Consider the following 72,089-nt stretch of genomic DNA (forward strand, 5'->3'; position numbering starts at 1 on the left):
TCAATATTCTCTCATGATCCAAGACCCAAACCAAGGGCAAACAACACAAATCAAGTGTCAGGAATCCCGTGGCGTTAGTGAGTTTCTTGTTCTTCTTGTGGTTGCTAATTTTGGTGTGGTTCCATCTCGTGTGGGGAGTTGTTTAAAGTGTTTTAAGTTCTGTAAAATACTCTCCCAAATTTTACATATCAACCCTAGGTGATTTTAAATCTTCCAAAGTGATTCTAGTACCGAGAAACCCGAATTGATTGCTAGTTTCGCTTCCTTGTTCTTGTGGCTGCGTTGGAAGGATATTTCGTGGTGAAGTAAGCTCAAATTAGAGTTTTTCTATCTATTTAAAGGTAAGTAACCTCTTAGTCTACATTTATTTAAGCTTATACAAGTTACGGCTAAGTCGTTGAAGTTAGAACTTGTGCGATATCGATCGAAAGGCTTGTTAGTAATGTTGTTGATTGTTGGACTATTTGGGAGGTGTTCTTGCAGCATTTTATGGCTGGAAAATTTATTGAATAACCTGAGTATATTATATTATTATTATTATCAATAATTTCCTGAATATAAATAAGAGGGAAAAGATTCGAAATATAGTGTTATTAGACATGAACCGAGCTTGCCGCTCGATGTGTTATTGTGTTGGTTGTGTTCCATTTATAGCTACTGGTTGTTGTTTGGATTATTTGGTGACTTTTAGTAACTTATGGTATGTAGTACAAAAAGGGGAGGTGCTGTCCGTTTTCTTGTAGAATATTGGTTTCGAAATATGAGAGTTACAACACTTATATGATGACAAAGAAGTCGGTTTACTCATTGTAGATGTAAGAAAATCATAATGAGCTTGGTTGAGAATTAGAGAGAAGATTGCAAAGGTATGTTAAAGCAATTACTTCTTTATTTTAGCATGATCTAAAGTGAAATGAACGTAAATAATACGCTATTTCATAACGGATCTACTCCTAGCAACTAAGGTTGTCCTTGTTGTTCTTTCCTTATAAAGTTATTCTAAGTATATATGTATGATGCTTGAATCCTATTGAGGTTCATATTGATGGTATGATGTCCATAGCGTTAATCGAAGGTGCAACGACCTTACGTCACTCCGAAAGGTTTAGAACATGATTCCATGAGTCCAACATGTATTATATATATGTATCTATTTTACTCTATCGAGCCGCACTATAGTCAGCCGGGTATGGCACCTATTGTGCAACCACTGATCAGTTGGGTTTTACCAAGCTCCATGTGGCTGGGTACGATTCTATCGAGCCTTATGATGGCCTGGTACATTTTTACCGAGTCCTCTTAGAGGTCGGGTACGATATGATGATAATGATGCCCATAGAGGCATATGTTTTTAAAAGTTTATGTATCATGTATTTCATGTCAGTAGCTCTCAGAGGCACTCAGATGCTACAAGTTGTATCTCATCTACCTCTCTTTATATTACTATTCTTATTTATGCTTTCCTACCTTACATACTCGGTACTTTATTTGTACTGTCGTCCCTTTTGCCTGGGGACGTTGTTTTTCATGCTCACATGTCCTGATAGACAGGTTGACAGTCTTCCTAGTAGGCTATCAGCTCAGCAAAAGGTGTTGGCACACTCCACTTGCTCCGGAGTTGCCTATTTAGTCAGTATCCTTTGGACATGTATTGATTGATATGGCAGGGCCCTGTCCCAACCTTTATGATATTTATGTACTCTTAGAGGCTTGTAGACAAATGTCATATATATGGATACTTGTATGGCCTTGTCGACCTATGTTTTGAGTGTACAAATGATCATATTGGCCTTATATGCCCGTATGACATATGTATAAGTTTGTATATCCTGTTGGATCATCCTATATCGAGTATTCCCTTATGTTTTATTCTGGTTATCTCATGACGGCCTTTCCGGCTCATGTACCCATAATTGTACGATAAGAAAGATATGTTACGTTAGTAATCGGTTGAGTAAGGCACTGGGTGCCTGTTGCGGCCCTTTGGTTTGGATCGTGACATTAGATTTTAGCACGGTGTAGCTAGATGGGGAGTTGACTTATGATGAGGAGCGGGTGGCCATTTTGGACCGGTGGGTTAGAAAGTTGAGATCAAAGAATATAGCGTCAATGAAGGTGTATTAAACAGGTCAGCCAGTCGAGTAGGCTACATGGGAGACCGAGCAGTGTGAGGCAGATATCCACACCTATTTGAGACTCCAAGTATGATTCTAGACCTGTTCGAGGACGAACAGTTATTTAAGAAGGGGAGAATGTAACCACCCGCTCGGTCGTTTGGTGAATTGTAGCCCCGATCCCCTATTTATTTCCTCTTCTATTTTTATTTATGGTTATGTGACTTACCTGGGTTGTTAGATTTATTTCGGGGAAGTCTCGTAACGAATTGGGACACTTAGTCCTAAGGTTGAAAAATTAAGTTGAAAGAGTTGACTCGAGTTTGACTTTTGTATAGACGACTCTGGAATGGAGTTTTGATGGTTCCAATTGCTTCGTATGGCAATTTTGTACTTATGTGTAATTTTGGATATTGATTTGGAGGTCAGTAGGTTGGTTTGGTATTTTTTAGCAAAAGTTGGAAAGTTGAAGGTTTGGAAGGTTGGGAGGTTTGACTGGGAGTTGACTTTGATGATATAGGGTTCGGAACTTCAGATTATGGTTTCGGGAGTTGGAATAGGTCTATTGTGTCATTTGGGACTTGCATGCAAAATTTAAGGTCATTCGGAGTTGAATTGATATGGTTCGGCATGAGTTTTGGAATTTGAAAGTTCATTAGTTTCATAATACTTGAATTGGGTGTGATTCATGGTTATGGTGTTGTTCGATGAGATTTGTGGCTTTGAGTAAGTTTGTATTATATTTTAGGACTTGTTGGCATGTTTGGATGGGTTCCCGGGGGCCTCAGGTGTGTTTCGGATGGTTGATGGATCATGTTTGGTCTTAGAGAGATTTCTTTTACTTTCCCTGGTTCCCGATGCATTCGCACCTACGATGGTTTGTCTGCAGGTGCGAGGCCGCAGAAGCGGCAGCTTGATCGCAGAAGCAGGTAAGGCCGGGCATGGCTGGGTCCGTAGATGCGGATGGGGAGCCACATATGTGGAGCCGCAGCTGTAGCCTTTGGGTTATAGGAGCGAAGATGAGGCTAGTAGAGGATGTCCACAGATACGGACGGGTGTGCGCAGAAGCGCTTGCGCAGGTGTGGAAGGTGTCCACAGAAGCGGACGCGTAGATGTGTAGGAATGACCACAAATGCGAAAGACTGGAGGCTGGAGGCTGAAGGGAAATCGCAAATGCGATGTTTGGACCGCACCTGCGGGACCGGAGATGCGGTTTAGTGACCGCATATGCGGAATCACTGACAGGCTCGTATATTTGACGGGTTTGAGTGTTTTCTCATTTTAAGAGTTTTGGAGCTCGGCTAAGTGCTATTTTTGGAAGACCTTTTGCTACAATTGAAGAAGTAAGTGAAGTTTAATCACTTTTGATGATAAATATTGATTACCCATTGATTATTACACCTATTTTATGTGAATTTGAAGTAGGGGGTTTTAGGCTATGTTATTGGAGAGTGAGATTTAGTGATTTGAGGGTCGATTTGTGGATAGAATTGGATGAAATTAGTATGGTTGGACTCGTAATTGAATGGGTATTCGGAATTTATGAATTTTGTCGAGTTCTGGGGTGCGAGCTGGGGGTTGACTTTATATATTTTATTCAAGACTTTAGCTTTATCATTTGGAATTGTTTTCGATGGTTTTTATTGATGACATTAAGTTAATTTGGCTAGATTTGAGTTGCTCGGAGGCCGATTCGTGTGGCAAGAGCTTTTTGTAGTATTGATTTGTGCGTTTTACGGTAAATAATATATCTAAACTTGGATTTAAGGGTATCTAACCTTGGGAACTATATTACATAAGAGGTATTTGGATGATGCACGTGCTAGGTGATAGTGTGTGTACCGAAGTGTTCATGATTAGAGGTGGCTTTTAGTCTATTATGGGATTATTTTGCTATCATGCCTTGTTATATCTGTGCTTTCTAAACATGTATGATCAATTGAGTTCTGATTTATGTTAGAAATCATATCTAGGCTATGTGCTACTTGTTGAGACTTGATAGGGCTATTCTTGCCGTTTTTGAGCTATTTGCCTTAATTGTACACATACTCTCAGTCATGATGCTATATATGTGTATGATAGCTCTGTCTCAGTACGTTTTTGTTTGATTCATCACATGTTTTTGATGCCTCATATGTGTAACATTGTTGAAATTAAAAATTGTGAGATATGGTTAACTAAGACTTGACCAGTTGATGACTAAGCTTGGGCCATAGAGGCGATTTGGTATTGATTTTTAGGTGACGCATACGCTAGGCTCATATTGGGCTATGTGATTATGATTAGCGCTTAGGCAGGATCCGTCCCTCTGGAGTTTGACATACCAGCAGTGGGTGCAGGCACATTATTTTATATACGTGCTTGATGTTGGGTAGTTATGCCAGGCACCCATACAATGCTAAGTGTTGATGTGTGGTCATTCTTAATGGTTTCCCTGTGATATTATTGATTTGACATGTATATTTGACATGTAGGCATGGAGAAGTACCTTCCTGATTCTAGCTGGTAATGAAATGTCTTATCCGTGTTGGGCTTAAACTGTTATACTTGGAAAGTATGCCTAAATTTCTGAAATGTGAACAAGCTGAACATAATATCATTGAGTTACCTGTTTTTACTATTTTCTTTATATTCTGAACTGTTACCAGTTATTGATATTAGTCTCTGACTGTTGTTTCTGAGCTCGTCACTGCTTTCAACCCAAGGTTAGTGTTATTACTTATTGAGTACATGGGATCGGTTGTACTCATACTACGCTTTGCACTTCATGTGCAGATCCATGTACTTTAGGACGAGGTGATTTCTAGAGTTCTGTTGCTACCAGCTTTTGGGAGACTACGAGGTAGCCGCTATACCGTCTGCATACCTTAATGTTCTCTTTCATTATTTCTACTATTACTGTTCTACTATTGAGATAGTTGTATTGAGAATTTGACCTTGTATTTTCATATTCAGTAGTGCTCATATACTCATTGGCACCAGATCTTTGGGATGGTTGTAGCAGTATTGTGGTTGTTTTCATCAGATATTTCATGATATTTTTATTGTAGAGCTTATTAAACCTTGTTTATCCAAATTCGTTGTGTTTGTGTGACTGTTGACTTTCCTAGCAAGTAGTGTTAGGTGCCATCGCAACTCCGGTAAGAGTTGGGTCATGATAATTTTTCTCATGCTAATTAGTATTTGATGTCTCTACTTGATGCTTAAAGCTTGAAATCACAATTAATCTTGATAAATCCATGTAGAAGTGATTTCTATGGAAAGGTTGATGCCTTGACTTATATACCTGAAATCATGTCTAAATTCCAGTTTTACTGTGGTTTTATTGGTAGATCGATTAATTATATCATGCTCTATACCATGTTCTATTTATGCTTCATATGCTTATTGAGCTATTAATAGGTATCGATGTCGAGTCCTCGCCACTACTTCTTCGAGGCAAAACTTGTTACTTATTGAGTACCGTAGTTTTGTAGACTTCGTAGTGATCTGCTATGCTTGATCCAATCCGCAGCACATGGAGTATCATTCCCTACTCGTTTATATGTGTCTATATATTTTCTTCCCAGACAGAAGTTGTTTTTTTGGTGAGATTATCTAGTCTTATTAGATACTAGTGATATAGTGACATCGGATTTTGGGCATCGTTAGACGATTGCGATCGTGTTTAGACCTTATTTATAATTATGCATTTTTAATATTGAATTGAGATTTATTCCGCATTGTTATTCATATCATGAATCAATTAAATGATTTAATAATTGGATTCTTCTGTCACTATTGAGTGTTGGCTTGCCTAGCGAACGAGCTAGGCACTATCACGACCTTTGTCAGGATTTTGGGCCGTGACAATTGTCTTGTGAGACCTTGTGGGGGCCTTTAATGGCAAAAAACTTTTTATGGGAGGGGACCATTTTGTCGGGGAAGAAGAAGGGGATTTAGAACTAGGACATATAGCATGGAAGTTATGAGATATATGCCTTTGGACGGCTGTCGCTAGCCCCCACACATATATCGCATGTGCTATATATAATTTGGTTTTATATTCCTTTTAATGTTATTTTGATTCTTCAAGATGCATTTTATGTTAACGTTGATTCCTTGTGAGTTGTGAAACCGTCCTCGTCTAGTCACATTTCTTTATCCTTTTTTCTTTTTCCTTTTAATTAGTATTAGTACTCGCGCGATGCGCAAACATAAGCCGCATCAAATTATGATTTGGGTTATCTGGATTATCTGCAAATAACCTTAAAATTAAACCATCTATATAAAAATTATATATAGTTATTAGTTATTTAAAAAAGCAGGACATGAAATCATTTTTCAAATCTCATAGTGGATAACTTATTCTTTTTCTATATCCGTAATAACCCAACCCGTTGATTTTGACACTTGTATTTTATTTTACGATCAATATTAAAGAATACTAAACATGTAACGTTGTGATTTGTCTTGTTTGAGCACATTAAATCATATAATTTTAACAAAATTCTTACTACCACTATATTTTTCATCTCAAATTCAAATAAGTCTTTTTTCCTCTTTTTTGTTCCTTGCTTATAGATTTTGCGTTATTTATTACTTAATATTGTTATACTATAATGTGATCTTTTATTAGCTTATAAATTCACTTAATATCTTGCTTATTACCCTTTTAATAATCATCAATAAATGTAAAAACAAATTTCATGAAATTTAATATGTTATTACACTATTATTCTCTTACTCAGAACTCTTTCATCATTTAAATATACCAATAAAATTTTTGAGTATTATTTAATAATTTTATTTATTTATTTTTAAATAAATTTAAAATATAAGTTTCATCGCACTATCTCTATTTTCTTCTTTATACTTCATCTTCCCTGCTAAGAAATTTTAATTAACTTTTTACATAAATATTCAAAATAATATCATATTTTATTTTAAAATATAACTTTGAATTACTCCAAAAATTAATACTTAAGTTCTTTTATAATATTTCAAATCTATTGAATTTTACTATAATTATTTTTTGTATTATGCGCAATTAATTGTTTTTCTTTTTTAGTTTCAAGATATAAATTTGGATTTAAATTTTCATTAGTAAAATTGCCTACATGAGATAGTTATTTAGTATATTTAATTTTTAAATTTGGTATCAAATTTTTATTTTTCTTTATCAGCAAGACTTCAATTTTGTGGTAATATTCTTAATTTAAGAGTTCTCATCATAACTTTAAGAACTTTTTAATTTCAAGTTCAAATATCTTTTGCTTTTGTTTTTAATATATATATTTTTGAATTTTAATTGTTTTTCTCACTTTTGCTATAGCGTTATCTAATATATAATATTATCACATTTTCGTGTGATTTTTTATTAACTTTACACTTTATTTAATATTTTTATCCACTACTATTTTTTATATATTATAGATAGGTATGCGATTTTTTGATGTTAAATTAAATATTTATTTATTTTTAAACTATTGATTGAAATTATTAAATAGTTCAAATTTATCAATAATATTTTTAAGTATTATATACTTACTTTATTTTATTTTCTTTTTTAAAGTAATTCTTAGTATAAATATCCTCACATTATCACTAGTTTATTTTTATTATTTAATATTTTTAATTTTTTATCGATTACACTTTAGTTATGTGGAATTATCCACATGCATGTCATTTCTTATCATACTTAAACAAAACTTTCTCATTTAAAATATAAAAAAGTTTTATCCTTCTTTTTTTGCATAAAACAAGGAAGAAGTTAGTTCGCGCAATATGAAAAAATTGTAATAAAGCAAAAGGAGGTAGGGATAGGGAGAGAGACATGATGTAGCAAATTTAAAAATGATTCGAAGTAGGTGAACATGACTAGGAAGTAAAGAAAAACGCACATTGTAATCAAATTAAGCAAAGATTTGCATACAAATTCAAAATAGAGGGAAATAGGGGAAAGGGTGTGCATCTAGCCATAAAAAGGGAAAATGGGAGCGGGATGTTCATGTAACGATAAAGAACAAGGAAACACATTCATCAAAGAAGACTAATTCATATAGATCAAGTTCGCTATGGTAAGAGCCTAAAAATATCCCCAGCAGAGTCGTCATGCTATCGCGCCCCTTCTTCTCGCGAAATCAGGCTTCGACGTCGTGACAACTCTTTTAGAGGAAGGGTACTAAAAGAGAAAGTCGCCACCTAATGGATTAAGGTGCGTTAGGGCACCTATTTTGCAAATAATTCGGGATTAACTAGTTCGCGTCACCAAAGATCGGGTAAGGGCTCGAATTACCTTGAGGAGAAGGTGTTAGGCACTCCTCGAGGTCCACAACAGTGGGTCCCGGCCGAACTCAAATTATATGAATTAGTCTAAGAGAAGGGAAGCAATTTGGGCAAATAAAATGATTGACTTTAAACAAAGGTGGGAGGGGGGTCCTAAGTTTTTTAGCCTAAAGGATCACCCCCCGCAACATAAATAATACTTCGTAACTCTCTCAATATGGGGTGTTACTCATATTATTCAACGGGCACAGACTATCATCTCCTGCTACCCGATTACTATCTTTAAATTGTTTACCTAAAGCGCACTAGTCAATTCTAAGTTGTACTCTATGCGTGCACTACCCGTCCCATGCCTATGGTCCAGGAGACATTTAGACCTCTATTTCAGAGTGGTTCTAGACTTTAACTTAGGTTGCTCAAAAGGGAAAATACTAGGCGACAAGCAAAACATTTAGGTCTTTCACATATAAGCAAATAAGGGCTCAAGTTAGCCTCCGCATTTAGACAACAAATGCACGCCAAACTGATTAACATTGACAGATTTTAATGAGTTAAAGTTGCAGAATCCTATAGCCAGGATCTCTATGTGATACCAAATTAATGAGCAGACAGCTACACGCAAAAGCCATTTCCTAAATACGATTTCCAGAAACCTACATAATTTGCCTACTGATTTTAAGCATAAGGGGATTAAACCTATAGGCATGATGTCTAGGTGTTCTACTCAATAATAAATAATGGTAATCACGTAAGGATATTCAGAATTACTTATTTAGTCCTATAGGCATATTTTCTAGTGATAATAATGACACAGTGTCGAGAACTCCTGAATAAACGAGCAAGATGATAATTAAACTGATTCAGACCTATAGGCATGCTTTCTACAATTTAATCCGATTTTAGATCCTATAGACATGATCTCTACAATTTATGAATAGGGCAGCATATAAACGCATATTGAATCATACAATTCCCTATAGGCATAGTTTCTAATAAGCAGAAATAGAACACAACTGAACCAAGTATTGAAACCATAGGCAAGATTGCTAACATATAATGATTGAACATAATAGGATACCTATAGGCATGATTTCTAACACACGATAACTAAACACACATTATTGAACCTAGAGGCAGGATTTCTACCCCATTTATTGCAAATATAAGAAAAAATCCCTTTCTCAATTTCACTAATACCCCAAATATTATTACAATAATTATTACAGACCCAGAATGAATAGCATGAATTACATAGGAGAATAACTATATGGAGCCTACAGCAGGCCCAGAATGCACCTGGACAGGCCTGGCCTTTATTCTCACAAATCACAACAGTCTCCAAGTTACACACTCATAGATATACAGCAGCCAGGAATTGAATGATTCACCCAGTGAACACAAGATAGAGTTGAGCATATAGAACCAAGGCCCTAGTGTGTCAGAGTTCCCAAGGGCTTCAAGAACCCAGGGCAGTGCTCACACTAGGGTGGTTAACAAGAATAGTTCAGAGGAGGGATTAGGGACCAAATCCCATAGTGTCAGAGTTCACAAGGGTCTCTAATGAACCCTAAGCAGTGCTCACACTAGGGAGACCAAAGGACAGAACTTGGGCAACATTAGCTAAGAATAGGATTTAAAAGAGCTTAGGTGACAGAGAAAGAAAGACCAAAATTGAGAAGGCAGGAATTGAGGATTTAAACAGACATGACCAAATTGAGTCAACAAGCAGACACTTAAATAGAACTTAAAAAAAAAGAACTGGTTTAATGAAACTGATAAACAGGTTTCAAACTCAGCACAGTAGCAGTCACATGCTAAAAGTTGGCAAAGAACATGTTTGCAAGTTTGGCAAAGTCATAGGTGTAGAATGAGTTAAAGCATGCCGAATCATGTTAAGTACATAACCTAGTGTTATTATCAAGAAAACCAGAACAACATCATACAATGGGGGAGTGCATCATGCTTACAGCCATAAGTCAAGACACACACACTCAGTAAAATCATGTTAAGTAGCAGGTAACTTTGTTATAATGATTTAATCAAAGATGATCCAGTTTGTATCAAAGGATAAAGCAGCAATTCGAACATGATGAGACAGCTATTCCAAATTACAAACAAACACTAGAGGGGGTGTAGGATCGAGTGATCATGTTAACACAATAGCAAAGAGGCAGATTATAACTAGTAATAAGAGTCACAGATGTGAGGCATTCACTGCAGGGATTCAGGGTAAGGGGATAAACATGTTCATAGGCATTCAAGGATTGATACACTAACTGGATAGACCTTAAATAAGTTCAAATAACTTCAGCACAGGTAACATTAGGAGCAATTAAGTGTAAAGGGACTAAGACATACAGATTTGATAGAGCTATACTTAAACACCCTTCCAAAGCATATTGAATAACAAATTCAGTAGTAATCACATATACAAATCAGGGACATGTAAGAATAAAAGTGCAGAAGTTAGGTGACTCACCAGTTAAGCAAGGAAAATGCACAAAGTATGGAAGTCCACAGTATATAGCAAGATTTTAGAGCTGACTGGCCTTGGCTTCCAGCCGGCCAAAGTTAGAGTATAGAATGCAAAATCAGAATAACCTTAGGTCTAGTAAGTCTATAGTGAGTTCAAAAAGTAGTCGAAGGTCCTTTTAAAAGGGAATGGGGGAAGAGTATATATAGTGATAGAAATCAGCACATACACATGGAAACAAATCAGTTATATGCAAGAAAATATTTCAGAATCAGTTATAGGTAATTTAGGGCACAAATCAAGGGATTCAGCAAATCAGGGAAACACCCGAGATTATTCAGAATATTTAAGGTAAATATAGAGACATACCAAAACACAAACCGTTCAGACTTATTAAGATAGACTTTAAAGGACACACAAATAATATCGAAACAAAAATTATTCAGAATATTTAAGAAAATATTAAAGGAAACACAAATAATACCAAAACAAAAATTATTCTGAATATTTAAACAAATATTAAAGTAAAAATCAGGGAAAACATAAGGAAAGAAAGTAATCGAACACAAAAAGGAAAGATTCACCAGAATCGGTAAGAAAAGGAGAAAGTTTCAAACCCTAGTTTTAGGAAAAGTGTGAAATCAGTGGAAAATAAAGTAAAAATCGCACAAAATAAGATGAATAGAAGCGGAATAACATTAAAAATCAGAAAATCGGACCTATTTTGGTTCGATTGAAAGGGTTTGAAAACCCTAATTTGGGGTAGGTAAGAATCATCAACAGATATGAAGAATATTCGTTACTCACAAAGAATCAATGATGAACATAGACGGAATAGCCATAGAAATTAGAGGTGTGAACCGATTTAGTTCGATTTTGGCAAGATTTGCTTGCCATGTTAGGCAAGCAACTAAGTAAGATCGTAGACGAGTGGCCAGTAGTGAAGAGAGGTAAATAAGGTAAGGGAATCCATGGTGGATTCAGTTTTGGGGTCGGATTTGGGGGGGGGGGGGGTTAGGAACGGCGGCTAGGGTTCATGAGAAATGAGGCCGTGTTTTAGCCTACCTTATCACACCGCGTGGCTTCTAGTAGTTCTTCTGCTAGCCAAGCGTATCAAGCCCACCTTATCTTACTGCATGCATTTCAACCCCAAAATCTTATACCACCGCATGCGTATCAATATCACAACGTATCACAAATCGCACCTCAAGTGCCCAATATCACAACTTGCCAAAGAAGCAACAATAACAGTATTTTCATAATAAAGAGCCCATGGCTCAACTACAGTGTACACAAGAGTCTCAACAATAACAATCAAAAGTGAATAAATCAACAGAATAGTATTTCACAAGTTAACACTTTGCCTCAATATGAATCACGACCTTTATAACTCAATACCAGTTTCGTAAACAAGATATTCCAAGAATAAGAACTGCGAGTAATGAACTCACGGTTAAATAATGAATAAGGAATAGAGGAAACAACAACAACATCAACTAAACATGTAGGGCAATTAACAAGTAAGAGATAAGACAACTAAAACATGTGAAGATAGACTAAAAATGATGATTATAACATGTTAAGGTAACTTATTAAGGCATGAAAGGAATCTATATAGCTAAAACCGGTAAATTTTCACATTTAGCCCGTGCACACACTCGCCACCATGCGTACACGGCTTTCACACATCACATTTATCTAAAACAACACCAATCCTAAGGGGTAATTCTCCTACACAAAGTTAGGCAAGACACTTACCTCAAAATACGCTAAATCAATCCACTAGTAAGCCTTTCCCTCGATTATCCAACTTCGAACGGGTCGAATCTAGCAAAAATAACTTCATACCATAAATATAAACTATAGAAAACTATTTCGTATAATAAAGTTACGACCTTTTCAAAGAAATAAAAAGTTGACTCAAAACAACTTCATACCATAAATATAAACAATAGGAAACTATTTTGAATAATAAAGTTATGACCTTTTCAAAGAAATAAAGAGTCAACACGGGCCCGCATCTCGAAACCTGACCAAAATTATAAAATCCGAACACCAATTCAATAACTAGTCCAACCATATAAGAATTACTCAAATCCGACCTCAAATCGCTTTTCAAATCCCCAATTTTTAGCCAAAGAAATTTCACAAATTTTTAACTCAAAATACTAATTAAATAATAAAAATAACAATAGATTCATGAAATATAGTCCAATCCAGGTTAAAATCACTTACACAAAGATTTCCTTGAAAAACTCTCGAAAAATCACCACAAACATAGCTCTCTAGGTCCAAAATATGAAAATGAAATTCAAATCCTCGAAGACCACTTTTTCTGTCCAGCGATCCTCGCTTCTGCAAGCTTGGGGTCGCACCTTCGACGCTGCACCAGTGGAAAATTCATTGCAGGTGCGGTTCCAACTTAACTTCAAGAGTTCCGCTTCCGCAGACAATGGCTCGCACCTGCGAGCCCGCTCCTGCAGAAAAAGCGACTGCACCTGCGGTCCTGCCCAATGCCTTCCCAATTTCCACTTCTGCGATGCCCACCTCCGCATTTGCGAGTCCGCTTCTACAGACAAATGACCGCACTTGTAGTCCCAACTGAGCAAGGCCACTTTCGCTTCTGCGGCTCAAGGGCCGCTCCTGCGGCACCGCACCTGCGATCCAAAATGCGCAGGTGCGATTGCACCAGACACATCAACCTTCAGCAATCACACAAGGTTCAAACTTGTTCCAGATTCAATCCGAATCACACCCGGGGGCTTTTTATTACATTGTTTAAATTTAATATTTATTTTACCATACTCATTCGAATAAATTTAATATTTATTTTACCATATTTATTTTACCACTGTTACTATTAAGTGTTGGCTTGCCTAGCGAACGAGTTAGCCGCTAATCACGGCTCTTGTTGGGATTTTGGGTCGTGACAATTGTCTTGTGAGACCTTGTGGGGGCCTTTAATGGCAAATTATTTTTTTATGGGAGGGGACCATTCTATCGAGGAAGAAAAAGGGATTTAGAACTGGGACATATAATATGGAAGTTATGAGCTATATGCCTTTGGAAGGCTGCTGCTAGCCCCCCCACATATATATCGCATGTGCTATATGTAATTTGATTTTATATTCTTTTTAATGTTATTTTGATTCTTTCAAGTTGCATTTTACGTTAATGTTGGTTCCCTGTGAGTTATGAAATGGTCCTCGTCTAGTCACGTTTCTTTGGGTGTGTTTGGTATGAAGAAAAATATTTTCAATGAAAAAAGTTCTCCTAGAAAATATTTTCATGGAGATGAGTGGTTTTATCACTTATTTTTCCTTGTTTGGTTGGTGAGTAAAAAACTTTTTTCGAAAATTATTTTCTAGTGTTTGGTTTAGAGAGTAGAAAATATTTTTTTATGCTACTCTCCTCACCCTCTCCCCCCAAGTCCCATGTTTCTTATGCTCTCCCTCCTCCCTCCCCCCAAATACTCAACGATTTCAGAACTTTATTTTCTTTAAGAATTTAATTATTCTTCTAAAAATTCACACAAACCCAAATGAACTAATGTGCTGCTTTACTTTTTTATGCATAAACTACGTTGAAATCTAAATATGTTTAAGCAATAATTTGGGATAAAAATATTTAAACAAGTCTCATCACGAACTTAGATCTTATTGTCACGTATATTATTTACAATAAAACCAATTTATAGCGGTTCAAGATAAGACAAATCTCAATGGAAGTAATAAGTAGTTTAACCTCTAACTCCTTAAGTTGTTGTTTACCGTGAAGACTCAGAGAAGGAGATAAACAAGGAAAAAAAATAGAACTAAAACAAAAAGAGAGCTACGAAGTACAAGCTAAATATGTACTATTATATTAATGTGTGTCCACGGGGTCTCGACTGGAGGCATCAATGCCAAAATCTGAGCATGGGTGCCATCTACTATATATGGCTAAACCACTAAAAATTTGTACATAAAATCTATTTTTACTTGGCAAGAGGATGGTTGCCCCGCATTTGCTAACATAGATACGCCTCTGGGATAGGGGTATGGGGGTGATTTGGTGGGATTTGGCGGGGATAAAGAATAGAAAATAGAGTGAACAAGGTTGAAAGAGAGTTTTGAAAAATGTTATCCTTTCTCTTGATATGTAAAATATTTTATTTGAGTTAATGAGAATTTTTATTTTCAAAATATTTAAACTAACCATAGAAAAATTGAAAAACTATTTTTACCAAAAATGTTCACCTTCCTACCAAACACACCCTTTATCCTTTTTTCCTTTTCCTTTTAATAACTAAAAATCTCGGATAGAAGGATCTAAACCCCGGTATCGGAGTCGGAGACGGACTATTACAATTTCGAATGTCTTAGAGCTAATAGTTATCATCCCGAATAAATGTTCACACAGTTTGGCGCGACGGCTGATTCACTGAGCAAAGCCTCTACTTTGGTGTTCCGGATCGGTACGGACGCCCACCTTTATGACGATCCCGATGACGTCAACATTGCCCCCCTTCTCGACAGCAAATTTGACTCCGAGAAATGCGAAGCTCTCAAGAGATTACTCGCTCTCATTGCCCAAGGCTGCGACGTCTCCAATTTCTTCCCTCAGGTCATTTCATCTCATTTGCCAATTTCCGTAGAGTTCTTTTGGACTTTGGATGAGAATTTTTTAATTGTTATTGACAATCAAAGTTGGATGCACTGCATAAATCTGATTGCCTAATGGGATGGAGTTTTGTTTGTATTTCTTGAAGGAATGATGGAATCATTGTTTCTTGTTAGATAATTGCACTTAATGAAGTTTGTTTGACTACTACAGGTGGTGAAAAATGTGGCTTCACAATCAATGGAAGTGAAGAAGCTGGTCTACTTGTACCTCCTGCATTATGCTGAAAAGTATGATACTAATTGCATTTGTAGATAAATGACTTGCGCGTTGCTTTGCCATGTACGAAGACGCTCCCTGCAATCTGCATTGGTGGATAACTAGATCACTAAATTAAGCACTCACAATATCACATTTGGCTTATCCATATATATACTGCAACGTCATGCATCTTTTTAAACCTAGTGCTATGTAACTTATTGTAACTTGGTTTATTATTAAATAAAGCTTTATGAACAAGCAGATGAGCAGTTCGTAGTTGAACAAGCAGAAAGTTATGTCACCAAACCTACTTCTGGTGTAACATTAGGGACTCTATTCTTTATCTAATCTCACTTAGTTAGAATAAGAAAAATCAAACTTTCTGCAACTTGTTGCTGTTGCACTTGCACAGACACATGCAGGATTTTGGCGGATATTTTTGTTTTGATTTGTAAAGGTAATTTTTTGATTTCCAGTAACAAGTGTATGCTGGAAAGCATTCACAACCAAAAGTATAGCTACATCACAAATTGTTTAGAAACATCAACCATGCCATCTACATGATTTACTATAGCCAAGTTGCACCAAAAAAGATAATAAGGAAATACATCTGCATTAGTATTTTTTAACTTCCATATGGACCACTAGATTGCCACTGGTATCGAATTCCATACCTTAATTGAGTTTCTTCCCATATTTTTCCTGTGCCAGAATTGAAGGAGTTCCATTATTGATCTAGACATCGATAAACTAAAACCCAAAATACTAAAAATGAAATTTCGTAGTGGAGAAGCTGCAGTGCAATAATAAATGGTTGATGTCTTCACTTTGATCTTTACAAAGAACACATTTTGTTGCAAATGTTGAGACCACCTTTTTTAGGATATTATTTTTGGTTAAACATGCTTTCTGTGCTACCAACCAAGTGAAACATGCCACCTTAAGAGGGGGGGCTTTGTTTTTCCATGTCATTTCCATGGCTAGTTGTTGCTTGTTGCAGTAGTTCTGGGGAGGAACGGGTTTGCTGATCTGTCCTGAGAATTTCCCACAAGGAGAGCCCCTCAACAGTAAGTTGTCTGGTCTGTTTTGTGGTATTTGGTAGCTATTAAGGAGTTGCAGCAGAGAAAAATAACTGTCTGTTTCCCGGTCATTGAAATTTCTTCTAAAGATGACGTTGAACCCTTGGTTTAACCAGTAATCAGAATTTCAGAAATCATTGCTAGTAGGTCTGTAGCACAGGTGTAAAGATCAGGTTGCAACTCTTTTAAGCAACAAAAAAAAAAAAAAAAAAAAACGGGCCATTTTGTACCTTCAAGTTTTTAACTCCTAGCTTTCTAGTCTTTAGCTCCCTAGTCTTTTTGTCAGTAATAAAAGATTCTTGTCTGACTAGGTTAAGTTTCTCCTTTCTTCATTGCCTTACCACAAGAAATTTCTATGTAGTTTGTCTAGTCCATTGGCTGCAGAGGAAGGGGGAATCATGACATGCTGTAGGTTGGGAGGAATTCTAGTACACTGTTGACAGTATTAGTCTGACTTCAACTGGGAGGTACTTCCCATTGGACAACCTTTTTTAACACTTCCCCGAAACCCCCTGTATAGAAGAAGCTTTAGATTTAGCTCCCAATGGTAGACCCAGGTACTTGGGCAAGAGTCCTTACGCTGCAACCAAGTGCCTCTGCAAGTTGTTGCAAGTTAATTTCCTTGTTAACTGGAAAGAGATGACTTTTGGAGTATTTAATCTATAACCCAAAGATTGCTTTGAAAATAAAAAGAATCAATATGAGATAGATGATCTATTGCAGTTCATTATCATATCACATAAGATGAAATAACCATGTCTTCGGATTCTTGGCCCATGTGTGAACACCTTTATCCAGTTCTTTTGCCTTTCTATAAAAAGCATTTTGCTAACCTCTTCAATGACCTTAATAACGAGGGACGAGATAGGGGGTTTTCCTATCTCAGACCTTTTTGCAATGAGAAGAAACCCTGTGGATAGCCATTGATGATGATGGAGAATTTTATTGTGCAAATGCAGAAGGAAATCCATCTAATCCATTTTGTATCGAAGCGCATACACTTAAATAAGTTAAGAAGGAAACTCCAGTGAACTTTATTAAAAGCTTTCTTAGGCCTCATTTGTTTTTTTTTTAAGATTAATACGTCTGCATCCGAATACACATCTGAATATCATGACGTGCATTAAGATTAAGACATCTGAATCTGAATATTAAGATGTGTATTAAGATCTGAATGCTAAATGATTAAGACTGTTTATTTTTAACATTTGAATGTATAAAAAATAATCTTTATTTGAATAGTAATAAACATAAAATTCAAATAAAATACTAATTAATCTACTATTGTGTCAATAAAATATATATTTATTAAAATATGGTAGTTAGTGGTGGTGATGGCTAACGGTGGTGCTTGTGAATGCTGACTAGAGGCGGTGGTTGGTGGTGGTTTTGGTTGATGGTGGTGGTTCTGGGTAGTAGCTAGTGGTGATTAATATGATGGCGATTATAGTTGAGGATGGTGGTGGTGGGTGGTAATAATTAATGATGGTGGATGGTGGTTGTGGTTGTGATTGAGAAAGGTAGTGGTAGTTTATAATGGTGGGCAGTGCCGGCTATGGTTGTTGATGGTGATGGGGTGGTTAGTTGTGGTAGTTGAGGTGGATGAGTTTGTGGTTATGGTTGAGAATGATGGTGGTGGGGTAGTGAGGATGGTGGGTGATGGTTGCCAATAATGGTGGCGGTTATGATTGAGGATGGTGGTGGCTGAGTATGGAGGTGGTGGATGGCATGGTGATAATTGATAATGGTAGGCAGTAGTGGTAGCAATTAATAATGAATGTGGATGATAACATCTTAATGAAATTAAATCTTTGTTATAGATCTGAATCATGCAGACCTATTCAGGCCCATTAAGTGACTGTTAATCAAAAAAAACAAACACACTTAATGATTAAGATTTGAATGATTAAGATTCAGACTTAAAAACCAAACGCACTTAATGTCTGAGATCTGAATGATTAAGATTCAGACCTTCATTAAGTGCAAACAAATGAGGCCTTAATGTCTCGTTCGCCAAAGGCACCTTTTTTGCACTGATATTGGTGAATCTGAAGTAGCTCTGGGAAGAGTGGATTGTCTGATGTTGCTGAAGCCTGAAGCTGTCATCCCAACCTACTAAGGATAATAGACAATCAATTCTGGATGTCTCTTGACCAGGTAACCTTGCCTCTAGCTAGAGGCGGTCAGCTAGCTCTAAGTCTTCTACCAAGTTAGAGAACTCTATTATGGTTCTGCTGAGGTTATGTGCAGCTGGTTTGTGCAGATGAATATTTACGAATATAATGTGGTAAACTAAGACGATGTAAAGCTGGTTTGTGCACATGGATACTTCTATTGTATTTCTGGTTAGAGCTTTGCTTTGCTTTATGTATGCATGTGTCTGTATATTATACTTATTAACAAACAACCTTATAACCAATCTTAATGATATTAGAATAACTTGAAAAAACTTACACGTCTGTTCTTATTTATGTTTTAGGCGTCCAAATGAAGCATTGCTTTCAATAAACTGTTTCCAGAAGGATTTGGGCGATCCTAATCCATTGGTACGGGCATGGGCACTCCGTACGATGGCAGGAATTCGCCTTCATGTGATTGCACCCCTTGTTCTGGTGGCTGTGGGAAAATGTGCAAGAGATCCATCAGTGTATGTTAGGAAGTGTGCTGCTAATGCACTTCCAAAGTTGCATGATTTGCGTTTGGAGGAGGATACTAGTACTATTGAAGAGGTAAATTTTGTAGCTTTGAGGCCGGGGATGTTGGTCATAACTTAGGCTTCTTATAAAATAACCATGTCCTTGTAGCCACCATCCAGTTTTACTTATTGAGGAAAGAACTGCTCCCAATGGATAAGTTATTTATCTAAAAATCATATCAGATCTCTTGCTAAGCGAGGGTGTCTCTGGTTGTCCTAAAAAATAGAGTTGTGAAATTCAAAAATAGCTAAAGCTGTTTAACTTTAATTGCATTGAACTTTTGTCAGTGGTGCAGGGTCTTCTCTTCTCACAAAAAAAAAAGAGGAACCTTACTCAACTTAGATTTTTCACAATTTTTCCCTGTTGCCATACTTCCAGAACTAAAATGCATTCATGGCTTCAGTCATACTTGTGTGATACGAGTAAACCACAAATCCTTGCTTCAAGCAAAGCTCCTATATGAATTGAATTTCATCTTTACGACACGTGACTTCTACTGCAACTACTATTATGTTTTGTAGCTTGTTGGAATTCTTCTGAATGACAACTCTCCTGGAGTAGTTGGAGCTGCTGCTGCTGCATTTGCTTGTATCTGTCCTAATAATTTCTCTTTTATTGGGAGAAATTATAGAAGGCTGTGTGAGACTCTCCCTGATGTGGAAGAATGGGGTCAGATTGTTTTGATAGGGATCCTTATACGATATGTTATTGCTAGGCATGGGCTTGTTAAAGAATCCTTGATGGCAGCTTCCCATTCTTCAGAGAATTACAATTCAGAAAACGAATTTGAAATCAAAGAGAGCACCAATGACGTTGGCACTGTAGTTTGTGAATCTGAGATAGCAGAAATGGTATTTAGGAGTTATCTTGAAGGACCAGATAAGTATTTATCCTGCCCATGTTCCGAGAGAGCTTCTTCTGTGAAGGACTTTTCAGACTTTACGTCTGCCAAAAGTAACGATGATGTGAAGGTCCTGCTGCAGTGCACTTTACCTCTATTGTGGAGTCAAAATAGTGCAGTAGTACTTGCTGCTGCTGGGATGCACTGGATTATGGCACCAAAAGAGGAAATTAAGAGAATTGTTAAACCTTTGTTGTTTCTGTTGAGATCATCCAATGCCTCAAAATATGTGGTAATTCTTTGTCTCGCAATAATTTGAGTCAAAACTGATTCTTATTTAGCTACATGGTAATACATCTCAGGGGCCATTGAAATATTTTGCCTCGAGTGATGGACAACGAACATTGAGAAGCGGCATTTTAGTTATTTAAGTATTGACGACATGACCTTGATTCTCTGTTAACTTCTTGGACAGTTTTGGTAGGAGTTTGTCACCTGCAATGCATATGACTTCTTCTATGGAAATTCAAGCTTTGATGTTTTCAATTTAGTGGAAATTGGCATTGTAGAGTGAAAAAAATGGGAATATAAATTGCACAAGAGGTTATAACATTGTCCAGTCCTCTTAATTCTCTTGTTTGTAATACTTTAAATGTCACCTTGTGCGGTTAACTGGTCAATGGGACAAAGACATGTAGAAATAGTTTGACAATCTCAGCATCCTAATTTCACAAGTTGCTGCGGGAGTTGTATGCTCAAAAAAAAGAAGGAAAAAAAGAAAAAGAAAAAGAAAAAAAAAGAGAGAAATAAAACAATGTCATCATTGTGTTACTGGGAGAGTGCGACTTAGAGGAGAAAGGAAGAGGAATATGGGTTGGGAAGGGATGTTGACAACTCAAGGCAGAGGGGTGCACCACATAACCATCTTTTGATTTCTCACTTTTCTCGTCGTTTAGAATGAAATTTCTTGTTGAATATCCATATTGGACCACTTAATAGTAGTGACAGTCCCTTGTATAGGAAAAAAATAGTATTGATGGTCAAATTGATGCTTTCCTAAGTTCTGCCTTTAAATCAACTATGTCAATCAATTTTTTTTGCTCCAAAGTTTACTGCACAGATAAATTTAGCTGGTTCAAGTCATTTTCACATTTGAACTGGCATGCCAGCTTTTCTTTGCCTTAAATGAAGTTTATCCACAGTTTAGGTTGTGAAAAAAGTGGTTTCAAGAACTGGATTAAAACTATCCTTTGATGAAATGTTTCACAAGTTAAAGAGTTCTTGGCCATGGTTTAAGAAGATCAAATTCTCCATAAACTTACTAGCTAGTGAGATGCTTGTGGCATGTGTTCAGACCTGTAGGGGCTTATATTTAGAACTCTGTCTTCCTGAAAACACTATGACCACATTATTTTGCTACAATCAAACATTTATCTGTTAAGTAGAAATTTGTTTTATGAAAACACTACGGCCACAACTTTGCTGCCATATATAATGCATTTCCTTGTTTTTGGTCTATATGTAATGATTTGGTTGATGCAGGTGCTGTGCAACATTCAAGTGTTTGCTAAAGCAATGCCTACCCTGTTTGTTTCCCATTTTGAAGACTTCTTCGTGAGCTCTACCGATCCTTATCAAGTAAAAGCTCTGAAGCTTGACATACTATCTTTAATTGCGACACATTCATCCATTTCACCTATTTTTAACGAGTTCCAGGTACATTTTCTCATCATAATTTTACCCATTTGCACAATTTTCAGAACATAATGATTCTCTTGATCTAATTATGTGAGATGCTTTATACTAGCCAATCTCAGCTTCATATGCTCAAGAATCCTTCAAAAGCACCTTTCTCTCTTTCTTTATATGCAATTAAATGTAATATTTGTTTTTTTCCATCTACAAAAAGGGAGTAATGTGTGGGTAATCGATTTTTTAATCGTTACAATTTTGTTGCTTGCATATTGGGGTTTCTAATCTCTTTACAGCGGCGTGTTAACTTTTTGTATCAGCATGATTATATTTTTTTTGGCATTTAAAGAAATTTTATTAATCATCAATTGTCTGTATAAAACAAGGGCAACCTACCAGGTTAGCCCCTCTCGTAACACCCCTACGAACAACCAAAACTCCTTAGCTACTAACTCCTAAAAAAACATCTAAATAAACGCAAACATCCTCCTAATACCCCTCACTCTGATGAATATAGCTGTCTTCAGGTCATGTAGCATTCTCTCCATACTTTTAGCTCTATTTTGATACACTTGAGTCTTCCTTTCAATCCAAATATCATAAACAGCAGTAGCAAAGCAGGTTTTGAGTAAAGTTCCTTGAGAAGTCCTCCTCTTAGCTGTCTTTTGAATCCATTGCCACTCCAAATCCCAGGGCAGAATGTTTCTTTGCCACTTCATATCTCAGAAAATTTTGCCAGAAAGATTTTGAGAAGGTGCACTCAAAACATAGGTGATGTGCAGTTTCAGGTTGGGATTTGCTTAGAACACAGCCACCATCAATACTAATACCCTATCTAAGGAGAAGATTCTTAGTTCTCAGTTTGCCCAGTAAAGCCAACCAAAGTATAAAAACCTGTTTAGGACTTGCAGCATTGTGACAAACCAGGTTCTTCCGCGGGACATTGTCAACCTTTTCTCTCAATGCTTTATAAGCAGCCTTGATATGAAATTCTCCCTTTCTGATCAGAGCAAGTCCCCAGTTTCTGCCAAATCTTTCTCATATTTAATATTTTCTTTACTATCCAAGAAGTTTGGTTTGGCACCTCCATAGTAAAGAGATTCTGCTTCTTTATATAATATGTATGTACCCAGGCAATCCATAGCTTCTCTTTGTGCTGCCTTAGGGCCCAAAGAAGCTTACATATAGCAGCCTGATTCCATAGAATATTAAGGCCCCCCTGCTCCTTTAGGCAAACAGACCCTTTCCTATGTAACCAAGGCCCTTCTAGAGATGGTAGCCTTACTTGTCCACAAGTAGCTTCTACAAGCTGCTTCATTTAACTTGATAACCTTTTGAGGAAGTAAAAATAGCTTCTACAGCATGATTATATTCTTTTTCTCTTTGTTGTCGTGGATTTGGTCATGCATGTGGGTGCTAATGTTAGTGAATTTCTAGGATTATATTAAAGATCCATACAGAAGGTTTGCTGCAGATGCTGTTGCTGCCATTGGTTTATGTGCCGAACGACTTCCAAATATAGCAAGCACATGTTTGGAAGGGCTATTGATTTTGACTTCATCTGGTAAAGCATCTTCTGTCTATGGAATACTGGGAATCTATAGGAGAGTTTTTTTTTTTTGGGTAATTCTGAGCATCATTATTTCTTTATTTATTTAGTTTCAGTTCTTTAAGTGATCATGGACATGCAGAAATTTCAGATGTGGACATAGCATCAACGGATGAAGAAGCAGTTATTCTGATTCAAGCAATAAATTCCATCAAAACAATCATAAAACATGAACCCTCAAGTCATGACAAAGTGAGTTGCTTTACTAACTCATCAAATTTACGCATTTTGCAATTTTTAGCCAGTTGCTATGATTTTGTTTTAGCTGTTAACTAATGCATGATATCAGATATCTTTCAAGGGATTTGTAATGTTAAAGGACAGTCTTTTTGGGAATTTTGCTGGTCTAATTTTTTTATCAAGTAATAAAATTTTATTAACAAATGGGCACAAAAGACCCGTACACAAGAAGTATACCAAAAAGTAGACGAACCTACAAATTAATATGATTTTCTACGAATGACACCCAATCATCTATACCTACAGGTAACTGATGAGTACACCAAAAAGAAATACGGGATAAAAGGCTATTCCTCAAATGAGCAAAATCTTTCTCTATTCTATCAAAGACTCTCCTATTTCTCTCCCTCCAGACAATCCACATAAGTGCTTATGAAACGACATCCCATGCTCTTCGCCTTCTTTTCGGACTACCAAAAGCCCAGCTGAATAGAACATCTTTGATAGTGCTTGGCATCACCAATCAAAACCAAACCAACTCAATATTTCATATGTAATGTTTCTTTTATTGTCACGACCCAAAATCTCACTAGAGTCGTGCCTGTCAGCGCTTGCTAGGCAAGCCAATAGCAAATATGCGGAAATAAACTTCGATAATGATAAGAAATAGTCTCAAAAGCGGAATGATATAAATAACTGAAGTTAAAATGTCAATACAAATGAATTCACCCCCAAAATCTGGTGTCACCGAGTGCATGGGCTCTATAGAATACTAAATAGAAAGTCTTAACAAAATACATTATTGTCTGGAAGATTGAACAGTAAGAACATAAGATAAAAGAGGGGACTTAAAGGCCTGCGAACAGAACAACAATGCTACCTCGAAATCGCCCAGCTAATCTGGATCCAGCTCACGGGCAACTACAATGATCAGCAACACCTGAATCTGCACACGAAGTGCATAGTGTAATATGAGTACAACCGATCCCATGTACCAATAAGTAGCAAGCCTAACCTCGGGCTGAAAGCAGTGACGAGCTTGGCAAGGTCCGATGCTCACTTTCCACAGCCAACAACAGCAATAACAACAGAATAATAGAATACAAAGAAAAGCAGCTCAAATAATGACCCCATGTACTCAATAAGTAGCAAGCCTAACCTCGGGCTGAAAGTAACGAGCTTGGCAAGGTCCGATGCTCACTTTCCACAGCCAACAACAACAATAACAGCAGAATAATAGAATACAAAGAAAAGCAGCTCAAATAATGAAAGGCTCAGCATAACACAACAGGAGAAATAGGCATGCTTTTCAGATATAACAGTCAAGGCATCAACTTCCACAGAATTCACTTAGACATGTATTTAACAAGACAAAACTGTAATATCGAGCTCTAAACAACAAGTAGAGACATCAAATACTAATCAACATGAGAGAGAATACATCTCTATGCCTGCATGTCAGTTATACATGCCAAATCAATAAGGAATCACAATTTAAATATCAAGTATACATAATCTCAACACATTTATAGTGCCTGGCACAAAATACCCCTCAATCATACTCTCAGCACGCTCACGATGCCTGGCTCAAAGCCCATGGACCCTACCACACACACACACACACACAGCACGGTGCGGGTACCTGACACAAGTCCTTCACCAAGCACATATATGACCTGTGTGCCTGCGCCCATGGTTATTACCTGACTTCGGAAAGGCGGGCCCTGGCCCAAGTGCTGATCGGATCAAAGTCAATGATCAATATCAATCAGTCCAATATGGGGCCTGGCGTATGCGTCACCTCAATATCAATACCAACACGGCTCTATGGCCCAAGATTAGTCGTCAATCCGCTCAAGTCTCCATATGCTAACATCTCACAAAATCATAATTCAAAATACTATAAAAAAATACCAACGTACTACAATTCAGCTCAAACTCGTGTCACGTACAAGGACACCAACAACATGTGAAATAACATATCAAAAGGGCACAAAGATAACGATATAACACGCGGATATAATATCATGCCTGAAAAGTATGATTACGACTAAGGCAAATAGCTCAACATAGCAAAAATAGCCCCATCATGCCTCATCAAGTAAGCAAATAGTCTAGAAATGATTTCTAGCATGAATGATAGCTCACGTAGTCATACAAATGGAGAAAACATGATATCAAAGAAGCATGATAGCAAAACAAGCCATATAATGGCATAAGAACTACCCGAATCATGAATAACCACGGTGCGCTCATATACGCTCGTCACCTTGGATATACGTCACCCTCAACGCATAACAAATACCATATCCTACGGGGAAATTACCCTCAAACCAAGCTTAGGCAAGATACTTACCTCATCCGGGCTAGCCTTCAAACTCGAATCGCGTCAAAACCTCGATCTAGCTCTCCAATCACGCAAATCCAAGCCAAACATCATCCAAGGAAGTCAACAATGCCATAGGAAGCGATCCCAATCCATAAAACGTCGATCTTTGAATAAATTCCCAAAAGTTAACAAAAGTCAACCCGGCCCCACGTGCCCGAAATTCGAGACCAATACCAAAATCTGATGACCCATAACCTGCCGAGTCCAATTATGTAATTAGTTTCCAAAACCGGGTCCAAATCGATACTCAAGTCCCCAAAATACACTCTCTTAAAGTGTAGGCAAAAGCCCCAAATTTCCTTTCAAAATTTCAAGTTTTAGGTGTAGAAATCCAGGGGTAATCAAGATATAAAGCCAAATTCAAGTGAAAATTGCTTACTTCCAATGTAGTAGTGAAATTGCTCTTCAAATCTCCTCTTCTCTAAGTCTAGGACTCAAAACATGAAATAATGGGTAAAGTCTCGAAAAAGGCAACTTAAATACACTGCCCAACAGTACCCTACGCGATCGCGGAAGACCCCTCGCAATCGCGAAGGCCAAATAGTCCACAGCTCCAGCTGTGCTTCGTGAACACGAAGCCTCTACTGCGAACGCAATGACCTACACTGCCCAGGCTAATGCGGACGCGATGCTACCCACGCGAACGCGAAGGCCAAAGCCTTGCTTGACACCTCACTATGCGAACGCGATACCATAACGGAACACTATGTTTCTGGCCCCAACACTACACGAACGAGGCCCTTAACCGCGAACCATGAACAAAATCAGCAGCACCCAAAAACACCCTACGCGATCGTGGAGCTCTTACCGCGATCACGAAGCTCATCAGGAGAGCACTAGCAATCAGTAATGCAATACAACCCAAAGTGGTCCGAAACCACTCCGAAACTTACCCGATCCCGTCCAATCATACCAACAAGTCCTAATACATTATCCAAAGGCTCCAAGCAACGTAATTAAGATCAAAACCAAGAATCATTATCAAGATCTATCTCTTAAGTTCATAAACTTCCAACTTCAAACCAAGCGTCCGATTCAAGCCTAACCAATCTAGAATGAACGCGAACTTTGCACATAAGTCTCAAATGACGAAACAGACCTATTCCAATTCTCGAAACAAAAATCCGACCCCATAGCCTCAATGTCAACTCCCGGTCGAACTTATGAACTTTCCAAACTTTCAAGTTTTCAACTTTCGACAATCAGGGCCAAATCAACCTAGAAACCTCTAAATCCAAATCCGAACATATGCCTAAGTCCAAAATGACCATGCGAACCTATTGGAACAATCAAAACACGATCCGAGATCGTTTACTCAAAAGTCAAACCTTGGTCAACTCTTCCAATTTAAAGCTTTCGAATTGAGAATTACTCTCCCAAATCAACTCCGAACCTCTCGAAAATCAAAACCAACCATATACGCGAGTCATAATGCATAATGTGAAGCTACTCATGGTCTCAAACCGCCGAACGAATTGCTAAAGCTCAAAACGACCGATCAAGTCGTTACATTCTCCCCTCTAAGCTCAAAACGACCAAAGTTGTCACAATCACTATAGGACTCATCATACACCTGCCCATGGGTGATCTCATGTCATCTTAAGCCACATAAGGCCATTACACAATCTGGACTGAAATTTCTTCCTTCAGCCTTAGCTTAAGAATCCATAGGACTAATTTCTAACTTCCGGAACTCCCTCTAAGATCCGATTCTTAAATGTATACACTGTATCAATCTCAGCAAGCTGTATCAAAGCATAATATACTCCCAAGATGTAACCATGCGATGTACCGCATGGCTCATATGCCCATATCAATAACTTCCTACCACAATAGCTGCTCATTACCAAATCCGGTACCAATAATATATCTCATGACACATAAAATCTTGGTCCAATCCGCACAATAATACTAATGATGAAAGAAACTTGTAGAAATTCATAACCACCGGTCAAATCAATAAGTCATAGAGTTCTCTCCCTTTACAAAAACCATTGCCAAATTCTGAGCTGATTAGTGGCATTCATCTTCCAAACATACATTATACAAGTCCGATTGCACTGATTCCAGGTCTAATAACTCTGTTTCACCCCGTACAAGCTGCTCAACCGACAAGCCGCATCAATACCATCCAAAACCTTGTACGACGTGATCCGTGCGCCAACAAGCAATTGCTTAAATATGACCAGTAATGAAAAAACAACCAAAAGGAAACTATCCAACAGATACAATATTAAGAGCATAATGCTATGAATCCATCCCACAAGGGAGAAACCAAAACACACAAAACGAGCACAAGGAATCATATCTAATATAAGCGTGCAACCTGATCCACATATATCAATCCACATGGGGATACTCATCGAGCCATAATGCTCATGCTCACTAAACACTTGTGTATCAACAACAAGCACGTAAAGCGCATAAACATAACCATGGGGAGACAAATAGCATAATGCGCTACGGAAAAGGCCAAGCACGACTAAGGTGCAATAAGCAAATCAATATCTCAAGACCCATCTTGCTCAAATATCGTCACAAGGCCTAAACAGGACTACAACATGCGTGTGAATAATCAAGTAGTCTCACAATCCATCATAGCTTAAGGAAGTAACACATGGAATAGATCAACGCAGAAATAATATCCATTCCGCCCGATGACACACCCGTAGAAAATGCTGCGCTGAATGAGCGAATCCAATCAGTGTAAATTACACATTCTCATTAGGCCTACTAATGGGCCTCTAAACTGATTCGGGCCATTCCAAAATAAGTCAATAGCCTTCCAAAGTTCACAGTGATCCCATCCACGACACATACAATCAGTTGTCAAATCCTGAATACACTTCCACAGTCCGCAACCATAGGTGTAGTTCGCCTCTTAGAAATATGATCTTCAAACCGCGAGAGTACCAAAATATGATTTCTAACTCTCTCACTCAAATGACTGACACGTCGCGCATACACAATCACCCCATGGGAGATACTCCCATAACCTTCCGCACCAAGTGGCTAAACCTAGACATCAATGGCTACCAACCATGCGATTTCTATAGTACAAGCCAAGCATCCGCAATCAATATACAATGCACCTTCCGCAAGAACACACCCTTCCCAAGCGATACCGAAAACAATGCTAGCATTCTCTTAACATCAGATATTTTCCATGCTGTCTAGAACTTATAATATTCCTTTCAAAACTGAACCGCAACCTTGTCCATTCAATCCCAATAACACACAACTTATCGCATCAATCATGCTAATATGCGTAAATACGAGAATCCCCTTATCAACTCTGAATCACGAATATGATACATACTCCATCGACAAGAAACCTTACACTCAACTCAATTCAGGAGAAAATCACCACGCAACCAAATTCCCATGCTTGTAGAGGATAGCAACCACAAGCCGTGGTCGAAATTATCGCAAACTCTTCGGAATCTATATGCACTTAACCAAGTCAACTGAACCGAAAACCTCTAAATCACCCAAGTCACATAGACTACCAAACCCTACAGTATTACCACAAAAATACATGTAAAGCCCTATAATACCAAATGAACTGCTCGTCTCTATTACCATGCTGACCTAAGCCACTGCTAAATGAACCCAATTCCTTCAGAGTACTCATGACCCGCTTTCATGGCAATGCTACTCTTTCCAAGTATACTATGGACCTCAATCAAAATTCATCCCATGTGATCGCAAAGTGAAAACTTGTTGTCCTAAGACTCGTGAGCCACTTATTCCCTCTTATACATCCGGTAGTACCTCCAACCCAAGTACCTGTTCTGAAGGAGCCTTCTATGAATATGGAGCTGTCCTCTTCATTTCTCAAACATTTCCTCGCATAACCGATAATGATATGGAAATACTCCAAGTCTCCTCCACAAACTAACACAAATGTCAAATCTTTAGTCAACGCACAAATCTGAAAATTCTTAGATGCCACATATTCAATCTTGAATCCATTAGAATCTTTTCGAGAGTCACCCACTCAGTCTTGACCTGAATACATAACCAATCATGCCGAACGATTAGTGCTCCGCTTGCACATGAATACTCCAAAAAAGAAGACAACTGCTCGAATCCTTCCCTTGCACACTACCTCCACATAAGAATATTAAACACGAGTCCTCCCATAGTCTCCATATATCACCAAGGTAAAATACAACACACACCTAGTAATTCCTTGCTCGAATCATCCTAAGGTCATCTTCCTCAAATCCCATCTAATCCACAAGTGTCCCTTTGTCCAGAATCTATAACAACACTCGACTCGGTGACCCAATCGCCGATTGTAGGCTCCCCCACTTAGCGCTAAGCCACCATCACATAATCCAAGAACCCATAGTGACTGCTCATCTTTAGCTGCCATGATCCTGCATAGTTACTTAGCTCAATTTCTCATAAGCTCATGCTACACCAACCATAATATATCCCAGATCATGAACCCAAATGCACACTCAACCTTGTGACAATCGTGCCAAGCGATTCGAACCCATTAGCATATCCACCCCACCGGGTATAAGGTATAACTCTTCTTAGAAACCTCGTAAGAAATCATGCAACCTCCAACTTCTACGCAGGAGATAGCCTACATGTGTGACCTGCCATGGTACAACTACTATGTAATCAATGACTCCTCCCGAGTCCACACTCGTCAACAAGCTGCAAAAATCTATTTCATTCCACCAATGTACAACTAGAAAACCCTTCATCACATCCCAACTGAAGACAACAAGCACACCAAGATGATAATCAAGCATTCACAATCCCTTAGTAGCTCAAGCAAACCCTTCTCGTCAAATTCAAACTCTTAAAATGTAAGAAGCCGCCACCACTATGAAATGCCCTCAGTAGTCCACAATTACCCAAATAACGTCCAACATCCTCGAAATCCGTGGCAATCCTAGCACAAAATTCACAATGATATGCTCTTGCTTCATAACCATCTTCTAAAGTAACCACTCAGTCTAAAGTAACCATCTTCTAAAGTAACCACTCAGTCTCTGATGCTTATTCTCCACCTGCTGACAATCAAATACTGTGAAACTTGCCCAATAATGTGGCCTCGAATCAGGATACCTCTTGGTAACACTTGGACGAATAGAATGCAACAACTACGAGCCTCCTCAAGGATTATCTTCCTCGAATCATCAACACTGGGAATGCAAATTCCACCAAGAAGTCGCAACACATCATCCATACTAAGGACAACCTCCTTAACACTAACTCGCACACCGTGTCCCTGAGGACGAGCAAATAGAAACCATCATACTGACGATCCTTATGCGTTCAAAGAAAGATGCCGCGCAACAACACAAGCGAGAACTCTACTAAGCTCAGAAATACCTAATCTCGCAACTCTATCAACTAAAGCCTGAACATCCATAGCCCAATACCTCGCCTCCGCGGAAACAAATGCCAAATCGTGAACCGGATAATCCTTCTCATGCGGATGTTACTCCCGCAAGCTTAAGCAATCACCCTACCATTCTGTACCAACACCGCGTCAAGACCAATGCGTGAATTATCAAAATACACTGTATAGGGCCCTGAACTCACGGGCAATACCAACACTGGGGCTGCAATAAACGGAAACTCATCCGCAAAACGGCAATAGCAGTATGGCCTCATAACACGGGAAAAAGCATTCCGCATCACATTTATATCATCATCACAATTCGCTGGTGCCCAACTGACTTCGAGTACTCATCATCGCGTACGGATGAATGGGAACGAATCGAAGATATAGGCTTCAAGCCGAGATAAAGCCGCACGATAAGGAATCAAGAAAAGAGAAAGTTTCTAAAGCCCTATAGCCTCTCGAAGATAGGTACAGACGTCTCCGTACCGATCCGCAAGACTCTACTAGGCCTGCTCATGACACGTGAGACCTATGCAACTTAGTGCTCTGATACCAACTTGTCACAACCCAAAATCCTATTGGAGCCGTGACGACGCCTAACACCGCTTGCTAGGCAAGCCAACAACAAATATGCGGAAATAAACTTCGATAATGATAAGAAATATTCTCAAAAGCGGAATGGCATAAATAACTGAAGTTAAAATGTCAATACAAATGAATTCACCCCAAAATCTGGCGTCACCGAGTGCATGAGCTCTATAGAATACTAAATACAAAGTTTGAAAAAAATACAATACTGTCTGGAAGATTGAACAGTAAGAACATAAGATAAAAGAGGGGACTTAAAGGCCTGCGAACAGAACAACAATGCTACCTCGAAATCGCCCAGCTAATCTGGATCCAGCTCACGGGCAACTACAATGATCAGCAACACCTGAATCTGCACACGAAGTGCATAGTGTAATATGAGTACAACCGATCCCATGTACCAATAAGTAGCAAGCCTAACCTCGGGCTGAAAGCAGTGACGAGCTTGGCAAGGTCCGATGCTCACTTTCCACAGCCAACAACAACAACAATAACAACAGAATAATAGAATATTAAAAAAATCAGCTCAAATAATGACAGGCTCAGCTTAACACAACAGGAGGAAAAATAGGCATGCTTTTCAGATATAATAGTCAAGGCATCAACTTCCACAGAATTCACTTAGACAGGTATTTAAAAAAAAAAAGTGTAATATCGAGCTCTAAACAACAAGTAGAGATATCAAATACCAATCAACATGTGGGATAATACATCTCTGCATGGATATCAGTTATGCATGCCAAAGGAATCACCGTTTAAATATCAAGTATACATAATCTCAGCACATTCATAGTACCTGGCACAAAGTACCCCTCAATCATACTCTCAGCACGCTGATGATGCCTGGCTCAATGCCCATGGATTCTCACACACATACACACACTAGCAGTGTATGGGTGCCTGACAAAAGTCCCTCACCAAGCACATATATGACCCGTGTTCCTGCGCCCACGGTTATTACCTGACTCCGGAGGGGCGGGTCATGGCCCAAGCTCTTATCAGAATTAAGTCATCGATCAATATTAATCAGCCCAATATGGGGCCTGGCGTACGCATCACCTCAATATTAATACCAACACGGCTCTATTGCTAAGATCAGTCATCAATCCGCTCAAGTCTCCATATGCTAACATCTCACAGAAACATAATCCAATTAAATAACACACACCTGTGTCAAGTACAAGGACACCAACAACATATGAGATAACATATCAAAAATGCATAGACATAGATATAACACGCGGCGCATGGAAAATATGACTATGACTAAGGCAAATAGCTCAACATTTCAAAAATAGCCCCATCATGCCTCAACAAGTATGCAAACAACCTAGAAATGATTTCTAGCACGAATGATAGCTCACGTAGTCATACAAATGGAGAAAACATGATATTAAAGAAGCATGATAGCAAAATAAGGCATATAATGGCCTAAGAACTACCCAAATCATGAATAACCATGGCGCACGCATATACTGGCACGGGCCGACTCCTCCAAAGCGTCAACGACACTCCAATAGCCCGTGCGGCGCCCGTAGTCCCACATGACTACAAGCCAACCTTCTCTTATCCCAGGTTTTCTAGCACGATCCTGTGCTTATATCGAAGCTTGCTTCAGAGGCTTAGCTTCTCCTGTGCCGCCGTTTGATGCCAAGGCTTCGGTCTTGTCTTGTTGACATATTCCTGTGGCGCATTTCATAAGCTGGGTCTTGACATTGCACACACCTGGGGTTTTGCTACGGACATGTTTGTCCCTCGCTTGGCACTGAGCGTCGCTCTCGCGCGCACAGTCCAATCCTCAAGCTTGACACTTGCCTTGTTCTTTGGCACGTGGCTGTGCTTCGCCCGAGTAGGGAAACCTTCAATCCTTGGCCTTTGTCATGTGTGTCTTTCATAAGATGCCTATTGTTGTCATATGGCATTGCCAAGCATAGCCCTCGCAACATATTTCCATCCCGCATAGTGCAGCCTCGCCCCACGACTGTATGTCTAGGCCTAACGTACGAGGCTCTTAAGAGTGGTGCCTCGAGTGTCCAATCGGCACAAAGGTCTTTATCCTTCCCTAAAGTAGCCTGCAGGGCCTAGTCATTCCATATGTCAAGCCTCTGGCACTAGTTGTGCGCCCAACGCTAGCCCTGAGGCGTGGCGCCGTCTATAGAGTTCCCTAACTCATGTGGATACCTTGGACACTCCTTAGAGATGCCTATGCAGGCCCTTGAGGTTCCCTCTCAAGGTTGCTCACTTGGTGTGGCTTGATTGTAGCACGCGCATGGGAGGCTGGCGGAGCATTCAACGCCTCTGCCCCCCTTATATATGCTTAAAAAGAAAAAGCCCATGTTTCCCCACTTGACATGTTTTGGCTAGAGAATCGTATCATAATGGACCTTTCTCTTTACTCCGAACTCCGAATGAGGCGCCATTTGTTCTCAATGATTTGTCTTGACTTCCTTCATACTTCCATGAAGTTTCATCCCATTCCCATATCCGAGGAAAGAAATAGCTTTCGCAAGATTCAGTTAATTACAACAATGCCACTGAACTTGGCTAAGTCAAGCCCATAGGTAAACGAACTCCAAATGACGCCAAACATGGTAAGCATATATAAGGACATATTAGGAACAAGGCCTGCAGCCGAAATCCCTATATTCCATCCATAACTTGAAAACGTGTGGTGCTGACATTCATGGCAAGCACCCGGCCGTCGCCCATAGGCTAGACCCTTGGGCTCCTCCCAAGTCCTTGCTATACTTCCTTGGCACTCTTAGGACATGCAATACAACATGTCTAGATGGTCGTTGCCTCCCGAAAAGTCCCTTTGCCTGATGCTCCTTCTTGAAGCTCATCCTCAGCACGGTGCCGCCAACACGGCTGATGCTCGCACAACCTGCTTGGGGTGCACAACGTTACGGGCGCGGAGAGTCAACAAAAGTAGCCCGTAACATTCTCCTCCACTCAAAGTCGTCATCGTCCTCAATGACATAGCTAGCCATCTTAAGGGTTGCAATAAAAGGAAGGTGAGTCCCTCAACATCCATGCCGGACAAGTGGGCTTAGAGCCCATAGCATGGGGCAAGCTCTTGCGAGTTTGAGTGCTATGCGAGGCAGATGCCGAGCTAGCACATGGGCGTTGGCACGTGTGCCGCACCAACAACCGCTTTGGGCGAATAGGTGTTAGTGACACTCGCACAACCCGCTTGGGGCGCGCACCGTTACGAGCGCCGAGAGTCAACAAAGGCAGCCCGTAGCAATGCGCTCTTCACCTCGCATATACATCACCCCAACACATAACAAATACCATAGGCCACAGGGAAATTACCCTCAAACTAAGTTTAGGCAAGATACTTACCTCATCCGGGCTATCTTTGAATCTTGAATCGCATTAAAACCTCCATCTAGCTCTCCAATCGCGCAAATCCAAGCTAAACATCATTCAAGGAAGTCAACACTGCCATAGAAAGCGATCCTAATCTATAAAACTTCGATCTTTGAATAAATTCCCAAAAGTCAACAAAAGTCAACCTAGGCCAACGTGCCCGAAATCCGAGACCAATACCAAAATCCGATGTCCCATAACCTGTCGAGTCCAAATATGTAATTAGTTTTCTAAATCGGGTCCAAATCAGTACTCAAATCCCCAAAATACACTCTCTTAAAGGGTAGGCAAAATTCCCAAATTTTCTTTTAAAATTCTAAGTTTTAGGTGTAGAAATCCATGGGCAGTCAAGATGTAAAGCCAAATCCAAGTGAAAATTGCTTACCTTCAATGTAGTAGTGAAATTGCTTTTCAAAATCTTCTCTTCTCTAAGTCTAGGTCTCAAAATATAAAATATTGGGCAAATTCCCGAAAAAGGCAATTTAAATACACTACCCAGCAGCTAAGTTGCTCGGACACGGGTGCAGGTGTCCGACACGGGTGCGGATCTAGAGGTTGGATCCTTCTAGATGTAAATTCTAAAATTCGGGGATACGGATCCTAGTACCAATACGGGTGCGGGGATCCGACTAAAAATAATTAAAAAAAATAAAAATATAAAAAATATTTCTAAATTATGAGAAATTTTGTGGAATACTTATGTGTAGCTTGTAAAGTGTGGATTTCTTTTTTATTCTCAAGTTGTAGATAAGTAGAGGATTGATTTCCTATTTTCTTCAAATTTACCCTAGTTTTGGTTTTGATTTCGGGAATTAAATTGTATATTGTCTCGAATTTTTTCGTCCGTCGTGGTCAAAGTACCCAAAATTGTTTGACCAGATCCGGTACGAATCCCATACCCATACCCATACTAGTGTCGTGTCGACACGGGTGCGGCACCTAAACTGCCATGTCGGAGCAACTTAGCCCAGCAGTACCTTACGCAATCGCGGAAGACCCCTCGCGATCGCGAAGGCCAAACAGGTCCCAGCTCCAGTTGCGCTTCGCGAATACGAAGCCTCTACTGCGAACGCGATGACCTACACTGCCTAGGTCAACGCGAACGCGATGCTGCCCACGCGAATGCGAAGGCCAAAGCCCCGCCTGACACCTCAACTGCGCGAATGCGATGTCGTAACGCAAACTCGATGCTTCTTGCCCCAACACTACGTGAATGCGGGTCCTTAATCGCAAACACGATGAACTAAATAAACAACACCCAAAAACACCCTACGCGATCGCGGAGTTCCTGCCGTGATCGCGATGCTCATTAGGAGAACACCAGAAATTAGCAATGCAATACAACCCAAAGTGGCCCGAAACCACCTCGAAACTCACCCGAGCCCCACGGGATCCCGTCCAATCATATCAGCAAGTCCTAATATATTATCCAAACTTATCCAAAGGCTCTTAACACCGTAATTAACATCAAAATAAAAAATCGTCTATCAAGATCAATCTCTTAAGTTCATAAGCTTCCAGCTTCAAACCAAGCGTCCGATTCAAGCCTAACCAATCCGGAACGAACCCAAACTTTACACACAAGTCCCAAATGACGAAACCGACCTATTCCAATTCCCGGAATAACAATCCAACCCCGATAGCCTCAAAGTCAACTCCCGATCAAACTTATGAGCTTTCCAAACCTTCAAATTTTCAACTTTCGACAATTTGGGCCAAATCAACCTAGAAACCTCTAAATCAACCTAGAAACCTCCAAATCCAAATTTAAACATATGCCTAAGTCCAAAATCACCATACGAACCTATTAGAACCATCAAAATACGAATCCGAGATCGTTTACTCAAAAATCAAACCTTGGTGAGCTCTTCCTACATTAAGCTTCTGAAATGAGAATTACTCTCCCAAATCAACTCTGAACCTCTTGAAAATCGAAACCAACCATCTACGCCAGTCATAATGCATAATGTGAAGCTACTCAAGGTCTCCGAATGAAGTGCTAAAGCTCAAAATGACCGATCGGGTCGTTACATTTATTTGGCTATTAAGGCAGCATTTGAGACTGCTTATCATCTTACGAGTCTTTTAATGGGTAATGTTGCGTAGTGCTTCGGAGGACGAAGTTGCTAATGGACTTGTATTGCCTCTCTCATGTGGACTTCAAAAAATTCTTTTAAATATGTTGCAGAAATTCAAAACACTGTTAACTTTTTTCTGACATGGTACTTTTAATCTGAGTTCTAATTGGAATTTAGAGAAACACTTATTAAACAAAAAGTTTACAGTTTAGAGAAGAACTCTACTTAAGGGCCGTAGTGACAAGTGGCACGGGAAATGTCAGCATCCTTGCATGTATGCTGAGCCACGGGTAGAAACTTTACATGTAAAATCCACATAACTTTTTTCTTTGAGATGGCAACATGAGCTATCAATTAACCTTCATCCTCTTCCCTGAATTGTGAAGCAAAAATATGCAGTGAGTTTTCACATGGATGTCTTGTGAATTTCAATGACTATGCTTACATAAGATGGGCCAAACTTGTCTCAAGGACTTCGAGAAGACCGAAAAAGGGGATGAGCGAGGAATCCTTTATGTCAAGTAAAAATGCATTTTTTTATATGCTTGTTTAATGCATAACTTCGGTACCTTACACCAGCACAAACAAAGCTAAAATGAACCGTAGTTCAGAATCCTTCACCAAAAGACACTAGCAAAGCTTACCTGGCACAATTGACATGCTACACTATTCCCTTGTTCACCTACTTATCCTCTACGAAAGTTTACTGGATTATGCAATTCTTTAAGTTCCCTCCTCTTTATTATAACCAAAGGATATGGCCATATGCTAGCAAACCGCTTCAACCACTCCCATGTTGTATATGCAAATTGATCTCATTGAGAAGAAAGAACCTACAAATTGGGTCTGTAGTGGCAAAGGGAAAGCTCTTCCTTCTGTGAAGGAACTTTACATAGGCTTCACTGCAATTTATTCTTGTTGTTTAAGTGCTTGTCTTGGATAGCTAAAAGAAACCTTGATTTTTAAAAGTGACAGTGCAAACCTTGTAGTTAGATGATAGAGAACCTTGGCAGGAAAATACATTAAAACCCCCCAAACTATACGTGTGTTGTTACTGTCATACTTAAACTATTAGGTCTTCACAATACTCTCTAGACTATAATTTTCGTATTTAAAACCCCCTAGAGTGCCAAGTGGCATGGGGAGTGATTTCACCCTCTTTGTGGCATGTGAGAGCAAAAGTTAGCCAAACTGCCAGTAGTTATGTGATAATTTTCTTTTTTTTTTTACTGTTGGGTAGCTGATTTTGTCGCATATTTTCCTCCCCCTTTATATTTCCCTTTTCTTCTTCTCCTTTCTTTCTTTCCCCTATACCTCGTCTCTTCCACCCCCGTCCCCCTATTTTCTAGCGCACTGACCTAGCCTAGCGGCGGCGGCCGAGACAATTTTCCAGCGAGCCTCGGGCGAAGCGGGCGGGAACTTCCAAAATATAGCTGCTGTGGACAACACCTTTCTCGGCACTCGTTGTGACTTCAGGTTTTATTGTTCTTGCTTAGAATTTGCTATTTGTTAATATTGGGTCAGCTGCCTTTTATCCTTTTATCCAAGTCAATTCCAAGGTTCTACTCGCGGGAGTTGGTACCTCCCGTTTTCCTGTTTCCCTTTGTTGTGTTAGTTAAATTGCTGTCATCTTAGTTCGTATTAGTTTATTCACCGTATTAGTGTGCCTGTAGTTGCAACTTGTCTTCTTCTGGTTTGGTCTGTTGCCTTGTGTGTGATAGTGATTCCCCTTACTCTGCCGTAGGTATAGTGGCTGTGGTCTGGGATGGTCGAGTGAGGTCATGTCCTCGGGGGAACGGGGGGTGGGGCGGAAGGTAGGGCAGGAGTTAGGGGGTGGGCGAGAGGCAAGAGAGGTAAAGGGAACAAGGGTGTCTGTAGGTTGAGAATTGGGTCATGGAACGTAGGTACATTGACGGGTAAGTCTATAGAGTTGGCGAAGATCCTCCAGAGGAGGAGGGTCAATATAGCGTGTGTCCAGGAGACAAGGTGGGTAGGGTCGAGGGCGAAGGACGCAGACGGGTATAAACTTTGGTACTTGGAGTCCAGAAAGGTAAGAATGGAGTGGGCATCTTGGTGGACAGGGAACTTACAGAGTCTGTGGTTGAGGTTAGACGAGTGAATGATAGATTGATGATTATTAAGTTGGTGGTTGGAGAGTGCACCCTAAACGTCGTTAGCGCCTATGCGCCGCATGTGGGCCTAGATGAGGAGGTTAAACGGCACTTCTGGGAGGGGTTAGATGAGATTGTGCGCCAGGTTCCGCCTGCTGAGAAGCTATTCATAGGAGGGGATTTCAATGGGCATATTGGGTCGACCGCAAGTGGTTATGTCGAGGTGCATGGAGGCTTCGGTTTTGGGGAGAGGAACGGAGGAGGTACATCGATGTTGGACTTCGCTAAGGCTTTTGGATTCAGATTGACTATCTCCTCCTCAGGAGGTGTGACAGAGGGCTGTGCAAGGATTGCAAGGTGATTCCGGGTGAGATACTCGCGACGCATCATAGGCTCTTGGTGATGGACGTTGATATTATGTTAAAGAGGAGGAAAAGGTCTACTCGAGGAAGACCGAGAATCAGGTGGGGATCCTTAACTAAGGATAAAGCCCAAGAGTTGGAGGGGCGGTTGTCGGCTATGGGAGCTTGGACGAGCAGTGGTGACGCGAGCACTATTTGGTCGGCGACAACAGACTGTATTAGGGAGGCTGCGAGAGAGGTGTTAGGGGTCTCGACGGGCGTCTCTGGTGGGCACAAAGGAGACTGGTGGTGGAATGAAATGGTCCAAGGTAAAGTGGAAGCGAAGAAGGCGGCATACCTGAAGTTAGTGGGGAGCATAGGTGAGGAGGAGAGGCGAGCGTGCATGGAGAGGTATAAGGCAGCTAGGAAGGAGGCTAAGCTGGCGGTCACGGAAGCTAAGACTGCGGCTTATGGTCGTATGTACGAGGAACTGGGGAAAAAAGGCGGGGAGAAGAAGTTATTCCGGCTGGCCAAGTTGAGAGAGAGGAAGACTCGGGATTTGGACCAAGTGAGATGCATCAAAGACGAAAATGGTAGAGTATTAATGGAAGATGCCCAGATTAAGAGGAGATGACAAACTTACTTTCATAAACTTCTGAATGAAGAAGGTGATCGGGATATTGTGCTAGGCGAATTGGAGCTTTCCGAGAGTCACCGTGACTTTGGGTACTGCAGGCGTATCGAGGTTGAGGAGGTCGTGGGAGCTATGCGTAAGATGAGTAGGGGCAGAGCGATCGGGCCAGACGAGATTCCGGTGGAATTTTGGAAGTGTGTGGGGAGAGCAGGTTTGGAGTGGTTGACTAGGTTGTTTAATGTTATTTTTAAGGCGAAGAGGATGCCGGATGAGTGGAGGTGGAGTACGGTGGTTCCATTGTATAAGAACAAATGTGATATCCAGAGTTGTAACAATTATAGGGGTACTGAGTCATACCATGAAAGTGTGGGAGAGGGTGGTTGAAGCGAGGGTGAGGATGACAGTGTCTGTATCCGACAACCAGTTCGGGTTCATGCCAGGTCGTTCGACTACAGAAGCTATACACCTTGTTAGGAGGTTGGTGGAACTGTACAGAGAGAGGGAGAAGGATCTGCACATGGTGTTTATTGACCTAGAGAAAGCGTATGGCAAGGTTCCTAGAGAAGTTCTCTGGAGATGCCTGGAGGCAAAAGGTGTGTCGGTTTCCTACATTATGGCGATTACGGACATGTATGATGGGGCTAAGACTTGGTTTAGGGCAGTAGGAGGCGACTCTGAGCATTTTCCGGTTGTAATGGGGTTACACCTAGGTTCTGCGCTCAGTCCGTTCTTATTCGCCCTGGTGATGGACGCGTTAACACACCATATTCAAGGGGAGGTGCCATGGTGCATGCTATTCGCCGATGACATAGTTTTGATTGATGAGTCGCGAGCCGGTGTTAACGAGAGGTTGGAGGTTTGGAGACAGGCTCTTGAGTCTAAGGGTTTCATGCTGAGTAGGACGAAGACGGAATACTTGGAGTGTAAGTTCAGCGCTGAGCCGGGGGAAGTGGGCGTGGATGTGAGGCTTGAATCACAGGTCATCCCGAGTAGAGGCAGCTTCAAGTACCTTGGTTCGGTTATCCAGGGGGGAGGGGAGATCGACGAGGATGTCACACACTGTATTGGGGTAGGATGGATGAAGTGGAGGTTAACATCTGGAGTCCTGTGTGAGAAGAGAGTGCCACCGATACTCAAAGGTAAGTTATATAAAGCGGTAGTTAGACCGGCCATGATGTATGGGGCTGAGTGTTGGCCCGTTAAGAACTCACATATCCAGAAGATGAAAGTAGCAGAAATGAGGATGTTGAGGTGGATGTGCGGGCACACTAGGATAAGATTAGGAATGATGATATTCGGGAGAAGGTACAAGTGGCTCCCATTGATGACAAGATGCGGGAAGCGAGGCTTAGATGGTTCGGTCATGTTCAGAGGAGAAGCCCAGATGCTCCGGTACGGAGGCGTGAGCGGCTGGTTGTGGAGGGCACGAGAAGAGGTAGAGGGCGGCCTAAGAAGTATTGGGGAGAGGTGATCAGGTAGGATATGACGAGGCTCCAGATTTCGGAGGACATGACACTTGATAGGAAGATGTGGAGGTTGAGTATTAGGGTTGTAGGTTAGGAGGTAGTTGAGTCTTGCCTTACCTCGTACCATTGTGGGACTAGCCAGGTAGGGTTTTTGTCTAAGATAGCAAGTGGCAATGTTGTGTCTTACTATTTCGCTTTTCAGTGCAGGTCCTATTTACTAGCTATCGCTTTTGCTTTGCATCTTTCTTCTGGATTTCATGGTGTTCCTATTTTTCCTATGATTGCTGTGGTGATACTAATATTGTCTCCTTTTGTCCTTTTGTTTTTTTGTTTTCTTGAGCCGAGGGTCTTTCGGAAACAGCCTCTCTACTCCTTCGGGGTAGGGGTAAAGTCTGCGTACACACTACCCTCCCCAGACTCCATTAGTGGGATTTTACTGGATTGTTGTTGTTGTTGTTGTTGTTGTTGTTGTTGTTATTGTTGTTCTCTCTCTCGTTTTATTATTCAATCTTATTGATTTCTTTTTTCTTCTTTGCAACTCAATAATTTTCAAGTATCTAAGCGCCCTTTCTTTTCTACAAACGACCAACGACTTGCAGTTCCTAATAACCCATTTTTTGTTCTGAAGCATAGCTTATTTCTATTTCACTCCGCTAACATGATCTTTAATACACTTTCAATTGTTCAGTCCTTGGCTTGATAACATTGTGTTGTTGCAATTTTAAAGGTGCCCCTTCCTTTACTTATATTTACAGTGTTCTTTTATGTTTTAAATTTATGTTATTCTATTATTAAGTTTAACTTGGTATTTCCAGTATGAGGGTCACTCTTGGGTTTTGCTTTCTATAACTGTCAGTGATAGTGAATATAATGCAATTACTAATTAGGGGTGTCAATTGGGTGTGTTGGGCATGTTAAGAATGGACTAGGTCATGGGTGCAACCCCACCAATACGACATTTGCGTCAAAATGGATTGGGTCAATGTTAAGTGTGGTTATGATTGTAAATCATCCTGCCCAATTTTCTTTTAAATTATTGATCAGATGTAAACTATTATTCGCGAAAAGCATCCAGGGGATGCAAAGGTTACAAAAGTATGCTCCTACTCAAAGTGGAAGGAGCTGACAAAGTCTAAGAGCACTCAACCTGCGGAATTATGAGTATTTAGAAGTTGCAAAGATGCTTCTGAGGAAAAAAAAAAGCAAGAAAATTTGGAATTTAATTAAATTAAAACTAAAGCACTTAGGTGTAATTTGAAGTAAAGAATTATGTCTTGTTTAATAATTTACTCTTGTGTTCATTAGAGGATAGAGAAATATATACTTAGCTACTATTCTTATCCCCAAATTCTGATTTGATTGTGTTTTTAATATCTAAAGTAAGATAATCATTTGAATTGCAAATCATTCACATCCCCAAAGTCCACTTGCTGGGCTAAACATCAACCTTTGAAATGCATGAGAATTTGACCATTCAGTTTGGGTTGAGCCGGAATTGAATCCTAATGCAATACATCAGTAAGCACCATGTGGATGTATTGCAGGTTACCAAAATTCAGGGCTAGTATTGGTACGCCTTAAATGCAATACTTACAGATATTTCATTTTTTAGAACTGTTTCTAGTTCATATTTTATTTTCTAGCTGTAACACCTTTACTTATACCTTGCTAATGATAGGTGCTACATACATTCTTTATACCCTCCCTGCATATAGTGATTAATGTACCTATGGAAACCCCAAAAAGAAAAAATGAAATATATACAATAATTATGATATAGAACTTACTCACTCACTTCTTTTGACAAAGGTAATTGTTCATTTGGCACGTAAGTTGGATTCTATCCGAGTACCAAGTGCACGTGCTATAATTATTTGGATGTTGGGCGAGTATAACTCCATGGGACATATAATTCCAAAGGTGCTACCCACAGTTCTCAAGTATCTTGCGTGGACCTTTTCTTCAGAAGCACCTGAAACAAAGCTCCAGATTCTTAATGCCATGGTCAAGGTAGATAACTACAAATTGCTTTTGTTTTTCCTCAACGAGCCTCTAGGTCAAATATTTCTTGATGTAATCTTCCACTTATCATAATTGTATTGCTTTTCAACTGTGGAAAAATCTTGCTCTTTTGTCATAATTATATTCCTTTCATGTTCTTGGCTTAAGTGGAATATTTGCCCATGGCTGTACTTTGCGTTGTTAAGACGAAAAGTGAATCTTAATCAAACAGCGGAGAAGGTGAGCGAACTGTTTAATGCCTTCAATTGTTATTGAGAAGCACATTTTACATTATAGGAACCTCATCTCCACTGTTGGTGATGATTCTTTTTGGTAGTTACTCCATTTTTTATGATGAAGATGCTTGAAATGAGATGCGAATTCTGTTATATATAGAACACGGTATGGTGTTTGTAAGTCTACATAAGCATCCAACAAAATTAAAATGACATGTATCTTTTTGACTTACTAACGATAGTTATGAGAGTATCTTTATTACCAGGAGTGTTTGGCTGTACTTTCAAGCACTCTTTTATATGATTAGTCTGCCCTAGGATATGATTGATGAGATGTGTCTGAACTGACATACTCTTGAGTTCCCATATTGAAATTTATTCTGCTCTTAGATTTGATATATGGGCTTTTTGAAAGTACAAGGTTAGATATTGCCGTAAACTCCTGTATTCATAGAGGAAGAGATGCTATCCAAATGTGCAACTAATCTGAGTCTTTAATGAAAGAATTTCTTTTGATTAGTCAATGGCTGGATTTCATGAACCTCAAATTGATAGTTCAGGAACCTTGTCTTATTTAATAACAATAGGCTTGTATTATTTTCAGGTCTTATTACAAGCAAAAGGGGAAGCACTGTCAACCTTCAAGACACTATTAAACTACGTACTTGAACTAGCTAAATGTGACTTGAGCTACGATATCCGCGACCGTGCACGTCTTCTACGGAATTTCCTGGCCCACTATGTAGGCACTCACGAGTTGGAAGAATCAGCTTTCCAAGCAGCTCCTGACAGCACATTGCATGTACTTGCAGGGCATTTATTTGGGAGAGAAACAAAACCCATTTCTTCAGAACCATTAGCTTATCGGTTTTATCTTCCTGGATCTCTTTCACAGATGGTTCTTCATGCTGCTCCAGGATATGAACATCTCCCACAGCCATGTAGTTTTTACAATGACACTGCTCAGGAATCCAATATGGTAAAAGATTTGAAGCAACCAGGGAATGGAGCCACTCATAGCGAATCGTATGAAACTGATGATGCTGACACTGTATCTGGATCACTAAATGAAGAAAGCACATCTGGTTACAATTCTACAACTGGTTCAAGTGGAACTCGAGGTAGCCATGGGAGTGGGTCTGTAAGTGATGATGATGAGCACGGTGGTCCTCTGATTCATCTTTCAGATAGTGGCAATGCTCTTGAGAATCAGCCCAGACAAAGGTTTAATCAAAATTCTGACTCCAACGATCTTGGGGAATTAATGACTAAAAGAGCTCTTGACTCATGGTTGGATGACAATCCTTGTTCTACCCACAATTTGGTAGAATTGAATAATGTCTGTCAATCATTGGCCAGAATTTCAATTGGAGATATTAGTAGCAGAGTTAAACGTAAATCCTACACTTTGTTAGATCCTGCAAATGGAAATGGTTTGAGTGTGGAATACACATTTTCATCAGAGGTGTCAAGCATATCTCCTCTGCTTGTTTGTATACAGGTTTCATTTAGCAACAGTTCAGCGGAAGCTATGTCAAATTTACTGTTGGTTGAAGAAGATTCTGGCATAAGGGTAGAATCTTCAGATCAAGAGCTGACATCAGATGAGAGGTTAGTGTTGCACTTGCAATTTCCAATATGCACTTTTTTGGTTTATGGTCAATAATGCTTTTTTGGAACATGCCCTTTTGAAATTTCTTATGTCAGTCAACCTTTTCCTAGATAGAGAAGAGGAAATAGATGTAACGGTAAGATAGTTCTTTTAGTACTGCTGTCCTTTGTGAAGGTACTCTCTTTCTCATCTAGAAAGCCACTTCTTCAGTTCCTCACTTCTTCTTGTTGCTTTATGAACTAGTGGTCAAAAGTTCATTGTTTCACTAGTTTTCAGGCCTTCACTGAAATACTCAACCAGATAAAAATAGATATTATCATAGACATGTCTCAGACCAATACACAAATGTCAATACATTATTCATCTCTAGTCACGTACTTGGTACGATCTCAATACGTGATTTCCAGGTTCCTGAAAGGTCAGCTACCCTTTAATATGATTGAAAGTGTAGCATTTGGTATCTCTCATTCTGAGGCCCTTTATTTAAATAATTTCTTATTCTCCTCTATCACTATGAAATGTTCTGCTTTGTTCACATGCTGTCATTGTCTTTGCATTAAGATCGTTCTGTTTAGTCATGCTATAGCATCTTAGTCTTTCTTCAAGCTGGTGAGGGCGCTTACAGTGTTCATATTTGTTTGTAGTCCCAAGTTGTCCGTTAATGATGTGCCCACTCTAGTTCCAATGGAAGAAATTGCTAAGCTGGAGCCAGGTCAGATTATGCAGAGAATACTTCAGGCCCGATTCCACCATCATCTTTTGCCCCTTAAGCTGCTTTTGTGGTGCAATGGCAAGAAGTATCCTGTGAAGTTGAGGCCTGATATTGGGTATTTTCTAAAACCTCTTCTGATGGAAATCGATGTGTTCTCAAGCAAGGAATCTCAGCTTCCTGGAATGTTCGAATATATAAGGAGGTCAGTTATTATAATTTGTTTGTCTTTGGTGAAGTATATGTAAAGGTCAATTATTTATGACCTTGAACCCTTGAAATTTGGTTGGTTATTGTTTTGTGTCTCATGTCTGTGTTGAGAGATCAAGAGATTGTCGCTTTTATGAAACCAAATCCGATTGTGTTATTTGCAGACCTACTGATATTTCGTTAGAGTAAGTCAACCGAAATATGCCATTTCTGACTCTATATGAGTAAGAATGAGTGAATTGCTGGATAAATATTGAGCCCTCATTCCTCTAATCATGATTTGTGTGTGGGTGCCTGGTTCTGGAACCGTCATACAAATGAAGAAAGAAAGTAATAACCCTCTATTTATGACAATTTGAAGAGTTCTGGCCTGGTTCTGGTTCTGGAACCATCTTAGAAATATTTGTTTTAGTTGATTGTGTAGATGACAATTTGAAGTTCTCCACAATTTATTGTTCCATGGACTTTATTCTCATTGTTTGCTTAGCTTCATTTTATTGTTCGGGAAACTCTCTTCTGACCATTTTCCTATCACTTGCTACAGGTGTACTTTCGTCGACCATATTGAAGAACTTAATAAGCTTGAAAGCCCATTAGCGAAGGACAACTTCCTTGTGATCTGTGAGAATTTGGCTTTAAAGGTGCTTAGTAATGCCAATCTTTTTCTTGTATCTGTGGACATGCCTGTTGGTACCAACCTCGATGATACTTCAGGTTTACGGCTTAGATTCAGTGGCGAGATCTTAAGCAACTCAATCCCATGTTTAATTACTATTACTGTTGAAGGTAAATGCTCCGAACCGCTGGACACATCAGTAAAAGTCAACTGTGAAGAGACTGTTTTTGGCCTGAACTTTTTGAACAGGGTTGTGAATTTTTTGACTGAGCCTGCTCGTTTATGATGTGAATTTAGTTTTATCTGAAATGAACTGATCATTGGATTATTTTTCGGCCACAAGGGGTTAATGATGTATATTTTCCTTGTATTGTTTGTAGTCTTGGTGGCCGGCCAAACAATTGGACTTTCTCCCTATGAAGTCAAGTTACTGCAGATGTAAAGATGGATTGAACTGTTTGTTCTCTGTTGCTTTGCTTGTATCAATGCATTGGTGTTACTTATTAAATCCCAAAAGAAAAAAAGAAAGAAAAAATAGTGATGTTTTTGGCAGAGCTTTCTAGATTTAACTTTTCAAAGGAAAAAAAAAGTAACACCAAAAAAGGAGTCAAGGGGACACTATATTCTCTAAATTGCCAGCCGAAACAAAATAAGCTATTGGTGCCGAAATAGACTTGCTTTCCCCTAGGGTTAAACTTGATACATTAGCCAAGTTCTCAACCCGAACAGACAAGCCAAAGCCCTCTTGACAAATATCGTTGAGTGGGAATTGTGGAACAGGTGGTTGTGACTCGTGAGACAATGTATAATGGAAACTGAAGTTGAAACTAAAAAATATTGGCAGCATACGCAGAAAAAGTGGTCGTTACTTCTTTGAGTTTATTAGTATATCTGTCAATTATAAGGGCAGTAAGTATCGGAATTCTGAGGCATAAGGTTGAACCTCTATCATCTTAGCAAGTGGACATTTCGTTTCCCCGCTTAGGCAATCCATCATTGACCTTTTCAGAGAGCAAGAGTTTGGCAATTGGCTGTATATCCATTCTACAAGTGATTCCATATCATCGGCAAAGTCTTTCATGTGCCATTGCATGAGCTTGGGAACCACTATCTTCTTCTTACTTGTCACTCCCACCGAAGCCTCCAAGTACTCCACTTTCGCTCTCTCCAATTCATTAACAACTTCATCTGGTGTGTAGATCCTTAGCTGCAACAGCACAACATTGTTAAGACTGAATGAACTTGCATTTCACTATGAGATTTTGTTGTGTTGTTGTAATCAACTTACTGCTGGTGAAGACCAGCTTCCTCGACATAGAGAAAACGTGACATTAGGTTCTGGATACCCGAGACCATAAGTATTCCTCAATACTCTTTCTTTATCATCTGTCAAACCCTTATAAATCCAAAATGATTGAATTCGTCAAGACAGAGAATGATATGAAAGCTCATAGTGTTTAAGTGTCATGTAAGCTTTGGCTAGAGCTGTGCACTCACATGTTCAGCGTCTCTTGGATGCCTGAGGATGAAGTGCTCGATGGCCAATGCATTAAGTACAATACCACCAACATTAATCGCAGCCTGCAAAAATACAAGCATGTCATGAACTACCATGAATTTGGAAAATTCAACTTTGCAGACCCACTTCTTTGACTTTTACAGAGTTTACAACTAAAAAGTTTGAATCAAGTGTCATTAAGTTGGTACTGAATACTACAAAATAAAATTAAGTTTTATTAAATTGGTAGTAAGGGATTACTAAATAGTTAGGATGAGAAACCTAGAGAAACTGTCTCAGAGTACAATGTGCGTACCTTATTCACGAGACACAGCTGTTCCTCCTCTGTAGAGGGCAAACCGTGTTGCAGAAATGCCTGAAGTGAGCATAAATAATGAATTACATTATCAGTGTTTGTCATGCATCAATTTGGGGGGATTTTCTATTACTTTTTCAAAATCTCTTTTCATGTCTTACAGTACATGCATTATGCAGACGTTATAGACATTGATCCAGAATGCCAACTTCTGCTTGTAGGTCAAGTAAGTTATGTCCACACTGCTAAGTTTATGCACCATAGACCTATAAAATTTCAAACAAAGAATGATGTAGTAGGGTTGACGAGAATGATGAAGTAATCTTGAAAAGTACCTCAACTTTCCCATCTCCGGAAGACATTCAGATATATGGCTTGTGTTGAGAGAAGTTCTTGAGACTTGGATGAAATTCTTATATGATCCAATCTCTCTTTGACTTCCATCAGTGTCTAGCAATATCCCGTAAGGATCAAGATTTGACGCGTAATCATTGAATGTAAACGTGGGTGCTGCTGCTGCTGCTGTCGTACAATTTAATGAGGTTTTGCATATGAAGCTGCTTTTGGGTTTCTTGGAGGAAATTAGAGACTGTTTGACAATAGCAGTAGATGAACCTTTGCTCTCCAGTGATGCTTTGTTCAACTTGAGATATACACTTATTAAGCATTTAATTACTTCTTCCGACAGCTTATTTGGCTTCTCTTTTTCTATTTCCATATCTGGTTGGCTATGGTGTCTGCGGCTTCTCGAACCTCTGGAACTACTCTCAGCGATTTCCTCTGCGCCCAAAAAATTGATAGTGTTAAAGGTATGCTCAATGATTTCAGGCCCATAGCAGAGAATTAGCTTTACCAGAAGAAATGGTGTGGAAGTCCAAGGCAGAGGCTCTTCGAATTCTATATTGTTTTCTGAGTTGTTGATAGTTTTGTGATTCAATATCTTTGACTGGTGGCGGTCGCGGAGGTAATGTTGGGTTTGAAATTACTTGTTTGAGCTGCAGCATTTCCCATCTTTCAGCCAACTCTTTCTCTCTGTACAGCTTCAGCTTCAGCACGTTTACTTTCCTCTCCAGCCAAACAATCTCTTCCTCCGCCATAACCACTTCTTCAAGCAGATGTTGAACCTACATATATAATTTCTTAAGTATTTTTTATGGAATGTTCTGTCAGTCAGTGTATATAATATAAGTTCAAAAAAATAGATAGATACCCTGCGGGGGAGGGAAGAGGCGCAGGGACAAGAGCGAACAGGTCCTTGTAACGCACACTGCAGAACTGTTTTCAGTTGAAGTTGCCCATCTAATTCTTGTCCAAGTTCTTCAACCTGTTATGATTCAGTTAAGACTTAAGAATATGAACATCTATCTAACAAGAAGAAATCTAAACCACCTGCTGTAGTATTAATTATGAACCTCTTCTTCAAGAATTAATCTTTTCTCTTTCTCGTCGCTCAGCAAGTCTTCGAATTTCATCATTCACCAACCCACCTGCTGAATCAAAACCATCCAATCCCACAAAATTAATTCCGTGGGTACGGTTATTATAAAAGAGAGGGTACTGACCTTAATTAATTGAGGGGGGAAGAATCTGTGAATATTTGGTGCATCCCCATATTTTTAAATATATGATAATGCAAAAGTAAACCCAAAATGAATGAACGTGAGTTTCACCTACAAACTTTAAGGACATTGTGAGGTGACTCAGACGTGATGTCCATGAACTGTTTAAACATTCAACCGTTTGTCTGGTAGAGCATCGCCAATTCGATACTCCTCTGGCTTTGACCCCCTTTTTTTTTTTAATTTAATTTTTTTTATTTTATATTTTATATTTAAAGAAAGTGATGTACCATGATCACGAGCATAATAGAAAAATTAATGAGACTTTTTTTGGAGAGCTGGGTATTACTTGAATAAATGAAAAACATTGATGCTTAAAATCCATGCGCTCTACCGACTGAGCTAAGAAGAATTTCACTGGTTTTAACAAATCCAATTATGATCTTCTTCGACAACAAAGGTTTCGGTAATGCCGACAAATCCTACTATTATATAGTTTGATCTTATGACAATTTAGAATTTATATTCCACAAGAATTCGATAATGACGAAACAGAGTGGAAAAAGAAACATGAGTGGAGAAGATAAAGGATTCAACCACGAGGATTCCGTTTGGGAAGAACTTGCAAATAATCACTTTTCTAACTGTTAATTTGTGTACCCTCAAAATCGGATAACAATTAAATTTGTAATTGGTTTTAAGGATACACGGATTAACTTGACACAAAGCGATAAATTAAGTTGCTATTGAGTAAATAAAGATAAGATAAATTCAAACCATACGAGTTGGATAATTTCAGCCTTGATGGAATAATTGCCCTCGAGCCGGGATCACCACGACCGGTGTCGATAAACAGAAGAACAAGAGCTTAAAGACAGAGAAATAATAATGTATTGCTTTTGAGTGCATATTACAATGTGTCAAAATAAATTATTAGACCCCCTTTATATAGTATGGGAGTCCTATTTTAGGTACAACTCTATAAAAGGTAAAAAAATCTTCTGATTCATTGATTGTCGGCTCCTTATCGATACGCGCCGAGATCCCCGCCATAATATTCGGCCGGTCCCGGATATTTCGGCTTTCTGTTGGCTATGCTGGATTATCTGACAATGTTCTTCGAAGTCGCTCGAGGCTAGAACCGATTCCGAGATCACGACCTCGATATTCTCGAAGGTAGGTGTCATGCCCCCGGGTTCTAGTCCAGTGGGACTTTGGCTCGATTTCGGTCCCTTGTTGCCATGTCTCGAGCTTGGCTTATCTTGTCGGAGGCTAGGATGCATCATGAGCTCAGTTTCACTCGTATACAGATAGTCCCCTCGTTTTTCGGAGAGTAAACGACGAGAAACGACATGAGCTTCTGATTGTTGCTTTGATGCACCGTGACAGAAACGACAAAACAACCGAAACGTCTCGTCAGTCAAGTCTTAATGGAATTAAATGCATGTCAGCCGCTGAAATACTGTAAATACCCCCCTTCTTTGTTCATTTTAACTTTACATCCAAACCTTCTACCCTCGTACCTGTAAGATTTCAATACTTTCTAGCACTTTTACTCCGGTTTTTCGAGATCCTTCGCAAGAATTTTTACCCGTCTTCATCTTAAGCCATCAGGTCGAATCTTTCAACTTTCTTTCTTTCAACACCTTTCTCAGATTTTCCTCTAATTTTTAAAGAAATGGCAAAGACTTCAAAAATCGTTCCCTAGAAAGAAACCCCTTATACTTCACGGCCGGCTACTGAGGCCGAGGAGACTGTTTCGCGCGCTGCCGTCGACGAACCAGTACCTGAACCCCCATTTGAAAATGTTCATCCCCGGAGGATGCTCGGTCAACGTCGATTTCAAGGTTGAAAAACCTTCCTCCATACAAGGCCGGTGTGAGGAGGTCTCGAGATACATCTGCTCGATCACTGAAGAAGTCCTCCCTACAGTCCAAAAAGACTGCAACTGGGCCGATAAGGACATAGTGATCCCCGACCCCGATGAAGCCATTACCACCCATGTCGAGGGATACCTAAGTATTTACACTTATCCCTTTACATTGGACCCGGTGGACCCGGTCATCATAGATTTCTATAAGAGGTACGAGGTATGCCTCGGTCATATTCATCCTTCGCTTTGGAGGATCGTGATCCTCCTCCGGTTCTTCATGAACAAAATCGATGGGTGCTCGATCACCATCGACCATATTCTTCGCTTATACAGTCCCCGAATCTTCCGGGGGGGGGGGGGACTGATAAAGTTTGTGCGTTGGGCCAGTAAAGCCCCGTTCTCAAGTATTGATGAGGATCATGATCGGGGCTGGCAAGGCCATTTTGTCCGAGTGAGGACTTCAAACTTAATCCCAGCCGAGTGCATGCCATTCCCCGAGAAGTGGAATACCTCACGTAAGTATGACTTACTTTCGAATATTGATTTTACACTTACTTTTTTTTTTCTTACCGATGCTTTGTGGTAGTGCAGCCGTTGCACGGGTCCCGATCGCTGACCCTCGACTTAAGGAGTGGGTCGAGGGTATCGCATCACAGATGCCATATTCCGAGCGCTCGTGGCGCAAGCTCTCGAAGGGCCGTTGGGAGGCCTGTTCCCATGGTGAGACTTCTTTCCCGAGTAGGTATTATTAGGATTCCTCTTTTAATATTAAGCCCTTACTCCCTTTATGTCAGGCCCCAAAATCGGGGAGTACGACCGGCGCTCAACCGAGTGAACCCGGCCGAGCAAGCCTGTTAAATTTTCTTCTACCCAACTCATCCATGAATAAGGATAATACATATTTTTGTTAATTAGACAATAAGGTGATCATGTACATAATACTAAACTATTTCATTAGTTACCTCATTTAATAATTCTCAAACATACACACACACACACACACACACACACCCCCTTCATGCTTCAAAGTGGAACAAGTGATTTAATCACAACACAACTAGTTTAACATTCCCAACACCCATACACAACCCACACTTAGTCTACAGTGCCTCTAAAAATACCAAAGAGTACAATGATAGTGCCGGCAACAAGGCTCTGGCTATACCTCAAAACACATAAGAAACAAAAGATGCACAACCCCGGAATGAGATGGGGCTCACCAAGTCAGCTGGGAAGAATGAGCACTGCTACCACTGGTCAGTATCGTCCGTTGTGGAACCACCTGCATCCATTAAAGATGCAGCGCCCCCGGCAAAAGGGATGTTAGTACATGTCGAATAGTACTAGTATGAAAACCAAACACCAATTTAAGAACTCGGCAATACAGTATGAATATGATGAATCAAGGCGACAATAGAATAGCATAGATAGCCGTTTAAACCAAAGCATCATTAACTTTTATAGAATTCAAGATGAGATCCTCTGTAACCATTTTCACATGAAGCGGCCCCGCCGCCTCACCCCAATGTATGCGGGTGGAGGTGTAAACACAATACCAAAACTCTACTCAAGCGGCCCTGCCACCTTACCCCAATGTATGCGGGTGGAGGTGTAAACACAATACCCATTTTCACACAAAGCGGCCCCGCCGCCTCACCCCAATATATGCGGGTGGAAGTGCATCAACGATACCAATACCTACACAAAGCGGCCATGCCGCCTCACCCCAATATATATATATATATATATATGGGTGGTGGTGCAACAACAATACCAAAATCATACACAAAGTGGCCCGGCCGCCTCACCCCAATATATGCGGGTGGAGGTGTAACCCCAATCACAATCTCTACATAATTTGGCAAAATAATTTTCCACATAAATCATGACTTGGAATCATAACACGTAGATACACAATCCATAGTTTGGAACACATCCTCAATTTATAATACAATATCATGAGAGCATTTGAAACACAAATTAAACATATATCTTTGCCACAAAACTTATTCGGAATACTCAACTTGCAATAAATATCTTGGAACTTACAAGGATATTGGGGTTCCAATTCTTAAAGAAGAGTTTAGCCAACATACCTCAATTTAGCTTCCTTAAACTCTAAAATGTTTCGGAATTCTTAGCAACTTCAATCTATTTTAGAAATATAACAAATTGAACCAAAAATTAGGAGGATGATCATGGTTCTAGCTCATTTGAGCATTTTATCAAACACTAGGTGTGCATTAAGGTTTCAAGGTCCTTTTATGGAGGATTCCATCACCCCACAACCCACTATTTACCATTTTTAGCTCACAATCTTCCTACACCCTTTGATAACACATGCATGCAAAATAAACAACTCCCATACCCAAGAATCATTTTGCTAATTACCCATCCTTAGCTAGGGTGTAGAATCTTACCTCTTGGATGAAGAACTCGTGAGTTTTCCTTGTTAGTCTTCAAAGATTTGAGCAAGAATTGAAGGACAATTTGTTGAAGACCACTCTCCCACTCTAGGGCACTCTCTCACTCTCAAAATATCAGGTTTAACTCAAAAAGGGTACATTGCGTCTATTTAATCGAAGTAGGGTTGGGTTATAAAACTCCAAAAATGAAGCTCCGGAACAGGGTATGCGGTCGCATATGCGACCGCAGAATGGATATGCGATCCGCATACCGGCCACACAATTTGGTGCCAAAAATTGGAAAAATTCTGCCTGGGTCTGCGGTCACTATGTGGCCCGCAGACCTGTTCTGCGGTCGCATAATGAACCGCATAACAGTTCTGCGGTCGCATAGTCGATCGTAGAATGGCATCCAACCCAGCCCATACCTGCCTCACTCTGCGGCCATTATGCAGCCCGCAGAGTGATTCTGCGGTCGCATAATGGACCGCAGAAATGCATTTCTCTGCCAAAAATTTTCCTTTACACCTCAATGCATTGTTCGACCCAAAATCTATTATTAGCATCAAATGTGGCCCAACTGTTAATTCACACTCACTAGTCGTTTCAAAATTTGGCTAACTCCCTAAATTTCTAAAGAAATTTTGCCAGAGTTTCCATTGTAACTGGGCCTATCCACCTGTCAAAGAGCCCCAAAAACACATCCTCAAAACATATATATAATCCAATGACATAACATAACTCATAACAACACCAACCGTTGCCTCACATACAATATATTTAGAAAGAAGCACCTTTACATTAACTGAACAAGTGATACAAGAATCCGTAGGCGATAGTTTTATAGAAAGGTTACATAGCTTATACAAACAAGTAAGGATACTTCTTTTACATCTCTTCCTCGGCCTCCCAAGTAGCCTCTTCAACCTGCTGGTTTCTCCACAACACCTTCAAGGAGGCAATTTCATTATTTCTCAACTTTCGGACTTGCCTATCAAGAATGGCAACTGGAATTTCTTCATATGACAGTTCTTCATTAACCTCAATGGTCTCAACCGGCACAATAGCTGATGGATCTCCAACTACTTTCTTCAACATAGACACATGGAATACCGGGTGCACTAATGACATCTCAGGTGGTAGCTCAAGCTTGTACGCCACCTCACCGATCCTCTGAATGATTCTGTACGGTCCGACATACCTCGGACTCAATTTGCCTTTCTTACCAAATCGCATTACACCTTTCATGGAGGAAATTTTCAAGAATACCCAATCATATTCTTTGAACTCCAAATCCCTACGACGAACATCCGAATAGGACTTCTGACGACTTTGAGCAGTCTTCAACTGCTCCTTAATGAACTTAACTTTTTCCATAGCCTGATGCACGAGGTCTGGACCTATCAACTCTGCTTCCCCAATCTCGAACCACCCAATGGGAGATCTACATCTTCTACCATATAATGCCTTAAATGGTGCCATTTGAATACTAGCATAAAAGCTGTTGTTATAAGCAAACTCTATGAGTGGCAAATGATCATCCCAGCTACCCTTGAAGTCAAGAACACAAGAACGCAACATGTCCTCAAGCGTCTGAATAGTCCGCTCTGCTTGCCCGTCGGTCTGTGGATGGAAGGCTGTACTAAGATTCACATGCGTACCCAAACCTTGCTGAAATTTCTTCCAAAACATTGCCGTGAACTAAGCCCCTCGATCGGAAATGATGGAAACTGGAGTGCCATGCAACCTGACTATATCTTTGATATACAACTGAGTATACTATTCCGCTGTGTTGATAGCCTTAACCGGCAAAAGTGTGCTGATTTTGTGAGTCGATCCACAACCACCCAAATTGAGTCAAACTTGTACGGAGTGCGTGGTAATCCCACCACAAAATCCATATTAATAATTTCCCACTTCCACATTGGAATTTCTATGTTTTGTGCCAACCCACCAGGCCATTAGTTGCTGACAATTCGGACAACTTGCCACAAAGTCCGCCACATTCCTTTTCATGCCATTTCACCAATAGACTTCCTTGAGATCATGATACATCTTCGTAGACCCTGAGTGCACGGAATACCTAGAAGTGTGAGCCTCAATCATGATTCTTTCCCAGAGATCATCTACATTTGGAACACATAGCCGCCCTTGGTACCTTAGTGTATCATCATCCATGCCAAGAGTAAAAGCAATAGTTTTATGTTTTTGAATCCCCTCCTTTAATTGCACCAAAAATGGATCATTATATTGCTTCTCTTTGACTTCCACAACAAGCGATGATTCAACTCTATTTTGTACAATTACCCCTCCTTCACTAGAGTCCGCAAGATGAACTCCCAAACTAGCCAATCGATGAACTTCCTTGGCCAACAACCTTTGACATGCCTCCAAGTGAGCCAAACTACTCATAGATTTCCGGCTAAGAGCATCCGCCACAACATTGGCTTTCCTCGGGTGATATAGAATATCAATGTCGTAATCCTTGAGCAACTCAACCTATCTTCTCTACCTTAGATTCAGCTCTTTTTTTTTTGAAAATATATTGAAGTCTCTTGTGGCCCGTGAATACATCCACATGGACTCCATACAAATAATGACGCCAAATCTTTAATGCAAAAACCACCACCGCAAGTTCTAAGTCATGTGTTGGATAATTCTTTTCATGATTCTTGAGTTGCCTGAAAGCATAAGCTATCCCCTTGCCCTGTTGCATTAATACACACCCAAGCCTAATTCTTGAAGTATCACAATATACCACAAATCCATCTGCACCCTCTGGTAAGGTCAACACAGGTGCCGTAGTCAATCTTGATTTCAACTCCTGGAAGCTCCTTTCACAAGCATCAGACCATTGGAACTTAACCGCTTTCTGAGTCAGTTTAGTCAACGGAGAAGCAAGATAGAGAACCCCTCCACAAACTTCCTGTAATACCCTTCTAAGTCCAAGAAATTATGAATCTCGATTGGCGTTGTAGGTCTAGGCCTTCACCGCTGCAATCTTTTGAGGATCGACCTTAATTCCTTCTCTGGAGACAACATGACCCAAGAAGGTGATAGATTCGAGCCAAAATTCACATTTTGAAAATTTTGCGTACAATTGGTGCTGATGAAGAGTCTGCAAAACTGCCCTGAGATGATCGACATGGTTCTCTCGACATTGTGAATACACAAGAATATCGTCAATAAACACTATCACAAATGAATCAAGAAAAGACTTGAAAACCCGCTTCATAAGATCCATGAAAGCCGCCGAGGCATTTGTTAGCCCAAAAGACATTACTAGAAATTCAAAGTGACCATACCGGGTCCTGAAAGCTGTTTTTGGAATATCCTACTCCCTGATCTTCAATTGGTGGTACCCAGACCGTAAATCAATTTTGGAGAAGTACCTAGCACCCTGTAACTAATCAAACAAATAATCTATTCTTGGTAATGGGTATTTGTTTTGATTGTGACTTTGTTAAGCTGTCGGTAGTCAATACACATCCTCAATGATCCATCTTTCTTCCTCACAAAGAGAATCGGTGCACCCCATGGTGATACACTTGGTCGGATGAAATCCTTCTCTAACAAATCCTTCAATTGTTCCTTCAGCTCCTTCAATTCTACTGGTGCCATCCTGTAGGGTGGAATAGATATAGGGTGCGTGTCTAGCATCACATTAATCCCAAAATCAATCTCTCTGTCTGGTGGGATCCCAGGGAGTTCATCCGGAAAGACTCCCGAAAATTCATTCACAAAATGCACGAACTCAAGTGTAGGTGCCTCAGCATCGGTGTCCGTAACCCGGACCAAATGGTAAATACACCCCTTGTTGATCATTTTCGTGGCCTTAAGGTAAGAAATAAACCTACCTTTCGGTACTACATCATCACCCTTCCACTCAATAACTGCATCATTTGAAAATTTGAACCTAATAGTTCTGGTTCGGCAATCAAGCTTGGCAAAACATGAATAAAGCCAATCCATCCCCATTATCACATCAAAATATACCATTATCAATTCAATAAGATCGGCCACGATTTCCCGACCCCGCAATGTGACAACACAATCCCTATAAACCCGCGCGGCCAAAATAGACTCACCAACCAGAGTAGATAGAGAGAAATTTTACGCGGCCTTATACTTTACTTCTTTTTGTAGGCTTATCTAAGGACGTCGAGCTGAGGCCTCCAATTGGTGGCGAGGACTTACCTACCGTACCCTCCTGCTCTGAGACAGGCTGAAGATAAGAAAAGAAAAAGGGCCCTGAGTTCCCCGAGCTCAGAGAAAATGAATACAAGAAGAAGGGTGGTGCGCAAGTCAAAAGAAAGCACCAGTGCCCGAGCACCATCTTCGAATTCACTCTATCGGCTGAGAGACGAATCCGAAGAAGAAGAAGAATCCTTTGTTCTGATGGCCCGCATGCTGTCGCAGCTTGAAGGGCAGGAGGCCTCTGAACCAGAGAACCGTGAGGCCGATCTGCCTCAAGCTAAAGAGGTCGATGAGGAGGCCGGGGCCGAGGCTTCCCGGGATGCAGGCAGTGCCCCGAAGGAGGCACTCGGTGTGATAGACATCACCGAGTCACCCTTGTTTACTGAGTCTATGTACAACGAGGCCCAAACGGCGAAAGAATTCCCCAACGAGGGGTCCCATGGGGCAGATGACCCTTTCTATAACTTTTTTGATGGTGTGGATTCAACTGCCACATGGGACGTCACTGGATTGTATGACTTAGAGGTACCAAAGAAGAGTCCATCTTCGGGAGCAAGTGGGCCTACCTCGAGCCAGAAACTGATCAACCGGTTCCCTTCCCCGAGCGTGGATTCTGACCGGAAGCGATCCATCATCATCTCTGTTCCGGAGGATGCCCGAGTTTTTTATGCCCCCATAGGGATGGCCAGTTACCTTCGGTGCCTGGTGACCGAGGAAGACCAAGACAAAATGAATGAGGTAGACACGCCCTGCGTGTTCAACGAAGCACAACATGTGCTGAACTGGGTAACTTTAGACAATCTCTCGATGATTTCAATTCCTCCTCTTATACTTGAACTAATTCATTGATAATCCTAATATTCTTCTTCGTATTTGTAGACCTCGATGCTTCACCATGAAACTTTTCTTCGGTATCGGGATGAGTTGAACAAGATCGAAGCCGAAGTTAGAGGGATTATTGAGAAGAGAGATACCTACAAACTTCTCAGCGAGCAGCATGAAGGATAGGCTAAGAGCCTTCGAGCTGAATTGGAGGTGGCTCGAAAAGAACACGCTGACCTTGTTGAACAGGTAAAAATCTTTAAAGTTAGTGATGATGAGCTAGACATGGTGACTAATGGTCGAAACCCGCAGGTCCAGCAGAAGATTGATCGGGTCGATCAATTCCGAGCCGACATGGATGCAGTCAAGGTCGAGGCCGAAGAGTGGAGAGGTAGGATGGACCTCCTGGCCTCAAAAAAGGAGACTACTCGAGTGCAGTTGGCCTCGGCAGAGGCCCAACTTCAAGTGGTGAAGGAGAAAGCTGAGGCTCGGTCCCAAAAAGTTGAGGAGCTTCAGTCTCAGCTAAGCTCGTCCATTTCCGATCGAGTGACTCTTGCCAAGGAGCTTAAAGCGGCCAAGTCGGTGGTTGAAGTGACCAAAGATGATGCTAACGAGATGGTGGCCCAGTATAAGGCCGATGCCGAGGTAGCCCAGGACCGGATGAAAGATATCATCAAATACGTGAAGTGGCAGTCCCGAAGGGAGGCCCTCGAAGAAATTCATGCTTAGGGTTTTGATTTATCGGCCAAGGTCAAAAGTGCTAATGGGTCCAAAGCCGAGGCCAAGAAACTAGCGTATCCCGAGGATGAAGAAGACTCCGAGGATTCGGAGGATCCAGGGGTGAAGAAGACTCTGATGGTACCGGTGATGAGGCGGGCTCCGGTGGAGACCAAGCCGTTTAAGTGCCTTGTATATTTTTCTTTGTTTTTGTATTCTTGTACTTTTGTTTTTGTCAAGGCCGTTTGGCCTTTGTAAAGATCTTTTCATATATATATATATATATATATATAAGGCTCTTTTTTACCTTCGACAGTTTTTAAGCTTGTTTCCTTTCACTTTGTTCTTTATGATTGCAAAGATATCGAAATGCCTTAGCATGTAATATTTAGGTCTTGCCCGGAGGTTCGAGCAAGCCTTTCTTTTGATATTATTTTGTTTACGATTTGTGGGGGCTCGGTATGACCAGAAACTTTCCCCAAAATACTTAGAACATTTTAGATTATAATTTACCGAGGGTAGCCTTTTGAACCGGTTTAGAAATTCTGAAGGCCTCGTTTCTTGTTACGAGTCTCGGACATCTCCGAGATGTTTTACTATGGCCGTAGCCTTTCTAGTTCGGGTGTTGCCTAGTGGTCTTGTTACCCTGAGTCATTCAGGCTTAACCGAGATAACCGTTCCCGAATGGGGGTGGTCATAGCCTTTAAAGTTCGGAACTGCCAAATAAGCTTTGTGCCCCTGGACTTTATTATCCCGGGCTGTGCAAACCTACCTTGGGTAGCAGTCCTCGAGTGAGGTGGCCCTTGGGCTCGATGTCTTTGGGGCATCGAATGTAAGAAGAAAAATTTTCAAGGGGTAAAATATTTATCCGCAAGGTAAAAACTTCCTTTCGCTTTTGTGCGTAATATACAAAGTTACACATGTGCTCAAGCTTTGTGTCCGGACTTGGGTGTTCTATGTGGGAACAGTTCATTTGACCGTTTGGCTCTTACAGTAAATCCTATCAATCAAGCCTAGAATATTCGAGCATAAATTTTCTTTCCTTGCCAAAGTCATTTATCCCTGGGTGATGACCCCCGGTGTTCGAGGTCGATCATAGAGAAGCCTAGAATACTGTTGAAAACTAGTGTTCGATTCTAAGTTAGAACGATCTACTGTTGCCTCGTTAAAAACCTTGCCGAAAAACCCATTTGGGACAAAATCGGTTCAAGGAAAAAAGAGTGCAACGTGTACTTTCAGGCCTAAAACATTGTATCGTTCTTTGACGACTACCTGTAAGCGTTATTTCAAAATGTAAATAAATAAAAGAAGTAAATGGGGTCATACCTTAGCAGTAATACCGTTTCAAGTGAGTTACATTCCAGTTGTTTGGTAGTCGTTCACCGTTTATTGCTCTGAGTTTGTACGACCCTTTTTCAGTGATCTCGATAATTTGATACGGACCTTCCCAGTTCGGTCTCAGCTTTCCTTCATTCGGGTTTCAGGTGTTTAATGTGAACTTCCTCAACACTAAGTCCTCGACATTGAAGTATCGAAGGTTGGCTCTTCGATTGTAGTACCTCTTGATTCATTTTTTGGGCGGCCATTCGGATGAGGGATGCTTTACGCTTTTCGTCTAACAGTTCCAGGCTCATATTCATGGTCTCGTTGTTTGATTCTTCAGTTGCATATCGAAACCTGAGACTCGGTTCTTCGACTTCGACCGGTATTAGAGCTTCGTCACCGTAAACTAACGAGAATGGGGTGGCCCCGGTACTGGACTTCGAGGTCGTACGGTATGCCCATAGGACTTCGGGCAAGATTTCTTTCCATTTTCCTTTGGCATCGGTCAATCTCTTTCTGAGGTTCTGAAGTATGGTTTTGTTCATGGATTCCGCTTGCCCGTTCCCACTAGGGTGATAAGGCGTCGACAGGATTCTTTTGATCTTATGATCTTCGAGAAACTTTCTTACTTTGCTGCCGACGAACTGCTTCCCATTGTCACACATGATCTCGGCCGACATTCCGAACCGACATATTATGTGGTCCCAGATGAAATCAATGACTTTCTTCTCCCTGACATTTTTAAACGCCTGGGCTTCCACCCATTTAGAAAAATAGTCAGTCATAAACAATAAAAATTGAGCCTTACCGGGTGCCCATGGAAGGGGGCCGATGATGTCCATCCCCCATTTCATGATTGGCCAGGGCGACAAAATCGAATGTAGAAGCTCCCCGGGCTGATGAATCATCAGAGCGTGCATTTTTGTACGAACTCCTTTGCATCCTTTTCCATGTCGATCCAATAGTAGCCGACTCTGATTATTTTCTGAACTAATGATTCGGCGCCCGAATGATTTCCGCAGGTGCCTTCGTGGATTTCCCTCAGAATGTACTCGGTGTCTCCAGGTCCTAGACATATTGTGAGTGGGCCATCGAACATTCTCCGGAACAATGTACCATCTTCGGACAGGCTGAACCAGGCTGCCTTCGTACGCAAAGTCCTTGATTCCTTAGGGTTCGAGGGCAATTTTCCAGTCTTGAGATATTCTATATATTTGTTTCTCCAGTCCCAAGTTAGGCTTGTTGAGTTTATTTCGGCATGACCTTCTTCCACTACCAATCTCATGAGATGTACGACCACCCCCGAGTTGAACTCATCATCATCGACCGATGATCCCAAGTTAGCAAGAGCATAGGCCTCACTGTTTTGATCCGTAGGCACATGTTGTAGAGTCCAACTCTTTGAATCGGTGTAACGTTAACTGTAGTTTATCCAGGTATCTTTGCATTCGTTCCTCTCTGACTTCGAACGTCCCATTAACTTGGTTCACCACAAGGAGGGAGTCGCACTTGCCTTCGATCACTTCTGCTCCCAAGCTTTTGGCCAGTTCGAGACCTGCAATCATGGCCTCATACTTGACCTCATTGTTAGTTAATTTTATAGTCCTAATAGATTGTCTAACTACATTACCTGCGGGTGGTTTCAATACAATTCCAAGTTTGGACCCCTTTGCATTCGAGGCGCCGTCCGTGAAAAGGGTCCAGATTCCCGAAAAAGTCCCCGAGTTCAATAACAACTCTCTTTCAACCTCGGGTATTAGGGATGGTGTAAAGTCGGCCACAAAGTCTGCCAAAATTTGAGACTTAATGGCGGTCCGAGGCCGATATTCGATGTCATACCCACTGATCTATACAACCCATTTGGACAACCGTCCCGAGAACTGGAGTTTATGCATTACATTCCTTAATGGGTGAGTGGTTACAACACATATGAGGTGATATTGGAAGTACGATTTTAGCTTCCTAGAGGCTCTTAGCAAAGCGAGCGCCAGCTTTTCTAGGTGAGGGTACCTAGTTTCGGCCTCGCCAAGGGTCCTACTAACATAGTAAATTGGAAATTGCGTACCTTTCTCCTCTCGGACCAGGACTCCACTTACCGCTATTTTCGATACTACCAATTACAAGTACAGTTGTTCGTCTGTCTTCGGTATGTGAAGTAGGGGCGGGCTCGATAAATACCTCTTGAGTTCCTCCAAAGCTCGTTGGAATTCCCGGGTCCACGAGAAGTTGTTCTTCTTCTTCAACAATGAGAAGAAACTGTGGCTCTTGTCAGATGACCTCGAGAAAAATCGTCCCAAGGCGGCTATACGTCTGGTTAACCTTTGCACGGTCTTCATTTTGTCCACAACAGTGATATCTTCGATGGCCTTGATCTTATTGGGGTTGATCTCGATCCACCGGTTGGATACCATGAATCCAAGGATTTTACCGGACCCGACTCCAAATGCACATTTCTCCGGGTTCAGCTTTATATTGTATTTCTTCAATATGCTGAAGGTTTCCTGCAAATGTTTCAAATGGTCATCTGCTCACAGGGACTTAACCAACATATTGTCAATGTAAACCTCCATTGATTTTCCTATTTCTTCTTCGAACATCCGATTCACTAGGCGTTGGTAAGTGGCACCGGCATTTTTTAGTACGAACGACATCACATTATAGCAGTAGGTGCCGTACTTGGTGATGAAGGAAGTTTTTTTCTGATCATCCGGGTCCATCCGAATTTGATTGTACCCGGAATAGGCATCGAGAAAACTGAGGATCTCATGGCCGGCCGTCGCATCGATCATGTGATCGATGTTAGGCAAAGGGAAAGAGTCCTTGGGACATGCTTTATTTAGATCTTTATAATCCACACACATTCTTAATTTGTTCCCCTTTTTGGGGACTACTACTACGTTTTCTAACCAGTCCGGGTATTTTACCTCCCGGATAAATCCTATTTTAAGGAGTTTAGATACCTCGTCCTTGATGAAAGCATGTTTGACCTCGGATTGGGGTCAATTCTTCTGCTTGATCGGGTGGAACTTCGGGTCCAAGCTTAGCCTGTGATTGGTTATTTCTGACGGGATCCCTATCATATCAAGGTGGGATCAAGAGAAACAATCTTCGTTAGCTATAAGAAATTGAATGAGTTTTTTCCTGAGCTCGGAATTCAACCCTGTGCCCAGGTATACCTTTCGATCGGTCAAGTGTTTGATCAATACGACTTGCTCCAGTTCCTCGACTATCGATTTGGTAGAGTCAGAATCATCGGGAGCTATGAAAGACCTGGGAACCCCGTAGTTGTCGTCCTCTCCCATCTCCTACTTCTTCGGTTGGGACGGAGTCAGTGTCAGTATTTGCTATTTGGGTTTTCCCTTGGTGACTGGACCCAGCTCCTTCGGTGTCAAAAGTGTGGATATCGGGACCACCTCGTCGATTGTGAATATCTCTTTTATGGCCGGTTGTTCTCCGTAAACTGCTTTTATTCCTCCCGGCATCGGGAACTTCAACACCTAGTGCAGAGTCGAGGGTACCGCCTTCATGTTGTGAATCCATGGTCTCCCGGACAAAGCATTGTACCTCATGTCCCCTTCGATCACATAGAACTTTGTTTCCTGAATGGTCCCAGTGGTGTTCACCGGTAATGTTATCACTCCTTTAGTGGTCTCACATTCCATGTTGAACCTATTTAGGACTCGGACCGCGGGTCACGATCTGATCTTGCAGGCCGAGCTGTTCCACGACCCTCGATCTGATGATGTTGGCCGAGCTACCTGGATCAATTAATACACGCTTAACTCAAGATTTTATTTATAAGTACTGATATTACGAGTGCATCATTGTGGGGATCCCTTCAACATCTTCGTCGTTGAAGGACAAGGTTCCCTCTGGCACATAATCCCGAGTTCATTATTTCCTTGTGATAGATACTTTGGTGCGCTTAAGCATCGGCCCCTGGGGAACACCGACCCCACCGATGATCATGTCGATGACATGCTGAGGTTCCTCTTATTTAGTCTATTTACCAGAATCTCTATTCCTAAAGTGGTTCTTGGCTCAGTCGCTCAGGAACTCTCGGAGATGCCCGCTATTGAATAGCCGGGCTACTTCCTCTCTCAATTATCGGCAATCTTCTGTCCTGTGACTGTGAGTGCCATGATATTTACACATTAGGTTAGGATCCCTTTGGGCTGGATCAGACTGTAAAGGTCGAGGCCATTTAGTGTCTCTGATACGTCCAATGGCGGATACGAATGGCGGCGTCGATGTTAAAGTTATATTCTGATAGTCTTGGCACTTCTTTCGGCCCGATGGGCCTATCAAAACTGTTTTTGCTTATGAGTCCTCGGCTGTTTTGACCTCGGTCATATCTTCTTTCACTTTTCACGGGGTTTCGCCCTAATCCACCACCTCTTCAGTCTCCATTGTATGGCTAATACCGATCCCTGTTCGACCGTAATTCACGATCAATGTCTCTCCTGACTCTGTCAACTGATCTGATGGGATAAACGGACCCGTACGGGGCCCCGAGTTGATCATATTTGACCCTTATTTTTGATTGATACCGATTATGAACGTCAGCCCAAGTGACAGCCGGGTATTCCCCTAAATTTTGCTTCAACTGTTGTGATGCCAACGAGCTTCGAGCATTGAGTCCCTAGGTGAAGGCCTGAACGGCCCAATCATCTGCGACCGGGGGCAAGTCCATCCATTCCATTTGGAACCGGGACACGAATTCTCTGAGCATTTCATTATCCCTCTGCTTCACTTTGAAAAGGTCTGACTTCCTGGTCTCGACCTTGATAGCCCCGGCGTGTGCTTTTACGAATGAATATGCAAACATAGCAAACTACTCAATAGAATTAGGAGGTAGGTTGTGATACCATATCATAGCTCCCTTGGATAGAGTTTCCTCAAACTTTTTCAGCAAGACAAATTCGATCTCGTCATCTTCAAAGTCGTTCCCTTTGATGGTGCATGTATAGGAGGTCACATGCTCATTTGGGTCAATCGTTACGTTGTACTTAGGAATTTCGGGCATGCGAAACTTTTTCGGGATCGGCTTTGGCGCTGCGCTCGGAGGAAAAGGTTTTTGAACAAACTTCTTGGAATCGAGGCCCTTCAATATCGGAGGTGCTCCTGGGATTTGGTCGACCCTAGAATTGTAGGTTTCCACTTTTTTTTCATTGGCTTCGATATTCTTCTCCCCCGATTCTATTCGTTTTGTCAATTCCTCAAGCATTTTTATGATCTCGGGGTTAGTCCCCGATTCATTTTCATTCGGCCTCTCCGTGATTGGTTTATTTTTGCGAGTGACTTCCTGGGATGGCTCGGGCTCAACCCTACTCGGCGCTCGGCTTTGGTTCTACAACTGGGCTATCGCTGCCTGTTGAGCCTGTAACATTTTGAAGATCACTCGCAAATTGATCCCATCGTTTTCACCGTCGTGCGTATTCTAGGCAATTGATTGGACTTCCCTACGTACGCTGTTCTCGGGATCGGTAGGCAAATTTCTGTTGATGGACACATGCGACCTGGCGTCGATGGGATCCGCCACCGGGACTCCGCCGAGATCGACTGGGGCACCTCGTTACCGAGTGCTGCATTATTATTTTTGCCATGGTGGCTGGACTTCGTATCTGTGTTTAGAAGGGCAGACCGCGGGTTTGACATTTTGATTTTAACCTGGAATCAAAGACACTTCAAAGAACAAGTGTAAAATAAGGTGTGTTACGGGAATTTGTATCAAATTGCCGCTATTATCCTTATCCCCACGGTAGGCGCCAAACTGTTTACCCTCAAAATCGGTTAACAATTAAATTTGTAAGTGGTTTTAAGGATACACAGATTAACTTGACACAAAGCGATAAATTAAGTTGCTATTGAGTAAATAAAGATAAGATAAATTCAAACCACACGAGTTGGATAATTTCAGCCTTGATGGAAAAATTGACCTTGAGCTAGGATCACCACGATCGGTGTCGATAAACAGAAGAACAAGAGCTTAAAGACAGAGAAAATAATAATGTATTGCTTTTGAGTGTATATTACAATGTGTCAAAATGAATTATTAGACCCCCCCCATTTATATAGTAGGGGATTCCTACTTTAGGTAAAACTCTATAAAAGGTAAAAAAATCTTATGATTCACTGATTGCTGGTTCCTTATCTATACGCGCCAAGATCCCTGCCGTAATATTCGGCCGGTCCCGGATATTTCGGCCTTCTGTTGGCTATGCTGGATTGTCTGACAACGTTTTTTGAAGTCGTTCGAGGCTAGGACCGATTCCGGGATCATTGCCTCGATATTCTCGAAGGCAGGCGTCATACCCCCGGGTTCTAGTCCGGTGGAACTTTGGCTCGATTTCGGTCCCTTATTGCCATGTATCAAGCTTGGATTATCTTGTCAGAAGCTAGGATGCATCATGAGATCGGTTTCACCCGTATACATAATTAAAACTCATTTATCGTTTTAAAACTATTCAAAATTTAATAGTTTATTTGGACAATAATACTCTTCGACTAAAACATAATGATCTTTACAAATTACGGAGATACTTTTAGCAACCTGGAATATGGGACTCTAGAATATATTTTTGAAGCATGACTTATCTCTTCTCGAACTCCAGGATATTATCATGAAGTTTTATATAAGTTTGACCTCTAGGACACTATGCTAGAGTTCAACTTCTACAAGTGAATTCTGCAATACTATGCTAGAGTGGAGCATGTTTGACAGAAGAAAGGGACCTTGCTTGGCGAGAAAATAGTGAGAAGCTCAGTTCAATGTTACTATGAGTTTATGAGGTGCAATAATTTAAACGTATAATTAACATTTTTTTAATTTCTTTTTTGGAATAAGATGCGATAACAATCATAATACAAGAACAAAAATAGAAACTTGTATGTCACACTCCAACCTAGGTGAGGTGGACAAGTATCTAATGTTTTACGTATGCGAACGACTATTCCGTAAAAATACCCGATAAACTTACAATATTTGAAGCACCTGCAATCAGAGAATCTCAAATATATATATATATATATATATATATATATATATATATATATATATATATGAAAAAATTACCCAAACTGTCAGCCTATAAGCTTTCTCAACCCAAAATAGCCCAAAACAAAATATCTACCAAAAAAGGCCCAAATGTCATTTTAAGCCCAAATAGTTCCAATTAATGTCAGTTTTTTTTATATCCGTTAGTTTTGTTTTATAGACTTAAAAAAAGGACCGTTCTCTCTCTTCTCTAAGTTTTCGCTCTCTCTCTCTCTCTCTCTCTCTCTCTCTCTCTCAGCGATGTTTTGCTAAATTGAACAAAAATTGCTAAATTGACGACAAAACAAGATACATTTGTTGTGATTTTTGTCTGATTCCAGGTAATTTGGACTAAAAAATCTCTTGTTTTGTATATTTTTTTTAGGATTGCATGTATTTTTTGGAGAATCAATGTTGCTTTTTAGGCCTTTGCGGCTAAATTATTTAGTTAGAGTTCATTGTAGGTATCTATTATAGATGATTTTGTTAGTTTTGGTTGAGTTATGTATCAATTTCTTCACAAAATTCTGTAACCGTTTGTTCATATAATTATTTTTTATTTTTTTAAATTTTCTCATTCAACATAGTTTCAATTGTGAAACAGAGAAATATGAGAAGACAAACTCGTTCGATGAGTTCATCTCCTTATTCAAAGCCTGTTTCAATTGAGAAATCGAGAAACATGAGAAGAGAAACTAGGTCGATGAGTTTATCTCCTCATTCAACCCTGATTTTAGTTGAGAAATCGATTGATGAACGAAATATGCGAAGAAAAAATCGTTCCGACATTGTTAAAGTGTTAGAATCTCGAAAGGATGTTGTTGGGCAATCTAAGAAAAAAAGAGCAAAACGGTTAGAGTGGATGGTATTGAAGGTAAGAGAAAACGTGTCGTGTGAGACAAAGTGAATTTGGGTGTCAAACCAAAAAGAGTAAGGTTCAGAAGGCAGAAAAAGTTAAAATTCCTAACAAAGTTTGTAAGGTACATACAATTTCAGTTATATTTTTTTTTTGTATTGTTGAATCTTCTTTTAAAATTGGATCTAGTTTGTATTTGTTTGTTGTTAATTTGTGTCATTTATTTGTAACCTTGGAAATTTTATATTCCAGTTGGTGAGCCTTTTCCTAATGCTCATTGGACATCATATACTAATGTGGACATCGTATCAGTTTTACTGTCAAAGTTGACTGATGTCCAGCTTCGGATGTTTAGGAAAAGTTGTTTTGGCTATTTCCTTAATTTACCTCGAGTTGCTATCCAGGAAAAACTGGTTCGTACTTTAATATTTAGGGAGTTGGTTCAAGATAAGTGTGATCAATTTTATGTGAAATTTAATGACGAATGTGTTTTACGTTTTGGTCATCGGGAGTTTGGTGTTGTAAATGGTTTAAACTGTTGTGGTAATGAACATGCTGAGGGTAACTTCAGTGGACCCAATAGGTTGGTGGATACCTATTTTTTTGGTTTTGAAGCGGTGTCAAAGAAGTCGCTTATTGATTGTTTTGAGAAGAAAAAATGGCAGTCTGATGAAGACGCAGTTAAGATTGTAATTATTTATTTTATAAACACGTTTCTAATGTCCACTCAGGCTCAGAAGATATTTATAAGTAAACGTGATTTCCATCTTGTCGAGAGTGGTGAGCATGTGTCCTTTCCCTGGGGTAAGATTGCGTTTCGAGCTTTAATGAAGTCGTTGAGGGACAGGTTGAGGGGAAAGTCTGAGTTTTATAGGATTGGTGGATTTTCTCTTGCACTACAGGTGTGGTTCTATGAATGCTGCACTGTAGTGGATAAAAAATTTACTGTTCGTATTGGAGATCATACACCACACATATTGAATTGGGAAATGACAGACATGCAAACGCGTGATGACTTCTCTACTAGTTTCTTAGACAACATAGGGAATAAGGTACCAACCTTTATATATTGATGGGTTATACATATATGATACACTGTAATTCATTGTGATATATCAAATATACAGTTTTTATACATTTTTGATACATCTAGGACTGAACCACTTTTTGTTACATTTGTAGTTTAAAAATATTTCTCCTACGACTGAAGAGCTAAGGAGATTTACTTTGCCTGTTAAAGTTAACGATGAGTATCAGAAATATTTGATATCACGTAATAAGGGAAAACTTCCTATTGATGATAGCGATGATTTTGTCACGCCACCCCCAAATAGATTAAGGAGCCTATCCCACCAAAAATGGTGTCTGGTATCCAACCTGTTGATTATGATCTTGAGTTGCAGAAGTTGAAAGCTGATATTAAACAGGTTTGTATTGGTCTTTTATATATTTTATTTTTGAAAGTTCTGTTAAAAAAATTCTATTATTTTTCATATTTGTTTCCTTTTGTAGCTCCATAAGTAGTTAAAGTCCTTCATGGAATATGTTTCTGATAAATTCAAGGAAGTCTTTGAATTGATAAATTCCAAGGTATGTGTTTCTTTTGCATTGTGAATTTCCTTTTATTTTTAGTTAACTTACTGTATCTTTTTTTTTTTTTTTTAATAAAAATTGCTTGGTGCAAGCGATAACAAATTGTCACGACCCTAATTTTCCTCCGTAGGATATTGTGATGGCACCTAGCCTCTACGACTAGGTAAGCCTAACATGCATAGAGAAATAGCGAGAATACTATTAAAAATTTAAATAAAACCTTCACACTATGATAATAAAATCAACAGTACAATAGTCAACACCTTCCCAAAAACCTGGTGGAACAGAGTCATAAGCTCTACAAGAAAGTGATAATAGTCTCGAGATACAATACTGTTTGAAA

General features: G+C 40.3%; 2 protein-coding genes across 7 annotated transcripts; one reads left to right on the top strand and one right to left on the bottom strand.

The window, feature by feature from the left end:
- Window positions 1-15,128: 15,128 nt before the first annotated feature.
- On the top strand, window positions 15,129-48,033 carry LOC107803266 (AP3-complex subunit beta-A-like). The gene is made up of 11 exons (XM_016626947.2): window positions 15,129-15,459; window positions 15,670-15,746; window positions 19,276-19,525; window positions 20,014-20,625; window positions 21,876-22,049; window positions 23,463-23,589; window positions 23,717-23,826; window positions 43,977-44,177; window positions 45,009-46,015; window positions 46,661-46,930; window positions 47,480-48,033. The coding sequence occupies exons 1-11, from the start codon at window positions 15,244-15,246 to the stop codon at window positions 47,835-47,837; spliced, it is 3,402 nt and encodes a 1,133-aa protein (XP_016482433.2). The 5' UTR covers window positions 15,129-15,243; the 3' UTR covers window positions 47,838-48,033.
- Window positions 48,034-48,174: 141 nt separating this feature from the next.
- LOC107803268 (uncharacterized) lies at window positions 48,175-50,989 on the bottom strand. 6 transcript variants are annotated; one of them, XM_075228007.1, is made up of 9 exons: window positions 50,928-50,989; window positions 50,778-50,852; window positions 50,576-50,689; window positions 50,219-50,489; window positions 49,532-50,145; window positions 49,366-49,425; window positions 49,049-49,132; window positions 48,840-48,947; window positions 48,175-48,758 (listed from the first exon to the last, which is right to left on the bottom strand). In XM_075228007.1, exons 2-9 carry the CDS (start codon window positions 50,838-50,840, stop codon window positions 48,450-48,452), a joined length of 1,623 nt encoding a protein of 540 aa, XP_075084108.1. In that variant the 5' UTR covers window positions 50,841-50,852; window positions 50,928-50,989; the 3' UTR covers window positions 48,175-48,449. The 6 variants fall into 6 exon arrangements, with proteins under 6 accessions (XP_075084108.1, XP_016482438.1, XP_016482436.1 ...); XM_016626952.2 differs by having other exon boundaries at window positions 49,532-49,631; window positions 49,701-50,145; window positions 50,778-50,976; XM_016626950.2 differs by having other exon boundaries at window positions 50,778-50,855; window positions 50,928-50,968.
- Between the last annotated feature and the right edge of the window lie 21,100 nt (window positions 50,990-72,089).

This window comes from Nicotiana tabacum, chromosome 13, assembly GCF_000715075.1.
Source record: "Nicotiana tabacum cultivar K326 chromosome 13, ASM71507v2, whole genome shotgun sequence".
NCBI classification, from domain to species: domain Eukaryota; kingdom Viridiplantae; phylum Streptophyta; class Magnoliopsida; order Solanales; family Solanaceae; genus Nicotiana; species Nicotiana tabacum.

Bases quoted from the DNA above. Each gene is read 5' to 3' on its own strand.
- LOC107803266 (XM_016626947.2), top strand. From the start codon at position 15,244: ATGTTCACACAGTTTGGCGCGACGGCTGATTCACTGAGCAAAGCCTCT. The intron at 15,747-19,275 runs GTATGATACTAA...TTTATGTTTTAG, and splicing joins CTCCTGCATTATGCTGAAAA to GCGTCCAAATGAAGCATTGC. The intron at 22,050-23,462 runs GTACATTTTCTC...GTGAATTTCTAG, and splicing joins CTATTTTTAACGAGTTCCAG to GATTATATTAAAGATCCATA.
- LOC107803268 (XM_075228007.1), bottom strand. From the start codon at position 50,840: ATGATGAAATTCGAAGACTTGCTGAGCGACGAGAAAGAGAAAAGATTA. The intron at 50,146-50,218 runs GTAAAGCTAATT...TTTTGGGCGCAG, and splicing joins CTTCCACACCATTTCTTCTG to AGGAAATCGCTGAGAGTAGT. The intron at 49,426-49,531 runs GTACTGTAAGAC...TGCTCACTTCAG, and splicing joins ATAACGTCTGCATAATGCAT to GCATTTCTGCAACACGGTTT.